We start from the raw sequence: 56625 nt of genomic DNA on the forward strand, positions 1-56625 counted from the left end.
GAAGCTGCATTGGCATTGTGGACTGCTGATTGCAGGGAAAAGACAGTGAGTTTTGTTTGATTGTTATATTTCATACTCATGAAGCTATGTTCCATTATCTGAGAATTAAGTTTCGTTTCCAAAACACTAGGGTGATACATGATTAAGTTTTATTATCCTTGAAATTATGTAGGAGTTTAGATTACTGAGGAATGGCCAGAGATACCTTCTGCCAGTCATAACGAAACCTGATGTGTATAAGAGGAGTTAGCTCAGTAAACGAGGTGTCTCATTCAGTGGACTTTCACTCTGGTGTACAGTTGATTGAATGAACCCTGAGACTCAGCCCTCTGGTGTCTTTATTTTTTCCTCTCTTTTTGGACAAAGAAAACAAACATGCAAGGACGATTGAAGGTTCCATGATCTATTGAACATTGACATTATATTACATCCTTAACAGATGGTAACCCCACGTCGTGATAGGAGAGGTTCATTTTGGTCATCACCAACTTGGCCTGGACTCACAAACAGCGCGCTTATAAACTAAGGTAAGCAGAGACCTTTTTAACAAAATTCTGCACATTGATAGTTACCAAATTATTTGTGAGTCCGAGACAAGGAATTTTTTCTCATCATAAGTTTTGTGTGACCCGCGACATAGAGAAATCCTCCAACAAAGGTTGGGAAAGGTTATTTGAAGTGGAGAAAGAAGGGGAAGGTCTTGCAGGACAAGATTAATAGTGTTATTATGTGTAGAAAATTCTTTCAGACATTTTTAGTACACGCCAAAAGAACTGTTAGGAGAATTCCGAAGTGCATTAAAAAGATGTATTAAGTGTGGGGAAAACCCAAGGAGTAAGGCGCCACTTGTGGTAGAAGCTTCCTTTCTCACACTTGAAATATCTGTCACTGAGACATTCACTTTTCCACAAATTCTCCCCATATTTATATGATGGAAGGAAACATTGACAATTGGTAGGAAACCCCGAATTGGTATTGGGAGATTCAGGTCACGAAGGGGGAAAATGATGGAATAGGTGGCAATTCACAAAGTTACTGTTACACTATGCGGGACTAAGGTATGAAGGGGAGAAGAAACAGAAAAAGGAAAGAGAGAAAATAAGTAAGTGGTTAGATGAAAAAGAGGAAGGACAAATCAGAAAGACTGAGCCTTTGCTTCCTGAGTTACACCGTCTAAAAGACAGACTAGTTGTAGAAGTAAAACTTAAAAAACAATAAAACGTCCATCTTTAAGAAATCCGCAGTCAACTCTAAAATCGTTGAAAAAGAACAAGATCTGTGTCCAGTGATTAATGTACTTGCATCGGTGGGGATGATTGAACCAAAAGATGATGCCATGATTATGGCATGACAAAAGGAAAAAACAGAAAGAAAGGAGGATGAAATTGAAAAAATACAAAAATAATAAAATAAAATAAAAACACCATATGCGCAGGCACCACAAACTTCCTCACTTTACTCAGAACTAACAGTACTTCACTTTATGAAAAGATGAATAGACAAAAAGACTGAAAATAGTGAGATAGAACTTCTTCTTCTTCTTCTTTTCCTTTCGGCTTGTCCCTTTAGGGGTCGCCACAGCGCGTCATCCTTTTCCATGAGAGCCTATCTCCTGCATCCTCCTCTCGAACACCAACTGCCATCATGTCTTCCCTCACGACATCCATCAACCTTCTCTTTGGTCTTCCTCTAGCTCTCTTGCCTGGCAGCTCCATCCTCATCATCCTTCTCCCAATATACTCACTCTCTCTCCTCTGGACGTGTCCAAACCATTGAAGTCTGCTCTCTCTAACTTTGTCTCCAAAACATCGAACCTTGGCTGTCCCTCTGATGAGCTCATTTCTAATTTTATCCAACCTGGTCACTCCGAGAGCGAACCTCAACATCTTCATTTCCGCCACCTCCAGCTCTGCTTCCTGTTTTCTCTTCAGTGCCACTGTCTCTAATCCATACATCATGGCTGGCCTCACCACTGTTTTATAAACTTTGCCCTTCATCCTAGCAGAGACTCTTCTGTCACATAACACACCTGACACCTTCCTCCACACCTTCCTCCACCCGTTCCAACCTGCTTGGACCCGTTTCTTCACTTTCTTCACTGACCACACTCACCATTGCTCTGGACGGTTGACCCCAAGTATTTAAAGTCCTCTACCCTTGCCATCTCTTCTCCCTGTAGCCTCATTCTTCCCCCACCACCCCTCTCATTCATGCACATATATTCTGTTTTACTTCGGCTAATCTTCGTTCCTCTTCTTTCCAGTGCATGCCTCCATCTTTCTAACTGTTCCTCCAGCTGCTCCCTGCTTTCACTGCAGATCACAATGTCATCTGCAAACATCATGGTCCACGGGGATTCCAGTCTAACCTCATCTGTCAGCCTATCCATCACCACTGCAAAAAGGAAGGGGCTCAGGGCTGATCCCTGATGCAGTCCCACGTCCACCTTAAATTCTTCTGTCACACCGACAGCACACCTCACCGCTGTTCTGCTGCCCTCGTACATGTCCTGTATTATTCTAACATACTTCTCTGCCACTCCAGACTTCCGCATGCAGTACCACAGTTCCTCTCTGGGTACTCTGTCATAGGCTTTCTCTAGATCTACAAAGACACAATGTAGCTCCTTCTGACCTTCTCTGTACTTTTCCATCAACATCCTCAAGGCAAATAATGCATCTGTGGTACTCTTTCTAGGCATGAAACCATACTGTTGCTCGCAAATACTCACTTCTGTCCTGAGTCTAGCCTCCACTACTCTTTCCCATAACTTAATTGTGTGGCTCATCAACTTTATTCCTCTATAGTTGCCACAGCTCTGCACATCACCTTTGTTCTTAAAAATGGGCACCAGTACACTTTTCCTCCATTCCTCAGGCATCTTCTCACGCACCAGAATTCTATTGAACAAGCTGGTCAAAAACTCCACAGCCACCTCTCCTAGATGCTTCCATACCTCCACAGGAATGTCATCAGGACCAACTGCCTTTCCATTTTTCATTCTCTTTAATGCCTTTCTAACTTCCCCCTTACTAATCATTGCCACTTCCTGGTCCACCACACTTGCCTCTTCTACTCTCCCTTCTCTCTCATTTTCCTCATTCATCAACTCCTCGAAGTATTCTTTCCATCTACCTAGCACACTGCTGGCACCAGTCAACATATTTCCATCTCTATCCTTAATCACCCTAACCTGCTGCACATCCTTCCCATCTCTATCCCTCTGTCTGGCCAGCCTGTATAGATCCTTTTCTCCTTCTTTAGTGTCCAACCTGCCATACATGTCATCATATGCCTCTTGTTTGGCCTTTGCCACCTCAACCTTTGCCCTGTGTCGCATCTCAATGTATTCCTTTCACCTCTCCTCGGTCCTCTCAGTGTCCCACTTCTTCTTAGCTAACCGTTTTCCTTGTATGATTTCCTGTACTGTGAGGTTCCACCACCAAGTCTCCTTCTCTCCTTTCCTGCCAGAAGATACACCAAGTACTCTCCTGCCTGCTTCTCTGATCACCTTGGCTGCAGTGGTCCAGTCTTCTGGAAGCTCTTCCCGTCCACCGAGAGCCTGTATCACCTCTTCCCGAAAAGCTGCACAACACTCGTCCTGTCTCAGCTTCCACCACATGGTTCTCTTCTCTGCCTTTGTCTTCCTAATTTTCCTCCCCACCACCAGAGTCATCTTACACACCACCATCCTATGCTGTCTAGCCACACTCTCCCCTACCACTACCTTACAGTTGGTAACCTCCTTCAGATTACATCGTCTGCACAAGATGTAATCCACCTGTGTGCTTCTACCTCCGCTCTTGTAGGTCACCCTATGTTCGTGCCTCTTCTGGAAAAAAGTGTTCACTACAGCCATTTGCATCCTTGTTGCAAAGTCTACCACCATCTGTCCCTCCAAGTTCCTTTCCTGGATACCGTACTTACCCATCACTTCTTCATCACCCTTATTACCTTCACCAACATGTCCATTACAATCTGCACCAATTACGACTCTCTCTCTGTCTGGGATGCTCAGAACTACATCATCTAGCTCCTTCCAGAATTTCTCTTTCACCTCTAGGTCACATCCTACCTGTGGGGCATAGCCACTAATCACATTACACATAACACCCTCAATTTCAAATTTCAGCCTCATCACTCGATCTGATACTCTTTTCACCTCCAAGACATTCTTAGCCAACTCTTCTTTTAAAATAACCCCGACTCCATTTCTCTTCCCATCTACACCATGGTAAAATAATTTAAACCCTCCCCCTAAACCTCTAGCCTTACTGCCATTCCACCTGGTCTCCTGGACACACAATATATCAACCTTTCTCCTAATCATCATGTCAACCAACTCCCGAGATTTTCCTGTCATAGTCCCAACATTCAAAGTCCCCACATTCAGTTCGAAGCTCTGTGTTTTTGTTGGATTTATCTTACCCAACATTATAAAAAATAGACACAAAAGGAATGAAGACACTGGTTTCTTTTTCTCATGAGGAGGGCGTATGGGAGATTGTTCAGATCACAGCCTCTCAACACGCTCTAAACAATCCCCCCCCTCGCTCCTGCATTTATTTGAAACCGGAGGGATTTACAAATCATAATGCTCTAAGCAATAAGACACAACACAAAATATTTGATAATAAGAGGGTTTTTCCCAGACATAGTATTCTAAACAATAAGACACGACACATAATATTTGATAATAAGAGGGTTTTTCCCAGACATAGTATTCTAAGCAATAAGACACAACACAAAGTATTGGACCAACACTTGTCCCGACCCGACCACATCCGATCACGTCCTTGGTCCAGGCGCCCTTCCATCGGATGATGCTGAGTCATCTTTTCGAAGGCGAGACATCTAAAATTGTCCATTATACTAATGCAAGCTAAGCAAATAAATGATAACTTCTACAATTTATCTAACATTTCCCTCCTGTTTATCATGTATTTGCACAAATTCTCATATCATCTTACAGTCACTTCATTTCGATTTTTAACTGTAGAATCATTTTTATGAAACAAATACATTTACACTCAGAGTAAACTTGTCATATATGAATGTTGTAGTTTAAACATTGTAATCATCTGTATCAGGGAACAAATCAGTTAAAGCAAAATCATCATTATCATCATAATCATCATTATCATCATTATCATCATAATCATCATTGTCATCATTATCATCATACAGTAATGGATACATCAGCTCCATACGATTCTCCATGGGGGTTCTGGCTGTGGTGATTAATTTACTGATTAATGCCCGAATGCATGGGATACAACAACATCCACATAATGTCAGAATGACTGCAAAAACAGCAATTGATATCAATATTGGTGAAATTAGGGTTTTATATTTACCAAAAACGTCCATCCGAGCTGTCCCACAAGGAGTGTTGATTGAGGGTCCGTAGACCATCGATGGCTCTGGTCAAGCTGCCATCTGAAGCAGTATTGTTTGTTCTCCAAACATACCGCAAACACCTCCCTCTCTTGCGAGGAGCATGTCGACAGCTATGCGGTCTTTGGAACGTCCTTCAGCTGCTCGTGCATAGCTTCCAACCCATTCTGAGTCCAATTTCCTAATCTCTGTACATTGAAGTGGATGTAGTTTATCCCATCAACATTTTTATTAATCGTACACCACCAGCATATGAAAGACTCAAATCCTCCTGCAACTTGGTCAGCCAATTTGTATTGATTCGGCACCCCACGAGGAACACTTATGGCGTGATGTATGTTGGATTATTTTGACCCTGCCAGGACAAATCTCTTTTTTGTATATGTTCTAGATTGGACAAAAACATTAGTGCCCTTTCCATTAAATCTTGAACAGGCATAGGGTATACTGACACATGCAATATCAAAGTGATAATAGCGCATAATCTAGATATATCTTTAGGTAATCTGTCAAACAGTCTATCATCTCCGCACCACCACCAGATGTCGCTCCGTGACACTGGCACAAAATTTGGTCCGACTTTTAAGATTACTTTACACTGTGTGTCGTTTAGTGGTTTTAATTTTTTCCCTTTACTAATCATGTTTATACAAGTGAAATTATTTGGTGCTACTAAAGTAGAAAACATCGGTTTGTGTTTATCTGCTTCTGTTACGGGATATATAGGATCCCATGATTTACACCTCTTAGTTGGTACAGTAGCGTTCATGAATGGAATAATACAATCTTGTGATAATTGTGCCGGAACTATGCGCAACAAAGGCCTGGGACCCATGCAAATTACAGAATCTTTTCTCGTTACATTTGCTGCTTGTTCCACCAATAGTAACCAATTATTATTTTGTCCTGTAACTCTTGTGACAACAAGGAACCAATCATCAGTAGTTATGTTGTTAACCATTAAAATTTGTCCACCTTTCTTTGAAGTTTTTAATGGCATTTCTGGTTTAACACGGTTCCTATAACACAATACTACTTGGAAGTGGGGATCTTTTCCGCCAGTATATGGCCACAAGCTCACTATCAAACACATTGGGTGATTTCGTTCGTATTTTAATATTAAACTATGGGCCGTTTTCCTTAGGTTAAACTTCTTTCTATGTTCTTTTGCTGTTCTTTTTGACCAACTGGACCAATCATAACCTGTTTCACCAATAAGGTGTTCCCATTCAAAGCCTATAGTTGCATACCAGTCATATCCAAATCCCCAATTCTGCCCATTCTCTTGAGCATCATTGGTGAGAGCCGCATATGGAATTAGGATTAAAGCAGCTTGATTTTGGGGGCACAAAATATTAAACCTTTTTGCCGCGTTTGGAGCCCATGGCCACAATTTTGATCATCAGCTGTACTCCTTTTGATACGAGTTAATGATTCGAAATTTTTTATTATTATTGGGTTTGTCATATTGGTCCAGTTGGTAGGTGATTTTCTATCTAAAAAATGGGTTTTATCATTTAGGGTGGGACGTCCCATGTACCACAAAAACAAAACCAACATCATAGTAGCCAAAGTTGCTACGTAACAACTTATCGAATCTCATAACCAACGTGGGTGTGCCTTTCTGCTGAGTTCTCACTAAAAGGGTTGGTGTCTTTTTTCTTCACTGACCAGCAAGCGTTTTCAGAATCTACACATCTGCTCCCGCTCCGTTATCAGACTTTTGCTCACCTTCCCTATTGGAGTACTCAGCTGAAATGACTCTTTTACAGTGTGTTAAATGAACCCACGTGTTTCTTTCTGCTATTTTTTTTTTGACACAGCATGGCTCAATATAGCAGCCCATTTGAATAGGGTTTTTTTTTTTTTTTTTTTTTTTTTTCCCCTGTGCTAATGTAAATTTCATTTTGTAGTTTTGCACTTTGTTTTTCACAATAATTACGGTCTTGTTGTGGAATACTCATATTGGCTATCAGTATAGATTGTACCATCTTTATTTTTCATTAGTTTGCATGCCTCAGTTAATGCTACTAATTCAGCAGCTTGTTCAGCCAATTCCTGTCAATCATGCTGCGTGCCTTCATCAAGTAAGGGTATTAGTGTGGCTGGATTTAAGGTTGTGCATCGCTCAACAGTCAAATGTGGTTGTGACAGCAAGATGGCAATGCAAGATAAATGTCTTGCCGGTGATAAAAACGCCATATTGGTTTGCAATAGGAGAGCAGACACTGTATGTGGGACCTTAAGGGTGAACTGCTCTCTAGTTGAAAAATAAGCTATTGGTCTTAGCTTATCACCGTATTGTTGTGTAAGTACGGAGGTCATGCAATAGCTTTTACAATCTACCATTTGAATGAATGTTTTATCATTAAATTTGGAAGGCCTAGCGCAGCACTGGACACCAAATGTTGTTTAATGTCACAGAAGGCCTTTTCTGCCTCTGTACTCCATTAAACAGGTGATGTCATTTTAAGGTTGTTTTCATACATTAATTTTGACAATGGTGCAACAATTTCTGCATAGTTTGGAATCCATGCTCTACAATAATTTGTCAGACCTAAAAATGATTATTATATGTTTCTTCGTCTGTGGTTTAGGATTTTTTAAGACTATAGGTTTCCTGTCTTCTAATATAGTCCTTCCTCCTATACTTAAATTATGGCCTAGATATTTAACTTGTCTTTTACATCATTGCAATTTATTTTTTGTTAACTTTATGTCCCTCTTCTGTTAGATGATGCAGTAAAGTCAATGAATCTTTGCATGTCTCTCCATCTGTAGATGCCAGAAGACATGCGTGTTGTCATAACTTGTGAATAATTAGTTGGACTTTCACAGTAACCTTGCGGTAATCAAGTAAATGTATATATATATTTTTTTTTTCTCAAATGTGAATGCAAACCAAAATTGACTGTTATTTTCTATTGGTCCTGGAAAGAATGCATTATTATTTGGTTATTTCAGGTTTTTCAGTGTCCAAACTCAGAATGTCCTGTAAATTGAAATCCACCTCCTCATTCTCTGTAATGTTTACACAAGAGGATTTGCTGAGTTGGGAAGCAGGCTGGCCTAGTCATGCGGTAGTTTGTCCGTATTCTCTTTTATTTTTATTTTTTTATTTTTTAGGGCAGTCACGTGCAATGTGGCCTTTGTTTCCACAGCACCAACAGATGGTATTATCATAATAATTTCGATTTCTACCATATCTTACTCTCCCACGGTCTCTGCCGCATCCTCTAAAATGATCTCTCTCTCTGCCTTGATAGTATATTTCTGCTTCTTCGTCGAGGAAGACCTCTATCTTCTCTTTTTGTTTTTTGTCTAACACTCTTTCTGCGTGGAGGGCATGATTAACATATTCCTCCAGAGGGCCAGTTGCTAGGTTTATCCAATGTTTATCTACCCATCTGTTAATGTGTTCTTTCGAATTCGCATGTAAAGCATTTTTTAACTGTTGTTGATAAGGTGTGATGCCGGCTACGGCCTTTTTCACATCCTCATTAGTCCAGGTCCTATAGACCAAAATAGTTTCTTTCTGGTCCTCTTGTATATTTGGATTTGTTACTTCAATCATCGGAAATAAATCCATGTCTCCCTCGTCTGAGGTTATATTTGTTATTTTGGGAGTGGGAGAAAATGTTTCTCCCATAGTTTTAGACCAATTCATTTGTACCCCTCCCGATCGTAAAATTCGTTGTGTTTGTGCCTCTTGAGTTGGAGGATTTTCATGAGGTGGCAAAACCGGGTACAAGGGTGCTGATGCTTTTGTTTCCTTATTTTTTTTACAACTTTCTTCAATTATCTTTTTCTCGCTAATTCTTATTATTGGTCCTGTCTCGTCATCTTCCTGTCTTTGAAACAACATATTTTTATGTCTACCTTCCTGCTCTTTTTGTTCATTTGTTAAGTGTTTCTTATTCTCCCTTCCTTTTTCTCTTTTTGACGCCATGTTTAACCAGAAGAGTAAGTCGTCAAATCCATCTTTTTGTATTTGTGATATATCATTTTTGTGTCGACACTTTATTTCGTTTTGAAGTTGAACTATTTTTTGCGAATTTAGCTGGCCAGCGAAACCGTATTTGGTTATCCACGTGTTTAAATGTTCTATTTTGGAATGGTTTTGTAGTTGAACATATTTCCAATCTTTACACGTTAGGTCTATTTTTTGATCCGGTTTACTGTTATTTATTCCCATTTTTGTGAATTTGGAAGTCAGTTCATTTGCACCTAGAGTGACCTAAATACTGACTTTATTCAAAAATGACAGGGTGACAATAAATGTCTGAGTTCTGGAAATTCTCAAGCTTCTACCCCAATTGGGGCGGAGAATTCTTGCCTTTGCTTCCAAACCCAGTTGTCACTTACAATCCCGTCTTACAATCCTGATACATTCATACTTTTACACATACACACGATATTAATAACGTTTTTATAAACACACGAAAACACGGAAACACAGAAACACAGAAATACGGAATTTAAGTACGTACAGGACCCCGCCGTCCCCACGGATTTTATCGGATTCCGTCGTCCATCTGACCACTTGCCAGTGACTAGTATTACACAAGGTTTGTTCTGCCGCAGACTTCTTCGTCGCGCAATTCACTCACTCTTTAATCCTCCATCCATCCATTTTCTGAGCCGCTTCTCCTCACTAGGGTCGCGGGCGTGCTGGAGCTTATCCCAGCTGTCATCGGGCAGGAGGCGGGGTACACCCTGAACTGGTTGCCAGCCAATCGCAGGGCACATAGGAACAAACAACCATTCGCACTCACAGTCATGCCTACGGGCAATTTAGAGTCTCCAATTCATGCATGTTTTTGGGATGTGGGAGGAAACCGGAGTACCCGGAGAAAACCCACGCAGGCACGGGGAGAACATGCAAACTCCACACAGGCGGGGCCGGGGATTGAACCCGGGTCCTCAGAACTGTGAGGCTGACGCTCTAACCAGTCGGCCACCGTGCCGCCTCTCTTTAATCCTTTTTTCCTAAAAATTTTTTTTTTAAATTTTAACTCACCACTCGTCTTCAATCCTGTGGATTGTCGTCAACCTTCCGATCCCAGTTGAGGAGAACGAAGACCAGTCCCGTAAAGGGTCTTACTTGCCGTGGCCACGGTCTCTTAACTGGAAGTCGGCTCCACAACTGGAATCCTCGGGTGTGTTGACATCCGGCTCGAAGGACCAATTTAATGTTGGATTTATCTTACCCAACATTATAAAAAATAGACACAAAAGGAATGAAGGTCGCGGGCTGCTGGAGTCTATCCCAGCTATCTTTGGGCAGGAGGCGGGGTACACCCTGAACCGTTCACCAGCCAATCGCGGGGCACATAGAAACAAACAACCATTTGCACTCACATTCATTGGGCAATTTAGAGTCTTCAATCAACCTACCACGCATGTTTTTGGGAAGAGGCTAACTAAAGAAAGAAAATAACACTAATAATGGTAAAAAGACGGAAAATCGGTGTGCGAAAAGGGAAATAGAACACCGTGTTGGACTAAAGTTGGAAACGTGAGCGTTTACTGCGTCCAGTGCGGACGGGAGAGAGAGAGAGAGAGAGAGAGAGAGAGAGAGAGAGAGAGAAAGGACAAACTTGAGATTTTGTCTGAAGCTAGTAATTTCCCCGAAATTATTAGCCACTGATGTTGTCCATCATAGCAAGGATTCACTGTCGACTCACGAATGCAGATCAGCTGGTCTTTGGGGAGTGGTCTTCCTCCGGACCTCAAGCGGAAACAAAGCCGGTTTGGTTGAGGAAAAAGATGTAAAATAAAAACAAAAAGAAATGGAAAAGGAAAGTTGTTGTCCTGTTTGGATTAGCTCAAGTCCTGCCACGCCATCTGACGTGTTTCTGCCTGTTTACTGGATATTTAAGTTATTGGCATTCTTTGTTTTTAAATGGGAACTGCTTTAATAGTTCAGGTGTGTGTTTGAAGAGCACTTTGCATTTGTCTGTTTTGGGGAACAGATTTACTCTTGTTCATGCATTGTCGACCTTCAGTTGGACCAGTGTTCATTTACGGTTGAAGAAGGAGGCTCTTTGAAAGACAACTGCAGAACATAGCTTTTGTCTGTATTTTTCCTGGTTAGCAGACAACTTGCTATCAAGCCGCAGTGACAACTGAACTCATGACTCGTCGTTTACAAGACCAGGGCTCTAACCCCTGAGATATGAGGCCTTGGGTTTTAGCATAGCCAAAGCAGGGCAAGAGCAATGGAGAGTGGTGTTAGCATTTTGACAAGGTCAAACAGCACTTTGAAAATCCAAGAACAACAATCCTGAAATTCCAAGAACATTGATTTGATTAGAGGAGACAAAACATTGACATGTTGGGTTTTGAGGCATTCTAAGGACAACTGGATCACTTATAAAACTTATAAAAAAAAACAACTTGTCGCCAGATTACTAGCGACCTTTTATTGCTCAGTGACTGTTTTTCTCAATGTCTTTATGTCTCAAAAGTATTGTCTGTCAATTGAGTGTCTGTTGTCGTACTAGAGCGGCTCCAACTACCGGAGACAAATTCCTTGTGTGTTTTTGGACATACTTGGCAAAATAAAGATGATTCTGATGTGGTTATTTGTACTGGAGAAGCCCGCAGGGATGAATTAGCATGGGGGGACTGATATCAGGGGCTACTGTTTGATTTTGTTCAGTTGTAATACTATGCTACCAAGGGATGAAAGTGAAAAGTTACATGGTTTAACTTGACAAGGCAAACGTCTGCCTGTTAAGCCATTCAAATGGCCACATAATCACTTGTGTTGGCATTGTGTTGTAACATAGCATTAGTATTTTGGTTGACAAACTAAAAAAAGCAGGGCGAGCAACGAGTGATGGCATTTGAGATAACAAGGTCAAAAATAATTTTTTCCCCTGAAAATACAAGAACATTGCTTTGATTCGAGAAGACAAAACATGTACCAGCAGGTTTTTGACACATTCTAAGGATGACTACATAGTTTTCTTTCTGTATATTTTCTTGGTTAACCCAACTACTGGCTTTTTAGACCATGGCTCTAACCACTGAGCTTTGAGGACTCACTTTTCGGCGTGGCTTTATCATTTTGGTGAACAAGCCAACACCACCAACTTGGAGGAAGACAAACGATTATTGATACATTGAAGTACCAATACCAACACCCGCATCACAGCCCATATAACCCATCATCTGGCCCCACTTAGAATTGAACTCATGAACCCCCTGGTGCCAGAAAGTGCCACTCCTTATAAGGCAAACAACAGATGTTACAACCTTCAGTAACATCCATCCATCCATCCATTTTCTGAGCCGCTTCTCCTCACTAGGGTCGCGGGCGTGCTGGAGCCTATCCCAGGTATCATCGGGCAGGAGGCGGGATACACCCTGAACTGGTTGCCAGCCAATCGCAGGGCACATACAAACAAACAACCATTCACATGCACAGTCGCACCGACGGCAATTTAGAGTCTTCAATTAATGCATGTTTTTGGGATGTGGGAGGAAACCGGAGTGCCCGGAGAAAACCCATGCAGGTACTTGGAGAACATGCAAACTCCACACAGGCGGGGCCGGGGATTGAACCTGGGTCCTCAGAACTGTGAGGCTGACGCTCTAACCAGTCGGCCACCGTGCCACCCCTTCAGTAACAAACCCAGATAAATGACTTATACTTGCGAATATACACAATTTTTTCTGTTCCTCTTCCCAGGCTACACTTGTCTAGATTTCACACTTCTTTATTTATTTTTTTCGATATGCAGGCATTCTATCTTTATAAAATTATATCAGTTTCAAGGAATTTAATTGTCATAGCAAATAGAACAGGTGTGTTGTTAGCTTGTTAACCGAAGTGCTAATCAGAATCAGAATCATCTTTATTTGCCAAGTATGTCCAATAAAACACACAAGGAATTTGTCTGCGGTAGTTGGAGCCGCTCTAGTACGACAACAGACAGTCAATTGACAGAGAACACTTTTGAGACATAAAGACATTGACAAAAAAAAAAAAAAAAAAAAACAGTCACTGAGCAAAAAAGGGTTGCTAGTAGTCTGGTAATGCCGGTACATTTGTTTTTTTTTGATAATTGTGCAAAAGATGCCGAGTCCTCTAGCACTTAGAGCAGTTTGAATGATTAATATTGCAATAGTCCGGTACAATGACCATTGTACAAAGGGCGCCGAGACTTCAGGAGTGTATGCAGTTTAAAGTGACGAGTAGTGCGATAATCTGGGACAATGTTGATTGTGCAAATGTTGCAGATACTCCTCAATCAGTGTGCAAGTGGAGCAGATGCTACTCTGGCATGAGTGGCCAGTATTGGTCAACAACAGATATGCAAATAGTGCAGCGTGGCGAGACTACTACAGTGAGTGCACGAGTAATATATAATTGGCCCCACAGAAATGTGACAACGAACTCAAGTCAAACAATTGCCAGCATGTTGTAATGGAATTGTAGGTTAGGTGTTTAAGAAGTTGATCGCAAGAGGGAAGAAGCTGTTGGAATGTCTGCTAGTTCTAGTTTGCATTAATCGGTAGCACCTACCTGAGGGAAGGAGCTAGAAGAGCCGGTGACCGGGATGTGGAGGGTCCGAGAGGATTTTGCATGCTCTTGTCTTAGTTCTGGCAGCGTGCAAGTTCTCAAGTGTGGGTAGGGGGTATGTTATGTTATGTAATGGTATGTTAGCAAGGGATGAAAGCGTACCTGATTTTTGACACACTCAAAATCACTATGCAGATAGCTGCATTCATACCTTGACTCGCATAATGGTTAAAAACTGAAACTAGACTTCAGGGATCCATGAGAAGTGAACTCTCGATCCCTGGTTTACATGACCCAATCTCTAACCACTGAGATTTGAGCCCGTGATATTTAAGTTATTTGCATTCTTTGTTTTTAAATGGGAACTGCTTTAATAGTTGTGTGTTTAAAGCTGCATTTTTTTGTTTTGGGGAACAGACTTACTATTGTTCACACATTGTTGATCTTTAGTTGGACCAGTGTTCATTTACAGTCGAAGAAGGAGGCTCTTCCAAATACAACTGCAGAACATCGCTTTTGTCTGCAGATAGCGTTGGCATTTTGGTCAAAGTATTGTACACTTCAGGTCACAGTGAGAATTGAACTCACAACCCATGGTTTACTAGACCAGTGCTCTAATCACTGAGCTATGAGGTCTTGCTTTCCATGACACAGTTACCGTTTTGTTTAACGAGCTAACAACCACAGGGCAAAGGCATTGTCAGCTTGTGAAGAAAAAAGGTTTTAAGGAATTTAATTGTCCAACCAACACACATTTATACATGCTATGGGCAATTTAAAGTCTTCAATTAACCTACCATGCATGTTTTTGAGATGTGGGAGGAAACCGGAGTACCCGGTGAAGGCCCACGCATGCACGGGGAGAACATGCAAACTCCACACAGGCGAGGCCTGAGTTAGCATTTTGGTTAATGAGCTAACAACCACAAAGCAGGCAAAAGTGCATTGTCAGCTTGTTAAGAAAAAACAAGGTTTCAAGGAATTTAATTGTCTTACCAACACACATTTACACGATATTGCACGAAATTCGATACCCAAAGTCCCGGATTAGCCGAATAAGTCTTGAAGTGAAATCACAATTGAATCAGAAAATAAATAACGTAACGATAACAACAATAAAACTAGTGCTAAACCCCAGTTGTGAGTTTGCGAAAAGATGCAAATGCAGCAAAGGCTGAGGATGCAGCAGAAATACAAATGTATGAGGTTTGAATTGGGCATGATATTTACATGCTCATTTAGTTACTGGTATACGATACCAGTCATCTAAGCACTTGCTGTCTTGGCGAGCGTTGGCCTTTTGGTTAAAGCGCTAATTTCATTGCCACCACATAATATGTCCCAGATTACCTCGCAGTGGATAGTTGTAGGTGTGCGTCTAAAACACACTTTTTATTTGTCAGTTTTGGGGAACACAGTTAATCTTGTTCATGCATTGTTGACCTTCAGTCTGACTAAAGTGGCAATTTATGGTACAGAAATTGTCAGTATAGACTGAGGAGAAGAAGGTCGCTGCAGAGTGTAGTTATCCTGGTTCACATTGTGTATAGCAGCTGGTTAGCTTGGCAACAGGCCCCAGTGAGAATTGAACTCACGACCACTGGTTTACAAGACCAGTGCTCTAACCACTGAGCTATGAGGCCTTGGATTGTATCGTATCATCATCCTGGTCTGGACACACAATATATCAACCTTCCTAATCATGTCAACCAACTCCCGAGATTTTCCTGTCATCGTCCCAACATTCAAACTCCCCACATTCAGTTCTAGGCTCTGTGCTTTCCTCTTCTCTTTCTGCCGAAGAACCCGCTTTCCACCTCTTCTTCTTCGACCCACAGTAGCTGAATTTCCACCGGCGCCCAGCAGGTTGACGGCGCCGGTGGCGGACATTGTTAACCCGGCCCACGACTGATCCGGTATGAAATTCTTTGGATGAACGCTCATATTTGTTTGGCAAAGTTTTAAGCCGGATGCCCTTCCTGACGCAACCCTCTGCATTTAGCCGGGTTTGGTTAGGGTTGCATTTGACTGAACGATTGTAATTCTCATTTCCATCAGAATACAAAGAAACCACAACTCAAAAATGGTTAGCATAAACATTGAATATGTATCTGGCGGGTAGGCCCCAGTGCGAATTGAACTCAGGATCCCTGGTTTACAGGACTTGTGCTCTAGATACTGAGCTATGAGGACTTTCTTTTCATGTTAGAGTTACTATTTTGGTTAACGAGCTAACAACCACAGGGCAATCGCATTGTCAGCTTGGTTAGAAAAAAGGTTTCAAGGAATTTAATTGTCATACCAACACACATTTACACATGCTATGGGCAATTTATAGTCTTCAATTAACCTACCATGCATGTTTTTGCGATGTGGGAGGAAACCGGAGTACCTGGTGAAGGCCCACGCAGGCACCGGGAGAACAAGCAAGCTCCACACAGGCGAAGCCTAAGTTAGCATTTTAGTTAACGAGCTAACAACAACAAAGTTGCATTGTCAGCTTGTTAAGAAACAAGGTTTCAAGGACTTTAATTGTCTTACCAACACCCATTTACACATGATATTGTATGAAATTCAATACCCAAAGTCCTGGCATTAGCCGAATAAGTCTTGAAGTGCAATCACAATAGAATCAGAAAATAAAAATAAATAACGTAACGATAACACAACGATAACAACAATAAAAAAAATGCTAAACCCCAGTTGTGAGTTAGCGCAAAGATGCAAATGCAGCAAAGGCTGTGGAAGCAGCAGAAATTCAAATGTATGAGGCTTGAATTGTGCATGCTATTTACATGTTCATTTAGTTACTGCTTTACTATACCAGGGATCTAAGCACTTGTTGTCTCGGCTCACGTTGGCATTTTGGTGAAAGCGCTAATTTCGTTCACAGAATAATATGTCCCAGATTAGCTCCTAGTGGCTAGTAGGAGGTGTGTGTTTAAAAAGCACTTTGTATTTGTCAGTTTGGGGGAATACAGTTACTCTTGTTCATGAATTGTTGACCTTCACTAGGCTAAAATGGTAATTTATGGTACAGAGATTGTGAGTATTGACTGAGGAGAAGAAGGTTGCTGTTCCAATGACGACTGCAGAGTGGAGCAGTTGGGTGGAGTTATTGTGTTTCACATAATAGATAGCAGCTGTTTTGATTGCTGCTGACAACTGCAGATTGTCAATAGGTCCCAGTGAGAATTGAACTCACAACCCTTGGTTTACAAGACCAGTGTTCAAACAGCTGAGCTATGAGGCCCTGGGTTTTAGGTTAGTCAAAGGCAGGATAAGAGCAATAGAGTGTGATGTTGGTATTTCCATGGTCAAACAGCATTTTGAGAATCCAAGGACAAGAATCCTGAAAATCCAAGAACATTGCTTTGATTGGAGGAGACAAAACATTGACCTGCAGGTTTTTGAGGTATTCTAAGGACAACTGCATCACCTTTTCCAGTATATTTTCTTGGTTCGCCCAACCACTGGCTTTGTAGACCATGGCTCTTACCACAGAGGCGTAATCCTTTCGGTGAACAAGCCAACACAGCACTAACGAAGACAGAAGATAACTGATACATTGAAGTACCGATCGCAACATCCGCATCACAGCCCATAAACCATAGAACTTGTCATTTGGCTCCAGTGAGAGTTGAAATCACGACCCCTTTACAAGACCAACGCTGAGGATATGGGTGGGAGTGCTTGCAAATAGTGCATGATAGTTCCAGTATATGGTTATTTGTACTTGAGAAAACATCATAATGCAGGGATGAATTAGCATGGGGAGTGTGATATCAGGGCTACAAAATGATGCCTTAGTATGTTCAGCAAAAATGTCCACAGAACATATACTACCAACTCAAGAATGGTTAGCATAAGCATAGAATCTGTAGTTGGGTGGTAGGGCCCAGTCAGAATTGAACTCACGCCGGATTTACAAGAGCATTGTTCTACCCCCTGAGATATGAGACCTTCTGTTATGAAGTTAGCTCATGTGCTGACACCGAATTTTACAAAATTCAGTGCCACTAATTCGTACATCATGGCTGGCCTCACCCCTGTTTTATAAACTTTGCCCTTCATCCAAGCAGAAACTTCTGTCACATGACACACCTGACACCTTCCTCGACCCGTTCCAACCTGCTTGGACCCGTTTCTTCACTTCCTGACCACACTCACCATTGCTCTGGACGGTTGACCCCAAGTATTTCAAGTCCTCCACCCTTGCTATCTCTTCTCCCTGTAGCCTCACTCTTCTCCCACCACCCCTCTCATTCATGCACATATATGCTGTCTTACTTTGGCTAATCTCCGTAATTATACTTGATTACTTTCCTACATAAGGACATTGAAAAAAAAAAACAGTCACTGAGCAGTTGCTAGTTATCTACATTTTTTTTTGGACAATTGTGCAAAAAGATGCAGAGTCCTCTAGCACTTAAAGCAGTTCGAATGACTAATATTGCAATAGTCCGGTGCAATGACCATTGTGCAAAGTGCGCCGAGACTTCAAGGAGTGTATGCGGTTTAAAGTGACGAGTCGTGCGATGGGACAATGGTTGTGCAAATGTTCCAGATACTCCTCAATCAGTGTGCAAATGGAGCAGAAGCTACTCTGGCATGAGTGGCCAGTATTGGTCAACAACAGATATGCAAATAGTGCAGCGTGGCGAGACAACTACAGTGAGTGCACGAGTAATGTATAATTGGCCCCACAGAAATGTGACAACGAACTCAAGTCAAAAAATTGCCAGTATGTTGTAATGGAATTGTAGGTTAGGTGTTTAAGAAGTTGATTGCAAGAGGGAAGAAGCTGTTGGAATGTCTGCTTGTTCTTGTTTGCATTGATCGGTAGCGCCTACCTGAGGGAAGGACCAGGAAGAGCTGGTGACCGGGATGCGGAGGGTCCGAGAGGATTTTGCACGCTCTTGTCTCAGTTCTGGCAGCGTGCAAATCCTCAAGGGTGGGTAGGGGGGTACCGACAATCCTTTCAGCAGTTTTGATTGTCCGTTGCAGTCGGAGTTTGTCCTTTTTTGTAGCAGCACCAAACCAAACTGTGATGGAAGAACACAGGACTGATTCGATGACCGCTGTGTAGAACTGCCTCAGTAGCTCTGGTGGCAGGCCGTGCTTTCTCAGAAGCCGCAGGAAGTACATCCTCTGCTGGGCCTTTTTGAGGACGGAGTTGATTTTGGTCGCCCACTTCAGGTCCTGAGAGACTGTAATTCCCAGGAACTTGAACTCGTGGTGTTCTAGGATGAAGTGTAGTCCCATGTTGACTGCATCATCCGCAGACCTGTTCGCTTGGTAGGCAAACTGCAGGGGGTCCAGCAGGGGACCTGTGACACTCTTGACGTGGTCCAGCACGAGACGTTTACAAAACCAGTGCTCTCGCCCCTGAGATATGAGACCTTCTGTTAGCATTTTAGCTCATGAGCTATCACCTAATTTTACTAAATGAAGAGCAAAGCTTTGAAATGTCTGTGATCAGCTTGTTAACCATAGTGCTAACGGTAGGTTAGCAAGGGATGACAGAGTACATCATGGCTTTTGACACGCTCAAAATGACTATTCAGGAAGCTGGTTTCCTACGTTGGCTCACGTCATGTATAACAACTACGAAATTAGACTTCAGGTCTCAGTGAGAATTGAACTCCCGACCGGATTCCAAACTATGCAGAAATTGTTGCACCATTGTCAAAATTAATGTATGAAGAAAACCTTAAAATGACATCACCTGTTTAATGGAATACTGAGGCAGAAAAGGCCTTCTGTGACATTAAACAACATTTGGTGTCCAGTGCTGCGCTGGCCCTTCCAAATTATGATAAACCATTCATTCAAATGGTAGATTGTAAAAGGTATTACATGACCTCCGTACTTACACAACAACACGGTGATAAGCTAAGACCAATAGCTTATTTTTCGACTAAATTGAAACCTAGGGTAATACTAGTCACTGGCAAGTAAAAGAGGGACAACGGAGTCCGAGAAATTCCGCGAGGACGGCGGAGTCCTGTACATACTTAAATTCCGTGTTTCCGTGGGTTTGTAAAAACGTTACTAGTATCGTGTGAATGTGTAAAAGTATGAATGTATAAGACAGGATTATAAGTGACAACTGGGTTTGAAAGTAGATGCAAGAATCCTCCGCCCTGTGTGGGTAGACGTTTGAGGATTACCAAAACCCAGACATTCATTGTCACCCTGTCATTTTGAATAAAGTCAGTATTTAGGTCCCTCTAGGTGCAAATAAACTGACTTCCAAATTCACAAAATGGGAAAAAATAACAGTAAAACGGATCCAAAAGAACGCTTAACGTGTAAAGTCTGGAAATATGTTCAACTCCAAAACCCTTCCAAAATAAAACATTTAAACACATGGATAACCAAATACGGTTTCGCTGGGCAGCTAAATTCGCAAAAATTGGTTCAACTTTGAGACGAAATAAAATGTCGACACAAAAATAATATATCAAAAATAGAAAAAGAGGGATATGACGACTTATTCTTCTGGCTAAATATGGCGTCTAAAAGAGAAAAAGGAAGTAAGAAAAATAAGGACTTAGAAAGTGAACAGAAAAGGCAGGCAGGTCGGGATAAAGAAATGTTGTTTCAAAGACAGAAAGATGACGAGACAGGACCAGTGGTAAGAGTAAGCGAGAAAAAGATGGTTGAGAAAAAAGTGTGAAAAGAATGATTGAGGTGGCAAATCCAAACGTCCAAGAGGACCACAAAAAAACTATTTTGGTCTATAGGACCTGGACTAATGAGGATGTGAAAAAGGCCGTAGCCGGCATCACACCCGAAAAAGTAGACATTGATATGAGAAAACGTTACGACATGCGACACCTGCTAAAATTACTATAGATTATCTGGACTCAGACAATGAAGCAAAAGTCGCGGCAGGAATCATTTTACCAGACAAATTAAAGGAACTGTATAAAAATACAAGTGTCCCACACATTTCATTGTGCAAAGATTCTCCAGATGGAGAGACATGCATTAAAGATTCATTGGCCTGACTGCATCATCTAGCAGAAGAGGGACATAAAGTTAACAAAAATAAATTGCAATTGTGTAAAAGGCAAGTCAAATATCTAGGCCATAATTTAAGTGTAGGAGGAAGGACTATATTAGAAGACAGGAAAGCTATAGTCTTCAAAAACCCTAAACCACAGACGAAGAAACATATAATAATCATTTTTAGGTCTGACAAATTATTGTAGAGCATGGATTCCAAACTATGCAGAAATTGTTGCACCATTGTCAAAATTAATGTATGAAGACAACCTTAAAATGACATCACCTGTTTAATGGAATACTGAGGCAGAAAAGGCCTTCTGTGACATTAAACAACATTTGGTGTCCAGTGCTGCGCTGGCCCTTCCAAATTATGATAAACCATTCATTCAAATGGTAGATTGTAAAAGCTATTACATGACCTCCGTACTTACACAACAATACGGTGATAAGCTAAGACCAATAGCTTATTTTTCGACTAAATTGGACAGCGTGACGTGTGCATTACTGCATTGTGTCAGAGCAGTTGTGGCAGCCTTGATGGCAGTGGAGAGCAGTTCCACAATTGTGTTATTTCATCCATTAACTCTTGAGGTCCCACATACAGTGTCTGCTCTCCTATTGCAAACGAATATGGCGTTTTTAGCACCTGCAAGACATTTATCTTGCATGGCCATCTTGCTGTCACAACCACATTTGACTCTTGAGCGATCCAAAACCTTAAATCCAGCCACACTAATACCCTTACCTGATGAATGATTGTCAGGAATTGGCTGAACAAGCTGCTGAATTAGTAGGATTAACCGAGGCATGCAAACTAATGATAAATAAAGATGTTACAATCTATACTGATAGCCAATATGCGTATTCCACAACAAGAACGCAATTATTGGGAAAAACAAAGTGCAAAACTACAAAACGAAATTTTATATTAGCACAGAAGGGAAACAAACACTTCCAAAAAAAAAAAAAAAAACCTATTCAAATGGGCTGCTACATTGAGCTATGGTGTGTCACATGTCTCAACCGGAGGGATGGTGGCACAGATACATCGACACTTTACAGCCCTAAAAAATAGCAGAAACACGTGGGTTCATTTAACACACTGTAAAAGAGTCATTTCAGCTGAGTACTCAAACAGGGAAGGTGAGCAAAAGTCTGATAACGGAGCGGGAGCAGATGTGTAGATTCTGAAAACACTTGCTGGTCAGTGAAGAAAAAAGACACCAACCCTTTTAGTGAGAACTCAGCAGAAAGGCACACCCGCGTTGGTTATGAGATTCGATAGGTTGTTACGTAGCAACTTTGGCTACGATGGTGTTGGTTTTGTTTATGTGGTATATGGGACTTCCCACCCTGAATGATACCAACTGAGAGGTGTAAATCATGGGATCCTATATATCCCGTAACAAAAGCAGACAAACACAAACCAATGTTTTCTACTTTAGTAGCACCGAGTAATTTTACTTGTATAAACATGATGAGTAAAGGCAAGAAATTAGGACCACTGTATACCCTATGCCTGTTCAAGATTTAATGGAAAAAGCACCAATGTTGTTGTCAAATCTAGAACATAGACAAAAAAGAGATTTGTCCTGGCAGGGGCAAAATTATCCAACATAAAACATACATCGACGCCATAGGTGTTCCTCGTGGGGTTCCTAATCAATACAAATTAGCTGACCAAGTTGCAGGAGGATTTGAGTACCTCATATGCTGGTGGTGTATGATTAATAAAAATGTTGATGGGATAAACTATATCCACTTCAATGTACAGAGATTAGGAAATTTGACTCAGAGTGGGTTGGAAGCTGTGCATGAGCAGCTCAAGGCTACCTCTTTAATGACGTTCCAAAACCGCACCGCTGTCGACTTGCTCCTCGCAAGAGAGGGAGGTGTTTGCGGTATGTTTGGAGAAGAAGGTTGGACATACATTCCAAACTACTGCTTCAGATGGCAGCTTCACCAGAGCCATCGATGGTCTACGGACCCTCAATCAACACTCTGGTGTGGACACCTCCTTGTGGGACAGCTGGATGGACGTTTTTGGGAAATACAAAACCCTAATTTCACCAATATTGATATCAATTGCTGTTTTTGCAGCCATTCTGACATTGTGTGGATGTTTTTGTATCCCATGCATTCGGGCTTTAATCAGTAGATTAATTACCACAGCAATTACCCCCATGGAGGAACCGTATGGAGCAGATGTATCCTTTACTGGATGTTGATAATGATGACGATGATGATGATGATGAAGATGATGTTGTTTTACCTGATTTGTTTCCTGATCCAGGTGATTACGATGTTTAAACTACAACATTCGTGTATGACAAGTTTACTCTGAGTGTAAATGTATTTGTTTCATGAAAAATTATTCTACAGTTAAAAATCGAAATGAAGTGACTGTAAAATGATATTAGAATTTGTGCAAATACATGATAAACAGGAGGGAAATGTTAACTATATTGTAGAAGTTATCATTTATTTGCTTAGCTTGCATTAGTATGATGGACGATTTTGAGAAAGGAAGATGTCTCGCCTTCAAGAAGATGACTCAGCAGGAATCATCCGATAGAAGGGCGCCTTGACCAAGGACGTGGCCGGGGACGTGGCTGGTGTTGGTCTCATGTCTTCACCTTGAAACCCCCGCCCCCTTAGTGTGTTGTGTCTTGTAAGCTTTGTATGTTATGTCTTGTAACTCAGAAACCTCCCGATTTCAAATAAATACAGGAGCGACGGAGAGAGATTGTTTAGAGCATGATGAGAGGCTGTAATCTGAACAATCTCCCATACGCCCTCCTCATGAGCAAAAGAAACCAGCGTCTTCATTCCTTTTGTGTCTATTTTTATAGGTGTTGGGTGAGATAGATCCAACTAGACCATGGCTCGTACCAATGAGGCACGAGGCCTCACTCTTTGGTCTTGCGTAATCCTTTTCTGGTGAACAAGCCAACACAGCACTAACGAAGACAGAAGATTACTGATACATTGAAGTACCAATAGCAACATCCGCATCACAGCCCATAAACCATATAACTTGTCATCTGGCCCCAGTGAGAGTTGAAATCATGACCCCTGGTTTACAAGACCAGGGCTGAGGATATGGGTTGGAGTGCTTGCAAATAGTGCATGATAGTTGCAGTATATGGTTATTTGTTCTTGAGAAAACTTCATAATGCAGGGTTGACTGAGCATAGGGGGACTGATATAAGGGCTACAAAATGATACCTTAGTATGTTCAGCAACAATGTCCACAGAACGTATACTACCAACTCAAGAACGGTTAGCATAAGCATAGAATCTGTGAATTTCTTGGGTAGCCCCTCATTACACTCTGGTCCTGTAGATGTTTATAATTTACAAAGCCACTCCCACCACACTTCAGTTGTACAGCCGGGTCCACAACCCCCTGTCCTGCCGGCTTCCACTCCTGTCCCTGTCCTGTCCAGTCCTGTGCTATCTCTTTGTATCCTTCCCTCACAGGATGTAGCACAACTGACCCATACAACACTCGATTCTGCGTAATTGTACTCGATTACTTTCCTCATCTTGTTAACAACTAGAGTTTCATCTTTTGTTGTCTTCTTTTCCTATATTCTTTTGCTACCTTTTCACGGTCTCCTTTTTTTGTTTCTGAAATTGCCCTTTAAAAACTTTGCTCTATTCGACTGAACAATTGTAATTTTCAATAGATATCCATTAGAATACAAATAAACCACAACTCAAGAATGGTTAGCATAAACATTGAATCTGTATTTGGGTGGTAGGCCCGAGTGAGAATTGAAATCACGACCTCTGGTTTACAAAACCAGTGCTCTCGCCCCTGAGATAAGAGACCTTCTGTTAGCATTTTAGCTCATGAGCTATCACCTAATTTTACAAAATGAAGAGCAAAGCTTTGAAATGTCTGTGATCAGCTTGTTAACCATAGTGCTAACGGTAGGTTAGCAAGGGATGACAGAGTACATCATGGCTTTTGATACGCTCAAAATGACAATTCAGGAAGCTGGTTTCCTACATTGGCTCGCGTCATGTATAACAACTACGGAATTAGACTTCAGGCCTCAGTGAGAATTGAACTCACGACCCCTGGTTTACTAGACCAGTGCTCTAGCCACTGAGCGATGAGGTCTTTCTTTTCATGTTAGAGTTACCATTTTGGTTAACGAACTAACAACCACAGGGCATTTGCATTGTCGGCTTGTTTAGAAAAAGGAATTGAATTGTCATACCAACACACATTTAAACCTGCTATGGGCAATTTGGAATCTTCAATTAACCTACCCTGCATGTTTTTGAGATGTGGGAGGAAACCGGAGTACCTGGTGAAGGTGTGTGTTTAAAAAGCACTTTATATTTGTCAGTTTGGGGGAACACAGTGGCGGCACGCTGGCCGACTGGTTAGAGCGTCAGCCTCACAGTTCTGAGGACCCGGGTTCAATCCCCGGCCCCGCTTGTGTGGAGTTTGCATGTTCTACCCGTGCCTGCGTGGGTTTTCTCCGGGCACTCCGGTTTCCTCCCACATCCCAAAAACATACATGAATAGGAGACTCTAAATTGCCCGTAGGCATGACTGTGAGTGCGAATGGTTGTTTGTTTGTATGTGCCCTGCGATTGGCTGGCAACCAGTTTAGGGTGTACCCCGCCTCCTGCCCGATGACAGCTGGGATAGGCTGCAGCACGCCCACGACCCTAGTGAGGAGAAGCGCCTCAGAAAATGGATGGATGGATGGGGAACACAGTTACTCTTGTTCATGCATTGTTTACCTTCAGTAGGACCAAAATTGAAATTTATGGTACACAGATTGCAAGCATTAACTGAGGAGAAGGTTGCTTTTCCAATGACAACTGCAGAGTGTAGCAATCCTGTTTCACATAAACGATAGCAGATGCTTAGATTGCCAACAGGCCCCAGTGAGAATTGAACTCACGACCCCTGGTTTACAAGACCAGTGCTCTAACGGCTGAGCTATGAGGCCTTGAGTTTTGTCTTAGTAAATGGCAGGATAAGAGCAATGGAGTGTGATGTTGGTATTTTGAAAATCCAAGGACAACAATCCTGAAAATCCAAGAACATTGCTTTGAATGGATGAGACAAAACATTGACCTGCAGGTTTTTGAGGTATTCTAAGGACAACTCCCATCACTTTTTCCAGGATATTTTCTTGGTTAACCCAACCACTGGCTTTGTAGACCATGGCTCGTACCACTGAGGCATGAGGCCTCATTCTTTGGTCTTTCGTAATCCTTTCGGTGAACAAGCCAACACAGCACTAATGAAGACAGATGAGATATGATACCTTCTGTTAGCATTTTAGCTCATGAGCTATCACCTAATTTTACAAAATGAAGAGCAAAGCTTGGAAATGTCTGTGATCAGCTTGTTAACCATAGTGCTCATGGTAGGTTTGCAAGGGATGACAGAGTACGTCATGGCTTTTGACACGCTTAAAATGACTACTCAGGAAATTGGTTTCCTACCTTGGCTTGCATCATGTATAACACCTACTAAACTAGACTTCAGGCCACAGTGAGAATTGAACTCACGACCCCTGGTTTACTAAACCAGTGCTCTAGCCACTGAGCTATGAGGCCTTTCTTTTCAGAATCAGAATCAGAATCATCTTTATTTTTCAAGTATGCCCAAAAAAAGTCTCCGGGAGTTGGGATTGGTCAAATATGAAACAAAAAGTGGCCTAAAACAACCATCCATCCATTTTTTGTACCGCATTTCCTCACTAGGGTCGCGGGTGTACTTAAGCCCACCCCAGATGACTTTGGGCAAGAGGTGGGGTACACCCCGAATTGGTTGCCAGCCATTCACATTGAACTTTTCTTCAAATAATAAATGTCTTATATTAATGGAGGCATGAGTAACTAGACTCTTGTACTTACTGTTCCACTTCACCATATAGGAAGCAGTCAGCAGGTGGCTCCAAGTCGCAGCTGAATGAAATAAGTGCAATCAAACAAAAATGGCGACTTGAAGAAGGCGGGTTTCTCAAACCAATGGTGGTGTACCTGCAACCCAATGTAGTTGACCAATCTCAGAACCATCAGCTAATACCAATGGCTGGGTTGTGAAATCGATTTTTTTGTGTTGTGGGCAGGGAATCTCTTATACAACAGATGGATTAATAATGTGCTCGAGTTTTTTTTTTTAATCCAATGTTGGTTCAAATTGACCAAACCTCTGACCCAACTACACCAAATCAACAGTTGAGTTACAAGTTTGACCCAGCTTTTTTTAGTGTGGACATACATACATACATACATCCATAAAGTAGAACACAGATATCTGCAATATCATTTTGCCAAGGACAAATGATATCACTTTTGTAATTGATGTGTATGGAGTTTGTTATTACATTTATCTACTATTAAGCCGTCAATATCTACTGGTGAATTGTGGATATCTGCAATGGAATAGTGGAAAATCTAATAATCCAGTTAGCGATATCTACAGTAATTGTAGATATCTGACAAACCTTATACGCACGAATGGTAAAAGTTACATCTTTTTTCCTTAAGGTGACATTACATTGAAGAAATTTGAAATGACAATTGTGGATAGGAAGAATGTGGTTGCGGATATGTCAAATGTTCGTTTTGAGTAGGTAAAACTGAATTACAGATAGCTGTAATACGTAATGTGACATGTTAAAAGGACTTGCCATATAGGAGTCGAACATATCAGACACCCAACGGAAATAATTTCAATGAAGGACATTATTCAGGGATTTTGATAAAACTTTGTTCAATGAGAAATAAGAAGGCAATTGCATTTGTAATCTCATTATTGTTTCATATGGATCACATCAACAGTACTCTTTGATCAAACTGTTTGAATCAGAACGCTCCACCATCATTCCAGTCCCCAAGAAACCTGCAATCTCGGGTCTGAATGACTACAGGCCTGTCGCTTTGACATCTGTGGTCATGAAGTCCTTTGAACGTCTCGTGCTGGACCACCTCAAGAGTGTCACAGGTCCCCTGCTGGACCCCCTGCAGTTTGCCTACCAAGCAAACAGGTCTGCGGATGATGCAGTCAACATGGGACTGCACTTCATCCTAGAACACCTCGACAGTGCAGGGACCTACGCGAGGATCCTGTTCGTGGACTTCAGCTCAGCGTTCAACACTATCATCCCTGAACTCCTTTCATCCAAGCTTCTCCAGCTCAGCGTCTCACCTGCCATCTGACAGTGGATTTACAGCTTTCTGACGGGCAGGACACAGCAGGTCAGGCTGGGGGAGGCCACCTCATCCACACACAGCATCAGCACTGGGGCGCCCCAAGGTTGTGTCCTCTCTCCGCTGCTCTTCTCTCTCTCCACGAACGACTGCACCTCAGCGAACCCGACTGTCAAACTTCTGAAGTTTGCAGATGACACCACTGTCATCGGCCTCATCAAGGACGGTGACGAGTCTGCATTTCGAAAGGAAGTGGAGCGGCTGGAGCTGTGGTGCGGCCGACACAACCTGGAGCTGAACACGCTCAAGACTGTAGAGATGATCGTGGACTTCAGGAGGCATCCTTCGCCACAGCTGCCCCTCACGTTGTCCAGCTGCCTTGTGTCAACCATCGAGACCTTCAAGTTCCTGGGAATTACAATCTCTCAGGACCTGAAGTGGGCGACCAACATCAACTCCGTCCTCAAAAAGGCCCAGCAGAGGATGTACTTCCTGCGGCTTCTGAGAAAGCACGGCCTGCCACCGGAGCTGCTGAGACAGTTCTACACAGCGGTCATGGAATCAGTCCTGTGTTCTTCCATCACAGTCTGGTTTGGTGCTGCTACAAAAGAGGACAAACTCCGACTGCAACGGACAATCAAAACTGCTAAAAGGATTGTCGGCACCCCCTTACCCACCCTTGAGGACTTGCACGCTGCCAGAACTAAGACAAGGGCGTGCAAAATCCTCTCGGACCCTCCGCACCCCGGTCACCAGCTCTTCCAGCTCCTTCCCTCAGGTAGGCGCTACCGATCAATGCAAACTAGAACTAGTAGACATTCCAACAGCTTCTTCCCTCTTGCGATCAACTTCTTAAACACCTAACCTACAATTCCATTACAACATGCTGGCAATTTTTTGACTTGAGTTCGTTGTCACATTTCTGTGGGGCCAATTATGTATTACTCGTGCACTCACTGTAGTTGTCTCACCATGCTGCACTATTTGCATATAGTGGCCACTCATGCCAGAGTAGCATCTGCTCCATTTGCACACTGATTGAGGAGTATCTGTAACATTTTCACAACCAACATTGTCCCAGATTATCGCACGACTCGTCACTTTAAACCGCATACACTCCTTGAAGTCTCAGCGCCCCTTGCACAATGGTCATTGCACCGGACTATTGCAATATTAGTCATTCGAACTGCTCTAAGTGCGAGAGGACTCTGCATCTTTTTGCACAATAGTTTTTTGTCAATGTCTTTGTCTCCAAAGTGTTCTGTAAATTGACTGTCTGTTGTACTAGAGCGGCTCCAACGACCGGAGACAAATTCCTTGTGTGTTTTGGACATACTTGGCAAATAAAGATGATTCTGATTCTGAGATTCTGATTAACCAATAGCACCCCAATGTTGCAAATTAGCTACATTAAATTAGAGATACATCATCCATCCATTCATTTCCCATACAGTTTTTTTCTCATGGATTTAGTTTTCATGTGAAATAAGGAAAAGTCAATAGGGCGCTACTGACATCTACTGGGATGTAATACGAAAGACATCGTTGTAGAGTGGTCGTTCGAGTTTAAATTAATGATATTGTCCCAACATTATATTCAAAACTTTGTTTAATAATACGAGTAAAACTGAAGGATGGTTCTGATTTTTGATATCTGCATAGAAATTGGGAATTCAAAATTTAATTACAGCTAATCACACAGACGTTATTGATATCTATCATCTTGATTCCGTATGAATAAAATTTAGCTTTTAAATGTTGAATCCGCTTGCCAGAGTTAGACTCCACTATACAGTGCACCCCAGCCTGGCTGGTGGACGTCATGGCAAGCAAAGTGACTTTGGCGGTACAGCAAACTCATTTGAAACGGCATTAAAAAAAGGTAATATACTGTGCATGTTTTCAGAGGCTGGTTTTAAACAAAATAATTTGTTTTCAACTTAGACGAAAGTGGGTTGTGACTTCGCAACATCAGCAACATGCGGGTGACAACAGTTGAGAATCACTAATAATGCTTCTTGAACCTGCATCCAAAACATGGAGATGAAAAAATCGGCAAGGTTGTCATGCACAACAGGCCTCAGTAGGCCTCATCCAACTGTTGTCACCAGAAGTCTTATCAATATGTTACATTCGACTAGATGTTTGTTTCCATTAGATTTTTTTAAATTTAGGCCACTCATTTGTCTCTTTTAAACCCGAATTCTTCTTTTCTTCTTCTTTTCCTTTGGGCTTGTCCCTTTCGGGGTCGCCACAGCGCGTCATCCTTTTCCATGTAAACCTATCTTCTGCATCCTCCTCTCGAACACCAACTGCCCTCATGTCTTCCCTCACGACATCCATCATCCTTCTCTTTGGTCTTCCTCAAGCTCTCTTGCCTGGCAGCTCCATCCTCATGCATAATTTATGGTAGTGGGGGACTGCGTTCGCGCTTTCTCCTGGTCATTGTTTCAAAATAATGAGGATGTTACTCATTGTTAAAGCTGGAGTGTGCATCATATGATGCTATGCTACTGCAGTATGATGTAATTTCTAGCATACATGGGTTTGCTCTGAGAAGTAGAACCAGTTAGTAATGACAAGATGAAGCTTCATAACATCGTAACGCTTCGGTCATTGGTTCGAGTCATGGTCCATTTCTTGATGCTTCATGTGCACACGAAACCACCTGCTGGCCATGTGTATAATCACAGGCAACTGTATCTTAGGCCACGTATTGTGTGATGCATGGCAATATGGCGTTTGTTGTGGCTCTTGGAAATAACTTATGAATGACAAAAAAATGTTTGATCAAATATTGTGTCGACATGAAAAAATAAAATATTGTTTCAACGTACTCTGTCTGTGTAACTGGTAATGTAGTAATCATAAACAGGTAAATCTAAAAAAAAAAAAATAGAAAACTCAATTGATTTCAGTACTCATACATAGAGATTCTTTAAACACTTGGGAAAATACTTTTCAGAGGGCAAATTCCTGCCGAAATTCTACATTAAAATGTGTTACATTATATTCTAGATTCTAGAGGTGGTGAATTTGGAGCTCTCATTAGCTTTAAGCTACAATCCTCAAATTATTCATGTATAAAAAAATGAAATATTTCAGTGTGTGTGGTGCATCTCTATAATATGAGTTTCACTTTTTGAATTGAACTACTTCACTAAATTAAGCTTTTGACACTATTATAATTTATTGAGATGTACCACTATGGCAGCTTGTGTAATGTGTTTGTCAACACACGTTTGGAGAATGGCAAACCATAAACCCACATTTTCATGGAGCTGCTTGACAGGGTCTCTATTGTTGTGTCGAAGGGTCACCCATCCATCCATCCATTTTCTGAGCCGCTTCTCCTCACTAGGGTCGCGGGCGTGCTGGAGCCTATCCCAGCTGTCATCGGGCAGGAGGCAGGGTACACCCTGAACTGGTTGCCAGCCAATCGCAACCATTCACACTCACAGTCGTGCCTACGGGCAATTTTAGAGTCTCCAATTAATGCATGTTTTTGGGATGTGGGAGGAAACCGGAGTGCCCGGAGAAAACCCACGCAGGCACGGGGAGAACATGCAAACTCCACACAGGCGGGGCCGGGGATTGAACCCCGCACCTCAGAACTGTGAGGCTGACGCTCTAACCAGTCGGCCACCGTGCCGCCCGAAGGGTCACCCATCGTTCCAAATTCTGAACCACTTCCTGAAGCAGAAAACAGGAAGTAGTTGAGCGAGGCAGGGCCATTGATGTTTTTTCGTCAAAATGTTGAGCAAACAGCTATTCAGCTTGTGGCCACAACATTATACCAGCAACCGATTGTTATTACAAATAACTCATTATTTCTTTGGTTGTTTAAGACTTAATACACGGCGAAAGGATATGCGTTAATCTCCGCATTCTATTGGGTTGACGTGGACCACGTGACCAAGGAACACGAGCATCTGACAACATTATTTCGATATCAACGTTGAAAAACAACACAGTTGACATTCATTTCATAATTGTTCATTGGCGTGTCCATATGTGACTCATCTGTGATTATCATGTCGATATGTGCCACCATAACTTTGGCTTGTAGACTGGAGAATGAGGTCGTCTTTTCTGGCGTTATGTTGGCATCGCTTCTCGGCCTTTTGGCTAAGATCAAGTGTAGTATCTGTTCTTATCAGTTTAATATCTGATACATCCCCTATCTGGGGACCATATATTAAATTGATTTTTGGAACTGGGAGTTGGAATAGGGGCTTGCTCTGTCCACTCCACGCATTGACCTGGTATTGCAGTACCTCCAGGAACGGTGCACCCCCACAAAATTGTTAAAACAAGTCCATAAATGCACAGCATGGTAAGCTTGTAAATTTGTAGTCTATACAGTATGTTGTTTAGTTATTTGCATTTTGGGTGCAGTACAGAGGCATATTAGTTTCCCACGTGGAGCATAGTTGAAAAGTGACAAGAAATGTTGCTTCCTTGTTCTCTCGCCACGAGTTTCCTCTGTAAACAACTACAGTGCAGGCCTGGCTGGTGGATGTCATGGCAAGCAATATGACTTTGGTGGTTCAGCAAACTCAACTGAAACGGCATTTACAAATATAATATACTGTAAATGTTTTCAGAGGCTATTTTTAAACAAAATAATGTATTATTCTCAACTTATATGAAAGTGGGTCGCGACTTTACAACATTAGGAACATGCGGGTGACAGTTGACAACCACTGTTAAGACCACGCAAGCCTGCTTGAGTTTTTGCCAAGGTTGTCATGCCCAATAGGTCACAGTAGGTGGCAGTAGCGTTTTGAGACGCACATCAAACTGTTGTACCCGAAAGTGTTATCAGTGTGTGACATTCGACTAGACAAATGCATTATTTTCGTCAAGTCGTCTAATTATGTTTACATTTGATTTTCTTTAATGAGTTAAATCATGGCAGCATGGTGGTGTGAATGTGAGTGCGAATGGTTGTTTGTTTGTATGTGCCCTGCGATTGGCTGGCAACCAGTTCAGGGTCTATCCCGAATGGGTGGTTTATATGTTTCTGGGTGTGAATGACCCCACTTTCAAGTTATTTTATCGTGTCTCGATGCCGCTGTGCATTATGGGTATCAGTTTACTGTCTCAATTTAAACTGAAATTCTCAAATAAGAAGCATATTTCTTCATGTATTAGCACACAGTAGCGTTTCATCTAGTGTATGTTCCGGCTTGCCCGTTGTGTGTGTGGTTGTTCACATGCTGAAGATGACACCTTCGCTTGACATAGCGTGCGCGTGAATGACTTGCGTGCTCACGCCGAGTCCAACTCATACTTACCTGGCAAAAGAGACACCATGATCAAGAAGGTGGTGCACCCAGGGTGAGGTTCAGCTATTGCACTCTGGTTGTGCTGAACCCTGTGAATTCCCCAAATGTGTGAATCTCAACTGCATAATTTCTGGTATTGGGGGAATGTGTTCATGCTCTTCACTGATCATTGGTTAATGAAAATGAACACTGTGTGTTCAATAGTGATTTAGTTGTGTGGTAATTTAGCATGGTTTAAATGTTTATAAGCTGTTTTGTTGCTTTTTTTTCAAATGCTTTTAGTCATGTAAAGCACATTAAGTTAGCTTGTGTATGAAATGTGCTACATCCTCCTAAGAATCAAGGAAAAAAAGTGTCTTTCAATTGATTTATATTGTGATTTCCTGACTCCTTGGAGCTAAAACAACAACTCACAATTTAGAGATTTTAAAAAACATTTTTAATTTTGATTTTACAGCATGTCTACTGTAGTTGACAGCAGAACGATTTTACCATAACACAACAAAATTATAACAGGCTGACATGAAAACAAAAATATCAATCTTTTTTTTTAAAAACAGCACATTTGGCCTGTGTTTCTGTTCAACTGTGAAACAAAAAGGCTATTATATCATACAGACTTGAGCTTTAACATGTTTGTCCTCTCAAGTCAGGAGGCTTAAGGAGCGCAGGTTTCAATGTGTTTGCTTCTCCTCAGCTTCCTCTTTTCTTCATTAATCAGTTCTTAGCTATGGTACTCCAGGAAGCAGTTTCTCTTCTTTGTAAGGCAGAGGAACATCTTGCAACTGATGCATCGCATGTATGTTTTGCCCTTGCAACCTTGGTTGCGGCACCTCTCTGCATGGTTGCAGTCTTCCATTTCTGGCAAGTGCCCGGCCCCATATTTTCTTAACGATGATTCTCATTGTGGAATTCTCTTCTTCACTTACCTCACGCTCCTCTACCCTCTTGTCAGCATTGTCAGGATCGAGGTAGTTCAGCAGGTCATTTGCCTGATGCAGTTTCAAGTCCAGGAACTGTTCAGTTTTTTTCGGATCGGTTAAACACTTGGATGTCAGACTTGTACTGATCCAGGAATTTGTGATGGCAACATCAAAGAAATAAGTAATCACACATGTGGTCCATTTCTTGGTTCTGCTTGCCATGCGATAAAAGCTCACCATTCGGTCACAGAGGTCCACACCACCCATGTTGTCATTGTACTCCCTGAAGACTGCGGGTCTTCTCACTTGGACCTGGATCTGGTCTTTGTCTTTGTTCGACCATCTGATGCAGACATCTTCAGGATTTTTCCCGTGTGCAGTAGAAGCCATCAAAACTGGCTTGTTGTGAAACCAATTTGTTATTGCCAACTCTGGACTTCTCCTGACTAACATCACTGACGATCCCGTCCCTTCTCTTTTCAATTTTTTGTCATCAGTCAACCGACATGGTTTTGGGACACGTTTTTTTGTTATGGTCTCAATTGCCGGAAGGCCCTTGGCCAGCAATTCATCCATGTGGTTAATTTACGTGAAGTAGTGGTCGAAGTACAGCGGACTTCCTGTGGGAACAGTTTCAACCATGCGTAGTACTGTCGCTGCCCCAATTCTCAACCTTTGACCAGCAAATGTATTCTTCCCTTGATATACGGTCCAACATCAGAACAAGAGGAGAATTGGAGAATATTATTACTTATCTTATAACTTACTATTACTTATCTTAATTATCCATCTATCGAGTTATCATACGTGCTGGTCTTGGCCCACAGTGGACGACGGTTTTCCTCTTCATGTGTGTCTGTCAGATCATCTGATGAGTCTCCTGCCTCTTCTTCTGAGCTTTCGCTCTTCTCCAGCATAAGCAAGCTCATTGTTTGCATTTTCTTGATCTGACAATTCCAGAACTGAATTTTCTTCCATTCTTTGGTACAAAATTTGCCTCGCTTCTGCCTCGTACAATAGTGTCACAATTAAAGAGGTGAGGGATGCCGTCAAGTTGAAGAAGGAGTCCTATCAAGCCTTTTTGGCCTGTGGACTCCTGAGGCGGCTGATGGGTACCAGCTAGCCAAGCGGAATGCAGCTTTGTTGGTCGCTGAAGCAAAAACTCGGGCATGGGAGGAGTTCGGTGAGGCCATGGAGAAAGACTTCCAGACGGCTTCCAGGAAATTCTGGTCCACCATCCGCCGTCTCAGGAGGGGGAAGCAGTGCACCATCAACACTGTGTATAGTGAGGATGGGGCGCTGCTGACCTCGACTCGGGACGTTGGGAGCCGGTAGGGAGAATACTTCGAAGACCTCCTCAAGTCCACCGACACGCCTCCCCATGAGGGAGCACAGTCTGGGTTCTCTGAGGCGGGCTCTCCTATCTCTGGGGTTGAGGTCACCGAGGTGGTTAAAAAGCTCCTCGGTGGCAAGGCTCGGGGACAGTGCCTCTGGATTGGCAGACTGGGGTGGTGGTCCCCCTTTTTAAGAAAGGGGACCGGAGGGTGTGTTCCAACTACAGGGGGATCACACTCCTCAGCCTCCATGGTAAGGTCTATTCAGGGGTGCTGGAGAGGAGGGTCTGTCGGGAAGTTGAATCTCAGATTCAGGAGGAGCAGTGTGGTTTTCGTCCTGGCCGTGGAACAGTGGACCAGCTCTACACCCTTGGCAGGGTCCTCGAGGGTGCATGGGAGTTCGCCCAACCAGTCTATATGTGTTTTGTGGACGTGGAGAAGGCGTTCGACCATGTCCCTCAGGGGGTCCTGTGGGTGGGGTGTGGTTCATGAGTATGGGGTACCGAACCCCCTGATACGGGCTGATCGGTCCCTGTACGACCGGAGTCAGAGTTTGGTCCGCATATCCGGCAGTTAGTCGGACTCGTTTCCGGTGAGGGTTGGACTCCGCCCAGGCTGCCCTTTGTCACCGAATCTGTTCATAACTTTTATGGACAGAATTTCTAGGCGCAGCTGAGGCGTCGCGGGGTTCTGGTTTGGTGGCCGCAGTATTGCATCTCTGCTTTTTGCAGAAGATGTGGTTCTGTTGGCTTCATCAAGCCGTGACCTCCAAGTCTCACTGGAGCAGTTCGCAGCTGAGTATGAAGTGGCTGGGATGAGAGTCAGCGCCTCCAAATCTGAGACCATGGTCTTCAGTCGGAAAAGGGTGGCGTGCCCTCTCCGGGTCGGGGATGAGATCCTGCCCCAAGTGGAGGAGTTCAAGTATCTTGGGGTCTCGTTCATGAGTGAGGGACGAATGGAACGGGAGATAGACAGGCGGATCGGTGCAGCGTCTCCAGTGATGCAGACTTTGTATCGATTTGTTGTGGTAAAGAAGGAGCTAAGCTGAAAGGCGAAGCTCTCGATTTACCGGTCGATCTACGTTCCTACCCTCACCTATGGTCACGAGCTGTGGGTCGTGACCGAAAGAACAAGATCCCGGATAGAAGCGGCCGAAATGAGTTTCCTCCGCAGGGTGTCCGGGCTCTCCCTTAGAGATAGGGTGAGAAGCTCGGGCATCCGGGAGGATCTCAGAGGTGTGAATGACCCCACTTATAGTTACAGTACTGCGCAACAAGACACGTGACAAGGCTAAAAATAAACTAGCTTTTGGATTCATACGCGACGAAGACGCAGAGTTAAATGTCTTGTGCGGAGCCGATCGATGACGTCATTGATCGGATCAGCGACTTATGACATGAAAGCCGGTCAGCATAAAATGCTAATTATCGGCCGATAACGATAACACCGATCAGATCGGCGTAAAATCTACTTTTAAACAAAATAATTGATTCTTTTCAATTTATATGAAAGTGGGTCGTGACGTTGCAACATTAGCCACATGCAAGCTGAATGTACTACTGAACTGAATGTACTGTTAGCCACGAGTGATTTGTTCGTTGAACTCGTCCTGTCTTGCCACGATTGACTCAGGTGGAATTTCACTGCGAACTAGTACAATGAGTGATTTGTTGGCGCAAGGAACGACATATTATGCAGTGAACGTACATCCATCCATCCATTTTCTGAGCCGCTTCTCCTCACTCGGGCCGCGGGAATGCTGGAGCCAATCCCAGTTATCATCGGGCAGGAGGCGGGGTACACCCTGAACTGGTTGCCAGCCAATCGCAGGGCTCATACAAACAAACAACCATTCGCACTCACATTCACACCTACGGGCAATTTAGAGTCTCCAATTCATGCATGTTTTTGGGATGTGGGAGGAAACCGGAGTGCCACGCAGGCACGGGGAGAACATGCAAACTGTACACAGGCAGGGCCGGGGAACTGATTGAACTCAGAACTGTGAGGCTGACGCTCTAACCAGTCGGCCATCGTGCCGCTGAACGTACTCGTGAGTGATTGTAACCGTTCTTCCTTACAGGACAGCTTTCACGACCATCCGTTTCTCCAAGCTAACGGCTAATGTTGGGTCAGTCGAGCACATGAAAACAAGCACACATATTTAAAATAAATGTACATTCATAATAAATGTACGCATGCATACATATTTCCCAGTGTCTCTAATGCAATTATTAAAGCCTTTTAATTAATAACAACACAACTGCAATTAAGCTCACACAGCGCTTCTCAAACCACTCAGACACTTTACAGTAACCAGATGAATGTATTAAATACAAAATTGTGAGTGAGACAGGTTGATGTATCCAGACAATAAATTTGACTTTTCACAACAAGAGAAAGCTCCGCTTTCACAGAGCATCAAAAAATTGAGATAGACTCTTGTTGTTCCTCCCCACGGAAATCTTTAGTAAAAGGCGAAAGATTTATACGATTTGAAAAGAAACAAGAGTGAACTGCTTTGGTCTCAGCGAAGCGGACGATGTCATTGTCCGCCATGCCATTTTAACAGACGGTCTTATATTCAAACAATTGGACTTTTTTTTTTTTTTTTAACACAAATGAAAAAAATCCACCGACATTTGACATACTCCAATATTCTCATAATGTCACGCAAAAAGACAATGTAAATGTGTATAGATGCTCTGTGTTGCCGTTCTTTATCAAGATTGTCAATCGTTTTGACGCACTGCATTGTGGGAACGTGACACATTTCATGTCATCTGATTGATTGGTGTGTTCAGTTGAGTTTATGATTATTTGGACAATCTTGTGGGTGTGCACCATTCTTGGAGGTACTGCAATACCAGGTCATATCGACATGATCATCACAGATGAGTCACATATGGACATGCCAAACAACAATTATGAAACGAATGTCAACTGTGTTGTTTTTCAACGTTTATATTGAAAGAATGTTGTCAGATGCTCGTGTTCCTTGGTCATGTGGTCCACGTCGTTCCAATAGAATGCGGACATTAACGCATATCCTTTAGCCGTGTATTAAGACCAAAGAAAATAACGAGTTATTTGGAATATAAATCGGTTGTTGGTATAATGTTGTGGCCACGAGCTGAAAAGCTGTTTGCTCAACATTTTGAAATCAATGGCTCTGCCTGGCTCCAATACTTCCAGTTTCCTGCTTTGGGAACTGACATTAAGACTCTAGCGCCATCGTCGCAGAGGAGGCGAATTACACCCCTTCCACTAATTTAGTTACACAACGTTGCTGTTCCTCATGTTGTAAGCCTTAATAATCGAATAAAAACTTGCCAGAAACGTCAAAATCCTTGAATATTTTCCATTAAACATTTCAACGTATACCCCAAAACAGTAAGCATGCCCTGCCCAAGAATTAATGCAAAAAAGGACAGAGTGAACGCAAAACCAACCACTAGTGAAGTACTTAACTATAATCAGCCATTATTACTTGACAACACACAACAACAGAAAAAGAAAATCCATATTCGTAAACAAATTTAGTTTGGTTGTCATATATAGTATGTAGTATAGTATAATAGTCTTAAGGAAATGTATGGTCACGAGTAGGCCCCGTGTTTCGCAATTAGCTTTACCTATTGATGTGAAGTGACATATCCAATTTTGCTTCCTTAAAATCTTATGACTGGTCACTCGAAGGAGATTGACAACTTAGAGGAGTCTGTATTAACATTTTGTTTCAGTTGTTGATGGCGAAAATGCAATTTTGTCATCTAATTTGTTCATTTTACCTAACTTTACCGCTCGTATTCCAAAGTGATGCTCAGGTCACCTGGGAGATCTCAGCTTTCTTACGTAAAGGCGAAATAAGTGTTGCTATTGGACAATGACTTAATTATAAAATGCTAAAAATATGTATTTTTTGTGATTATTCATTGTTAATGAATTCATATTAAAATGTGCAAGTGGACATAATGTCAGAGAGCACTGAAGACTTTACCAATTATTCAGAAATAAATTACAAATTGCCCTGCGATTGGCTGGCAACCAGTTCAGGGTGTACCCCGCCTCCTGCCCGATGACAGCTGGGATAGGCTCCAGCACGCCTGCGACCCTAGTGAGGAGAAGCGGCTCAGAAAATGGATGGATGGATGTTCAGGTCACCTGGGACATCTCAGTGTTCTTATGTAAGGGCTAAATGAGTGTTTCTATTGGACAATGACTTCCTTATTAAATTATTTTAAAAAAATAACATTTTGAGGGTCTTCATTGTTCTTTTGACGTTTCTGGCGTGTCTTTAATCGATTATTAACACTTATCACAAGACAAATTTGAACGTGTAACCAAATTAGTGGAAGGGGTGTAATTCGCCTCCTCTGCGACGATGGCGCTAGAGTCCTACTGTCAGTTAGCAAAGAAAGAAACAGGAAGTAGTTGAGCGAGGCAGAGTCATTGATGTTTTTTCGTCAAAATGTTGAGCAAACAGCTATTCAGCTTGTGGCCACATCATTATACCAGCAACCGATTTTTATTCCAAATAACTCATTATTTCTTTGGTTGTTTCAGACTTAATACACGGCTAAAGGATATGCGTTAATCTCCGCATTCTATTGGATCGACGTGGGCCACGTGACCAAGGAACACGAGCATCTGACAACATTATTTCGATATCAACGTTGAAAAACAACACAGTTGACATTCGTTTCATAATTGTTGTTTGGGGTGTCCATATGTGATTCATCTGTGATATGTGCCACCATAACTTTGGCTTGTAGGCTGGAGAATGAGGTCGTCTTTTCTGGCGTTATGTTGGCATCGCTTCTCGGCCTTTTGGCTAAAATCAAGTGTAGTATCTGTTCTTATCAGTTTAAGATCTGATACGTCCCCTATCTGTGCACCATATGTTAAATTGATTTTTGGAACTTGGAGATGGAGTCGGAGCTTGCTCTGTCCACTCCACGCATCGACCTGGTATTGCAGTACTTCCAGGAATGGTGCACCCCCACAACTTGGCCAAAATAAATATCAATTGAGCCATCAATCCAATGACTTGAACTATATTTAATGCACTGAACAGAAGGTAAACAAGTGACTCTCAACTCTGGGGTCTGTCTGTTATTCTCACTTTCAGTATTGTACAGAGGGGTATTAAGTTTGGACATGGAGCATAGGAGAAAAGTGACTAGGAATGTTGTACGCCTCTCCCCAGCCACTTCATCCAGCTCTTCCGGGGGGATCCCGAGGCGTTCCCAGGCCAGCCGAAAGACGTTGTGTTCTGGGTCGTCCCTGGGGTCTTCTCCCGGTGGGACGTGCCTGGGGAGGCATCCGAATCAAAAAATCCCCGGCCACCTCATCTGGCTCCTCTCAATGTGGAGTAGCAGCGGCTCTACTCTGAGATCCTCCCGGATGACCGAGCTTCTCGCCCTATCTCTCAGGGAGAGCCCAGACACCCTGCGGAGGAAACTCATTTCGGCCGCTTGTATCCGGGATCTTGTTCTTTCGGTCACGACCCACAGCTCTTGACCATAGGTGAGGGTATGAACGTAAATCGACCGGTAAATCGAGAGCTTCGCCTTTCGGCTTAGCTTCTTCTTTATCACAACGGACCGATACAAAGTCCGCATCACTGTAGACGCTGCACCGATCCGCCTGTCGATCTCCCGTTCCATTCTCCCCTCACTCGTGGAACAAGACCCCAAGATACTTGAACTCCTTCACTTGGGGCAGGATCTCATCTCTGACCCGGAGAGGGCACGCCACCCTTTTCCGACTGATGACCATATGACATTCTCCCAATCCTCTTCTGGATCATCCAAATGCTCTCTAGAGAACTTCAGACGGGTATTTATTATTTTGGTTCCAGCTCTCTGCGGGTCATTCACTAGGTCCCCCCGTGTGGTTCTGAGATTTTTGCTCACTGTTCTTGTGATCATTTTGACCTTTGATCTTGCGTGGTGCCCCAGATCGAGTGAAATTATCAGTGGTCTTGTATGTCTTCCATTTTCTAATAATTGCTCCCACAGTTCTTCACACCAAGCTGCTTACCTATTGCAGATTCAGTTTTCCCAGCCTGGTGCAGGTCTACAATTTTTTTTCTGGTGTCCTTTGACATCTCTTTGGTATTGGCCATAGTGGAGTTTGGAGTGTGACTGTTTGAGGTTGTGGACAGGTGTCTTTTATACTGATAACGAGTTTAAACAAGGTGCCATTAATACAGGTAACGAGTGGAGGACAAAGGGGCCTCTTAAAGAAGAAGTTACAGGTCTGTGAGAGCCAGAAATCTTGCTTGTTTGTCGGTGACCAAATATAAGACTTGTTTTCCACCATAATTTGTTTATAAATTCTTCAAAAGACTCCTCCGTATGTATTGTCATTATGATGCATGATATATTCTCTTGTTTTGCGAACAAAAATGAGTTATGAGTGTCAGCTATGGTGGCAATGAACTTTACAATAAGGACAACAAGCAGCAGTTTGGCAGAGATTGATCAGTTCTTTAAAAGACGCTTCAAGATTTTTTTTTGCCACTCACCTTTGAAGTTTAAATCTCACACTAAACATAAAAAACAATTAAGGGTTATCATTTTGCGCAAAATTTTTCTTTACATTCCATTAAATTATGGAATTACTGTATCTTTTTATAAAGTAAAATAGCATAGATTGCTATTTTCTTATTGAAAATTTTTAAAAAAATCGTTTTTTGGGGGCTCTCGAAAAGAGTAATGCCATATCCATTTGTTTCAATGAGGATGATTTGAGATGTGAGTGTTTTGGGTTACGAGCAGAGGTGGGTAGTAACGCGCTACATTTACTCCGTTACATTTACTCAAGTAACATTTTCGAGAAACTGTACTTGTCAGAGTACTTTAAATGCATCATACTTTTTACTTTTACTTGAATATTTATGTGAAGAAGGATTGATACTTTGACTCCGTTACAATGATCGAATGACTTTTATTTATCCATTCTTGCATGTGCGTCTGTGCGTGTCTATTTTTAGACTCCATCTTCGACTTCCCCATAGGTTGCCTGTTTGTCATCACTAATGTCATTTGACTCCAATTCACCAATCAGAAGACAGAAGGCAGTCGCATGACTGGCCGGGCACGTAGCCTTTGCGAGCCAATCAAAAAGACAAATTTTGGTGTAAAAAAACAAAACAAAACCAAAAAAACACACATAGCCATGCGATTGTGTTTACAGACTCCAAAAAACAACAGCTTTAACATGCAGCGTAGTTTTGTCACTGGCCAAACTTGAATATTTCAGCCCACTTTTAACTTGAGAAAACACCTTGTGGTAAGTTGCGGATGTTTCTATTGTCGTTTTGGCAGTGGATATGTCAACATTAGCCCTGTTGTCTTATGGTGTCGCACACACAATCACGAAGTCTGGTCAGCAAACAGCTTCTTTATGAAGTCATTTAAGTGAAGAAAGCGAATAATGTTTCTGGAGGACCCAATGCATGTGTTGTTGGTTTTTGGGCAGTTAAAAATTGAAATGGTGGCAGGTGTGTGTTGACTCCCATTTGTTGTGATTTTTTTTTTAAATGTATCTGATGTTCATGCTCTGATTTAAAAAAATAAATAAAAAATGAAATAAAAAATAAAATAATAATAATAATTTAAAAAAAATCTGAATTTACTCGAGTATTTTTTTTTTTAGTACCTTCTTACTCAAGTAAATATTTGGATGACTACTATTTACTTGAGTCATATTATTCTCAAGTAACAGTATTCTTACTTGAGTACAATATTTGGCTACTCTCCCCACCCTTGGTTACGAGATTGGTCACAGAATGATATGAACTCATAAGTCAAGGCAAGACTATCTATCTTAAACACTGTTGTCACACTACTGTTTTCTTTTGATAACTCGGTTTTCATCCATCCATCCATTTTCTGAGCCGCTTCTCCTCACTAGGGTCGCGGGCGTGCTGGAGCCTATCCCAGCTGTCATCGGGCAGGAGGCGGGGTACACCCTGAACTGGTTGCCAGCCAATCGCAGGGCACATAGGAACAAACAATCATTCGCACTCACAGTCATGCCTACAGGCAATTTAGAGTCTCCAATTCATGCATGTTTTTGGGATGTGGGAGGAAACCGGAGTACCCGGAGAAAACCCACGCAGGCACGGGGAGAACATGCAAACTCCACACAGGCGGGGCCGGGGATTGAACCCGGGTCCTCAGAACTGTGAGGCTGACGCTCTAACCAGTCGGCCACCGTGCCGCCTCGGTTTTCATATCCTTTAATTTCCCTAAATCGACTGATACCAAGAGAATATTTTGTCAGACTGTTTTTTTCATGATTATTCATGGTTAGAAAATGTTCTTCTCTCTTGGTAGGATGACCTGCAGATCCGTGTGTTCAGCTACAACACCTTGGAGCGTGTTCACATGTTTGAGGCCCACTCTGACTCCATCCGTTGCATCGCTGTCCACCCAACCCAGCCCTTCATCCTCACCAGCAGCGGTATGCTTCTTCTTGTAATCCACACCAACAAACAGATAAATGTATTCCTCCAGCGGTGCACTTCTTAAACACTGTGCCCATCTCTTTGTAGATGATAAGTTGATCAAGCTATGGGACTGGGACAAGAAGTGGACCTGCAGCCAGGTGTTTGAGGGTCACACGCACGATGTCATGCAGATCGTCATCAACCCGAAAGACAGTAATCAGTTTGCAAGTGCCTCCCAAGACAGGACTATTAAGGTAGGAAGAAGTTGTTCGTACTGCTCCAAAACCACAACTCCTGCATAATCTCATGCAGTTTTGCTCTAAATATAGAATGAGTATCAATTGTAGTACGTGACACAAACTAGTACGAAGTAGTCCCCACCTATTTACTCCGATATTTAATTAGGTTTTTCCAACTCTTGCACACACCTACGCACCGCCCAGTGGCGGAGTTTAAGTCAAACCCGTTGGGGGGCCGGATACTTTGGTGTTGGGTATAGGGGTCTACATATAGGATGCACATAGTTCACACACACACACACACACACACGTTTGTGAGGCGACACGGCTGGGCCAGCTCAACAGTGGGAGTTGATAGAAATTCCTGGCTACACGCTTACACAAGACTGCATACACTTTTGTTTGATTCATCCCATTACAGTTACACATGCAGATATCCTTATAAACATATCCAACCCCAATTCCAATAAAGTTTGGACGTTGTGTTAAACATAAATGAAAACAGAATACAATGATTGAACCCCAATCATGTTCAACCTATATTTAATAGAATACACGACAAAGACAAGATATTTAATGTTCAAACTGATCAACTTTATTGTTTATAGCAACATTCATGAACATGAATGTTCATTCGAACATTCATTTTGGGCTTGGCGGTGGTGCTCGTGTGCGCCAGCCTTAACCATCATAATCATAACCTTAACCCATCCGAAGCTGCCCTAACCCAAACCCTAGTCCTAAACATAACCATAACAAAATCATTTTTTTAAAATTTATTTTGTACAAATGTGATACATATTTGGGATGGACATCTTGTTCCATCTGTGGAGCCTACCCTTCTTGCGATGCAGGAGCCAATCATGTTGAAGCGGTGCGAGCCAAAACGGGCTTGGCCCGGCCAAATCTCCCTCACCGCTCCGACAATTGCTGACCGCAGAGCCACACTAGCCTGCACAGGTCATCGTTCCAGCGCCACTAACAAAATGTTTATGATTTGTGTCCAACAGGTGGCGATCAAACACATCCCAAAAAGACACACGTGTGCATGTGTTAGTTCATAAACGGGAACGCATATCTGGTCCCACTTGAGGTTGTGCTAATGCAACAAGTTGGAGGAAGACATGGGATCATTTCTCTGCTCGACTGGTACAGTCTGGACAAAGAGATTGTACTGGTGATGGAGAGGCCCTGCATGGACCTCTATGACTACGTATATGAAAAGGGCCAAATGGAGGAAGCAGAGGCAAAGGTACTGATGCGTGGTGGAGCAGGATTGTGCACAGATGGTGTTTATATGCCAGACATGGAATTTTTTTTCACAATTTGTTTTCATAACATTGGTGACATGCTTTTGACAAAATATTGCAAGGAGCATATAAGACTTTTAAATATACAAGGGCAGTCATAAATTAATGGACCCAATTTAATTTAACCTACCAATAATTGTCCTAAACGTGGGTGTCCAGGATCAAAGGTGAAGAACAACTTTTTGACTGCGCTGTAGCCTATTGCAGCTTCCCCAGTCACATTTAGCAACCTTTTGAAAATGTTTAGTGGTGGTTCACAGCGCTCTGCTTCTGACGGGCATCCAACAAAGACGCCATTTCCAAAATGGCTGACAGGAAAAGAACAGGCTTAAACCTTTTTTTTTTTTTTTTTTTTTTTAAATTCACCTTCAAGCAAGTATTTCAACTACAAACTGAAAATTTCACTGATTAGTAGGTTAAATTAAATAGGCCTCATTACTTTTGGACTGCCCCTTTTATTTTCCATAGGTTAGTTTTGGCACTGTCAGAGACAAGTGGCTGCTTGGAAAAGCATTTTTATTTTCATTCGTGTAGGCAGCACTTCATAACTAAGCAGGCTTATTAAACTTGTCATTTCGTGTGGAGATACATGCATGTGGAGCAAGCAGCGGACACACAAAGTTAAGAACGCTTTGTTCACCAACGCATTTTCAGAAATAGGCAACTAACACAAGATTTACTTGGTTGTGTAATTTCACACAAGAAGAGTGAGCAGGCATTACAGACAGCCAACTATTTGCATAGAAGCCGTGAAAAAGATCATTTTCTATAATATGTCCCCTTTCAAATTTTGTCCTTGACCTCATCTGTTTGTCTTCATCTCAGAACATCTTGAAGCAGCTCGTGGACGCAGCAGTCACGATGGACGCTGCAAACGTTTTCCATCGTGACATCAAGATGGAAAACGTCCTCATTGACACCAGCTCCGATTTCCCTCGTGTCTGGATCATCGATCTTGGAAACGGCGGCTTTGGAACCACTTTGGTGCACAAGAATACAGTGTTCACCTCCTGCTCTTCATTCACGTCTGCTGTTGTTCTCAGGCTGAGTCTCATCATTTATTTCTCTCTGTATGTCTTGTAGGAACCATTGACTTGGCTCCTCCAGAAGTTGCTGCATGTGGGGAGTACAAGGCCAACCCCACCACAGTTTGGCAGCTCGGGACTCTGCTCTTCGAAATTCTGCATTATGCTCCATTCGAACAGGAGGAGTTCTTCTTCAGGCGGGAAATCGACGCAAGGCTTTCTCACAGTAAGTTTAAGGATCCAGCCAGTACTGGCCATGATACTGTCAGCAGCGTTTCACTCCATGTTGTAGTTCGTAGACCGCTGAAGTTGCCATCTTCAACTTTTCCTTGCATCTGTCCTCGCAGCGGAATTATACACCACCCTCAGTTTCTACAACAACAGTTTCTTCAATTTCACTTCATGAGCTCTGGAGCGTGAGTACTGTGGGTGGGGTGAGAGTGTGAGTGGGCCCACCACTAAACGAAAAAAAAAAAGAGTAAAAGCCTACCTGTACGCCATTGTTAAGACTTGTGTGACGTCTGCATATGTAGTTGTGTTTTATATACGGTGTATTGAATGGTATTATAATGACAAATCAGGGCAGGTTGACTTAGAGGTTTTATGTTTTATTTTGGGTTTAATTCATAAGTTTGAATTCACACCAACTGGGGTTTACAACCAGCCAAACGAACCTCGGACACTTTCTTTTATACAGGGCAACTTTTTGTTCTTATTAATTTTAGTGTACATATTTACATGTATTTTGGGGCATGTATTAAATACGGCCGTGGTTTTGCCTAAAAGTTACATCCTCTCTGGGTCTCATTATAACAAACCAGGCTATTTAGTTGGGTATTGTTATTCGGACGTATACTTTTATTTAGGTGGCATGGTATCCACCTGACATCAAACGAACCCAAACACCCGGCATACCACACAGAGTGGTAGCATGGGTGCTACATAAAATTGGAGGCACCGTTGGGATTTCATTTAATTTGGAGTAGTCTAATATTCATAGTAAATAATCATAACCCTAGTCTGACCCAGAGAATCAAAATTAGTGCAAAAAAAAAAAACCTGCCTTAATCTCAAACTCGTAGCTATTCCCGTTTTAAATCATATTAAGGAGGCTGTGGGTGAACGTTTTGTCCCAAATGATACAAGTTAAGCTCTAAATTAGATGAGGTAAAACAACGCTAATAACTTTACATAGTAGGTGAAAATAATTTGATTACTACTAAATTTGTTTTAACAAGTGATCACGGTAACTACACCACGCGTGGGGATGGCTCAACTGAAGAACTGGTGCCTTGGGGAAGGCCTAGATCCAGCTTATGCTGTGCTGTTGAAAGAAGTTCCTCCAGAAGCGGAAGTGAATGTAATTGAAGAAGCACTGCAGACTATTAAAGCACTTGGGAGAGTCCGTGTGAGAGGAAGGATGTATGACCAGCAGTCTCAAACTTTAACCGTACTGTGTGAGTGCAGAGAGCAGGTCAACATGCATGTTATTCCCATGGACATCCAGCCCAAGGGATTTGCCACGCCTTGGAGAATCTTTGGATATTCTGAACAGGAAAAGGGAACCTCGGCCCAGGCCGTCCCCGTTTGTCCAAATGTGCTGCCACCTGATTCCAGTGTGTTGTCCCCATTTCAAACATCTACTCCTGAAGCCGTGGGTGACGTCTTGCAACAGACAAGCAAGCCAAACAACTCTGACTACATCTCCAACAGAAGACTGCGAACCTTCTCGGGGGTTACACCGACACCCCAAGGAGAAGAACAGTTGGAAAGCTGGATTGACCAAGCCAGATTTATGATTGAAGAATGTGAAAGACCGGAGAGAGAAAAAAGATGAGTATAATAGAAAGTGTAAAGGGTCCTGCCCTGGAGGCTTTACGATTTAATGATCCAAATGCAACGTATATTGACTACCTAAACATACTCGAGAATATGTTTGGCACTACAGAAAGTGGTGAAGAGCTTTCTTTTGGCTTCAGAATGTTATGTCAAAGCCCTCCGAGTTCCTGAGACGCATGGAGCGAGTCTTGGACAAAGTGGTCCAAAAGGGTGGATTACAGGTAACAACTATCCATAAAGCACGGCGTGACCATCTTATAAAAGGTGCTACTCAGTCTAATTTAATGATTTTAAAATCTGAAGTTGCGCGAGAGACGCGACAATCCTCCAACATTTCTGCAGTTACGAAATGAGATACGTTCAGAGGAGACGCATGAATCTGCGCGTAGCCGACTACATCAGTCCCAAGCTCTTTATGCCAAAATTGCTACAGTAACCTCAGACGCTGAGCTCAGAGACTTGAAAGACGAAATACACCAATTGAAAGCGCAAGTACACAAGCTCACTGTGCCTTCTGTCATGCCTAGTCATCCGACACCAGTTTCGGTTGAGGCTGAGAGTGCGGAAGACAAGAACATTCAAGCTCTACAGAAAGAAGTCGTCAAGCTCCAAATGCAAATATCCGCAATGTCAGTGAGGCCCAAGTACAATCCCGGAATTGGCCCCCACCAAAGAGACACATCAACGCCCCTGCAGGCAAAACCCCTTGTGGTCAGGAATGCAAGTGACTTCTTCTGTTACCGATGTGGGGAAGATGGCCATTTTTCAACTCAATGTGTTGCCCCAGAGAACTATCCTAAAGTCATACAGAAATTACTGCAAGTTCAGAGAAAGTCTAAATGCATCCAGAAATCTGATGAGGCCAAGACAAAGACAATAAATGCCACTGTCTAAAGAAGGTGTGTTAAGGCTCAGTCCCACAGCTTGCCAGATGGACTAGTCGGTCCACCGTCTACTGCCCAAGTAAAGATTAATGGCAACCCCTGCACTGCACTGATTGACAGTGGCTCCCAAGTTACCATAATCTTTGACAGCTGGTATGCTGCCAAACTGTCCCATCGACCATTGAACCCTGTGACCGGACTAGCCATTTGGGGCCTGAGTGGGTCAGAAGACAGTTACCCGTACAAGGGTTATATTCAAGTTGAGATAGAATTGCCTCAAAAGTCCAAGCCCAACACTGTCCGGCCGGTCAGTGTCCTGGCACTGGTATGTCCTGACCCTCGTTGTTCAGAAACTATACCGATCCTCAGCGGCACCAATGTTAGTGGAGTCAGGCCTTCTCACTCCAAAGTAAAAAGAAACGACATGGAGTGTGTCAACTCAGTAAAGGTACAAGTGGGAACAACCTGCCATGTCCCTTTTCCTGCCATCAAGAGTACTAGAGACAAAGACTCACCTGTGGCAGGGGTTAAATGGATCGGTCCGGGTCCTCTGATCATACTTCCTGGCACTGAGTGCATTGCTATATGCAAAGTAAATGAAAAGCAAGACATTGGAGACAGTATACTCATCACCGAACGTGCTTACTCGCCTGCTCTCCCTCCAAGTGTTCTAGTCCAGTCAACACTATTGTTTTCAAAGCTTCTAGACCCTAACAAGTTCCTGGTGCGTTTGCAAAATTAATCCCTAAAACCAACCGCCATCCCAATAGGGACTGTCCTCGCTCATTTGTATGTTGCTGATGTGGTAACAGATACTTCAAGTCCCCATAGGGAAACTGTCCCAGCTATGGACCTCTGTCATGTCGTTCTTTGTTTGACTTCAGGGACTCCCGTAACAGCGAGGAATGGAAAGTAAGACTCAGCCAAACACTTGCCCAGCACCCCAGTGTATTTTCTATTGAGGAATGGGATGTAGGTTTGGCAAAAGGAGGATAGCATCACATTTGTTTAAGCGATAACACTCCTTTCAGAGAGAGGTCCCGCCGCATTGCTCCTGCTGACATGGATGATCTCTGGTGGCACCTTCAAGGGCTGCTGGCGGCTGGGATCATAAAAGAGTTCAGGAGTCCACAAGCTTCGCCCATTGTCTTAGGACATACAAAGAATGGTCAACTTCGTATGTGTATCGACTATCGCACCCTGAATCACAGAACCATCCCAGATCAGTACACTGTGCCCCGCATCAACGATGCCCTTGATTGCTTGGCCGGCAGCAAGTGGTTTTCTGTGTTAGACCTGCGCAGCGGCTATTATGAAATTCCGATGGCCGCAGAGGACAAGGAGAAGACTGCCTTCATATGTCCTATGGGATTCTTCCAGTTTGAACAGATGCCACAGGGAATCACAGGGGCCCATGCGACATTTCAGCGACGAATGGAAAAAGCCGTTGGTGACATCCACCTGCTTGAAGTAATTGTTTACATGGATGATTTGATCGTGTGTGGTAAAACTTTGGAGGAACATGAAAAAAGACTCAAGGTAATTATGCGTCTGGAAGAAGCAGGTCTCAAGTTGTCTCTCGACAAGTTTCAGTTTTGCCGCACCCAAGTCACTTACGTTGGACATATTGTGTCAGAGCGTGGTATTGCCAGAGACCTAGCCAAAGTTGATGCTGTGATGAGGTGGAAGCAACCCACAGATCTCCCATTGCTGCAGTCCTTTCTGGGGTTCTGTAGCTACTCCCGCACATTTATTAAAAACTACTCCATCATAGTTTGACCACTCACAGAACTGTGCAGAGGGTATCCTCCAACACAAAAGAGAAGAAATTCCACTCCGTCACCTGACCAGACCTACTACAAGGTCAAAGAGCCCTTTGGTGACCGGTGGGATGAGTCCTGCTCAGAAGCATTTCAGACAATCATTCAGTGCCTCACAAATTCACCGGTTCCAACCAAATCCTACATGCTTCACATTGATGCCAGTTTCCATGGTTTCGGCGCTGTCCTCTACCAAGAGTATCCGGAAGGCTTAAGACCTGTTGCTTTCGCAAGTCGCAAGTTGAGTGCTTCAGAGAAAAACTACCCTGTGCACCATCTCAAGTTTTTGGCGCTCAAGTGGGCTGTGGTTGACAAGTTCCACGATTACCTATATGGAGCTAATTTTACTGTGAGAACCGATAACAACCCCCTCATATATTCTATCGACAGCAAAACTAAATGCTACGGGCCATCGTTGGCTATCAGCTCTTTCTACATAGATGCGGATTCACTGTCATGCAATCCCCTTCCTTCTACCGAGGAAGGTTGGCAGACTATTCCCTCTGAAAGCATCAAAGCTATCTGTAAACCCATCAAGTGTAAAGAGACGCCCACAGTTGTTGCTGAGTCGGTTGGAATGTCTCCTGTAGGCATCCCGGAGTATTTTGCATACCCAGTTCGGCTTGAGTTGGATTTACTCACGCAACTCAGTCACAGAGACCTCATACGAGTTCAAGACACCGACCCCACTATTGCTCCAGTTAAACAGTCACTGAGTGGTGGTCCACCATTGTCAACTAGAGAGTACCCGACTTCAGCGTTGCTCAGTAAGGAAGCAAGTAAGCTCGTTGTTAAAGATAAACTGCTCTATAGAAGAGTTGAAAGACATGGATCTGAAGTGCATCAGCTAGTCCTACCCAAAGAGTATGTTGCCATGGTCCTGAAATCCTTGCATGACAAGTCTGGGCACTTGGGCGTGGACAAGACTCTCGAATTCATCAGGGCTAGATTCTACTGGCCGAAGATGGGATCTGAGGTTGAGCAGTATGTAAAGACTTGTGGGAGATGCATCACGAGTAAAGCACTGCCCCAAAGAGCTGCTCCGTTAAATGAGATCACAAACCAAGGCCCTTTAGACCTTGTGTGTATCGATTAACTGTCACTTGAACCTGACTCCCAAGGTTATGGTAACATTCTTGTAGTGACAGACCACTTTACCCGATATGCCCAAGCTTTTCCCGCCAAGGAGCAAAGAGCAACAACAGTTGCGAAGATACTGTGTGAGCGTTACTTCGTTCACTATGGTCTCCCTGCCCGAATACATTCGGATCAGGGGCGTGATTTCGAAAACATACTGATGCGACCTCCTGAACATGCTAGACATTCGCAAGTCAAGAACTTCTTCTTACCATCCTCAGAGAGATCCTCAACCAGAAAGATTCAACTGCACGCTCTTGTCAACCCTAGACACTCTTGACCCAAGAGACAAACACAAGTGGAGCCAAAAGATAAGTCAGTTAGTCCATGCTTACAATTGTGCACAAAATGAGGCAATTGGTTACTCGTCCTACTTGCTAATGTTTGGCAGAGAGGCTCGGCTACCGGTGGACCTCTGTTTTGGTATGGTCGACAAAAGTCAAAAGGCAAAGTCCTTTCATCAGTATGTTGATCAGTATGTTGCCAAGCTAAAAAAAGAGCATGTACTCTTGCCAAAGAAATGTCAGACAAGAACCATCAAAGAAACAAGAAATCCAATGACAAGCACGTTAAAGAGCAAGTACTCAACAGAGGTGACAGAGTACTGCTCAGAAATTTTGCCGTTCAAGACAAGCACAAACTCAAATGTAAATGGAGGCCCTCACCATATGTTGTAGTGGAGAAAATGCCTAATTTACCCGTGTACCAGATCAAGCCTGAGAGAGGTATGGGTTCAGAAAAAACAGTCCATCGAAACTATCTGTTGCCCATCGGTTATCTTGTACGACTCCCTGTGGAAAGGGTTCAAGAGGAATCTCTACCAAAACCGGTAACCAGGTCACGACAACAGAAGACCAAAGACCCGAGGTTGTCAAGCAACCAGGAAGAAGCCACCTCATCGGAGTCAGAGTGTGAGGAAGTGATTTGTACAAGACCATTTGTAATTTACCAGGACGAACTGCTGACACAAACTGCTGAAATGTCGACAAAGCACTCCCAACCCGTCATCATGGCAACAGAACATGAAAGACAAGTTCCGGCTGCTACAGAGCCAGAGGCAACTGATGTTCAGACTCCGCCCCCCAAGGCTGCTCCCGTGGGCAACTGTTTAGAAGGGGAAGCAGACCCTAACCCAATGAACGTGGGAGAGGTGGAAGTCCAAACGGTGGCACGCCCAAGGAGGTCAACCGTCCAGTAGTCAAGCTGACCTATGATGAACTTCGCAAGCCCGGAGTATACAAGGACTCTAGAAGCAGTTCCTGTCACACCAGTTGGTGCCACCCCATGGCGTTGTGTTTCACTTGTTCAAATTTTCACTCATCCGTTAACAGTCAGACTGCTTTAGTCATTTGAAATTTTGATGAGGACATCAAAATCCTTAGAAGGGGGAGGATTTAGCCGGGTGGTAATTCGGGGTACTAAAATTTCCCAGACCTTAAAGGGTTAATATAAACTCCTTTATCACCCTTCTATATATTATTTAATACAAGTGCTTTTATTGTGGCGTAAAATGTGTTTGTCATGTTGTGGTGTTAAACTGAAGGTTTATACTGAAGGGGATTTTGGGTTTGACTAATTACGGTATATAGTATTGTAAAGAAAAGATGTCTCGTGAGAAGAGAGGGGGGAGGAGATAGAGGCGAGTGGGAACGAGAGGAGGACAGACGTTGAAGAGAGTGAAGAAAAAAAGGACAGAGTCAGCAAAACCCCGAACGGTTTTACTAAGAGAACTTCATCCAGTACTGCTGACTTGCCCTTCGAGCAGTTGGAGTCGGTAACTCCAGAAAGCCGGTCAAAGGACCTTTCCCTGGCAAAATACGTCGCCGTGAGCGAAGTCACGAGGCTAATGCTAAGCGGTAGCACAGCCACGAGGTACGGCTAAGGGACAAGATAGCTTCGCTCGGGAGGAGTGAGGTGGCGGGATTGCAGCGCTCTCAAGCGTCGGAAAGGATTTTTTTCTCAACGTGCGCAAGCTCCGAAACGGAATTAAACAACACCCTCAGTTTCTACAACCACAGTTTCTTCAATTTCACTTCGTGAGCTCTGGAGCGTGAGTACTGTGGGTGGAGTGAGAGTGTGTGAGTGGGCCCACAACAAAAAAATAAATAAATAATTAAAAAATGTAAAATTTTTTTAAAAAAAAGAGTAAAATCCTACGTGTACGCCATTGTTAAGACTTGTGTGACGTCTGCATACGTAGTTGTGTTTTATATACGGTGTATTGAATGGTATTATAATGACAACTAAAGGCAGGTTGACTTAGAGGTTTTATGTTTTATTTTGGGTTTAATTCTTAAGTTTGAATTCACACCAACTGGGGTTTACAACCAGCCAAACGAACCTCGGACACTTTCTTTTATACATATACATATGTATATGTATGTATATGTATATATACATTCGCGTTTTCTCCAACTACTGAAGACAAATTCCTTGTGTTTTTTGGACATACTTGGGAAATAAAGATGATTCTGATATACTTTTTGTTATTATTAATTTTAGTGAACATATTTATATGTATTTTGGGGCATGTATTAAATACGGCCGTGGTTTTGCCTAAAAGTTACATCATCTCTGGGTCTCATTATAACTAAATAGGCTATTTAGTTGGGTATTGTTATTCGGATGTATGCTTTTATTTAGGTGCACCGGCATAGTATCCACCTGACATAAAACGAACCCGAGCACCCGGCATTCTTAGGTAATTTCTACACAGAGTGGTAGCATGGGTGCTGCATATGTACTTGATGACGCAGTCGGGTCCGAACTAAGGTCTATAAGATGTACTGGGCTAAAAGGGGAACGGTGAGGAAGTTACGGCAAATTTAAGATACAGTACGACTGAGGGATAAAACATTACAAGCAGCTTTGGGTTGATAGGGGAGCATGCCAAGACTCCACTGGTTTGTGGAGAAATCAGGAGGGTCTCATAGTGGCACCCCGGATCTGTTGGGTCTGTGAATTCAGGAGGCGCATGAGCTAGCCCATGACGCAAGGGGGGTGTAAAGTGAAAAATTATGAAAGAATATGGATTTGGGCACCATATGGGCTGGAAAAAAATTTACTATGTTATAGGTGGCGGCACGGTGGACGACTGGTTAGAGGGTCTGCCTTACAGACTGAGGACCGGGGTTCAATCCCCAGCCCCGCCCATGTGGAGTTAGCATGTTCTCCTTGTGCCTGCGTGGGTTTTCTCCGGGCACTCCGGTTTTCTCCCACTTCCCAAAAAACATGCATGGTAGGTTAATTGAAGACTCTAAAGTGCCCGTAGGTTTGAATGTGAGTGCGAATGGTTGTGTGTTTCTATGTGACCTGCGATTGGCTGGCAACCAGTTCAGGGTGCACCCTGCCTCCTGCCCGATGATAGCTGGACTCCCGCGACCCTTGTGAGGATAAGCGGCTCAGAAAATGAATGGATGGATAGGCAGATGCACCATATGTCTGAAAGACAATGTCCGGAGAGGGGTGATGACTGACACCTCCAGGTTACATTCCAACACCCAATGGGCCAATGCGGGAACTAGTTGTGGACTTTTGTTGATATGGTAAAACCAATTGAAGGGAACTCCATTTGACTACCATGTGGGTGTCCGCAATATGATACTGATCTTTGTAAACAAGGTGCCGAGGTGAAAGATAATCATGGGAATAACCTGATCTGCCAAGGTTAATTTTAGACGATAATTTCTTGTTGTTTAATACTTTGGGGAGGGTTGTGGTCAAAGGTGACTGCACTAGTCATACAGTGTTGTCCAAACCACAGACTGGGGACCATATCCAGGTTCTTGTATCAGACAGTTATCGAATAGTCGAGGTGACCTTACGAAATGGTTAAAGATAACCTATAATACCCATTTAGTTGACCTGGTCGAAGACAAAGGACGAGTTAGAGCCACCTCTAAAGGGCTAACTATTAAAGGAAGTATTGTTTCCTCTAAAGGCAGTAGACGGAATAAAGATCCCGTAAAGTCTGATGTCAAAAGGAAAACTGCTGTTCAAATTTTAGCAGCGCTCGTATTGGCTTTGTGTGTGATGTTTTGCTTCTGCACCTTGCTGCTCACATTTGCAAAGGACATGATCCTTAGGTGGGTTGGCGTTGTAATGCCGGGAGACAAAGTACAATTGCCAGTATTAAAGGGGGGTGAAACTAATGGTGACGTGGTATCAATGGAGTCCACGGTACTAGATGCATATCTAATGGGAACTTTTGTGGATTGTTTT

At 42.9% G+C, this 56625-nt stretch overlaps 8 non-coding genes across 8 annotated transcripts; 3 read left to right on the top strand and 5 right to left on the bottom strand.

The window, feature by feature from the left end:
• Window positions 1–15500: 15500 nt before the first annotated feature.
• Window positions 15501–15573, bottom strand: trnat-ugu (transfer RNA threonine (anticodon UGU)). Its single transcript has one exon. It is a non-coding gene; the product is annotated as a tRNA-Thr (tRNA).
• A 9433-nt stretch (window positions 15574–25006) lies between these two features.
• trnat-agu (transfer RNA threonine (anticodon AGU)) lies at window positions 25007–25079 on the bottom strand. Its single transcript has one exon. It is a non-coding gene; the product is annotated as a tRNA-Thr (tRNA).
• Window positions 25080–25853: 774 nt separating this feature from the next.
• Window positions 25854–25926, bottom strand: trnat-ugu (transfer RNA threonine (anticodon UGU)). Its single transcript has one exon. It is a non-coding gene; the product is annotated as a tRNA-Thr (tRNA).
• A 543-nt stretch (window positions 25927–26469) lies between these two features.
• trnat-agu (transfer RNA threonine (anticodon AGU)) lies at window positions 26470–26542 on the bottom strand. The gene has a single exon. It is a non-coding gene; the product is annotated as a tRNA-Thr (tRNA).
• Window positions 26543–32249: 5707 nt separating this feature from the next.
• Window positions 32250–32440, top strand: LOC133473721 (U2 spliceosomal RNA). The gene has a single exon (XR_009787209.1). It is a non-coding gene; the product is annotated as a U2 spliceosomal RNA (small nuclear RNA).
• A 993-nt stretch (window positions 32441–33433) lies between these two features.
• Window positions 33434–33595, top strand: LOC133473727 (U1 spliceosomal RNA). The gene has a single exon (XR_009787214.1). It is a non-coding gene; the product is annotated as a U1 spliceosomal RNA (small nuclear RNA).
• A 4495-nt stretch (window positions 33596–38090) lies between these two features.
• LOC133473724 (U5 spliceosomal RNA) lies at window positions 38091–38204 on the bottom strand. Its single transcript, XR_009787212.1, has one exon. It is a non-coding gene; the product is annotated as a U5 spliceosomal RNA (small nuclear RNA).
• A 2299-nt stretch (window positions 38205–40503) lies between these two features.
• LOC133473723 (U2 spliceosomal RNA) lies at window positions 40504–40694 on the top strand. The gene has a single exon (XR_009787211.1). It is a non-coding gene; the product is annotated as a U2 spliceosomal RNA (small nuclear RNA).
• The last annotated feature ends 15931 nt before the right edge of the window (window positions 40695–56625 follow it).

Source organism: Phyllopteryx taeniolatus, unplaced genomic scaffold (genome assembly GCF_024500385.1).
Source record: "Phyllopteryx taeniolatus isolate TA_2022b unplaced genomic scaffold, UOR_Ptae_1.2 contig_39, whole genome shotgun sequence".
Classification (NCBI taxonomy): domain Eukaryota; kingdom Metazoa; phylum Chordata; class Actinopteri; order Syngnathiformes; family Syngnathidae; genus Phyllopteryx; species Phyllopteryx taeniolatus.